The sequence below is a fragment of the Chenopodium album genome, chromosome 10 (assembly GCF_948465745.1).
Source record: "Chenopodium album chromosome 10, dcCheAlbu1.1, whole genome shotgun sequence".
Lineage (NCBI taxonomy): Eukaryota > Viridiplantae > Streptophyta > Magnoliopsida > Caryophyllales > Amaranthaceae > Chenopodium > Chenopodium album.
In genome coordinates this window covers 29,961,938-30,034,026 of record NC_137843.1, presented here as the reverse complement: position 1 = coordinate 30,034,026, position 72,089 = coordinate 29,961,938, and the positions used below count along the sequence as shown (strand labels likewise).

Sequence of the window (72,089 nt, the reverse complement as noted above, 5' to 3'; positions counted from 1 at the left end):
TAACTTGATGTGAGTTTCATTGTTCAAGCCTCTAACCATTTTTGTAAGAGAGGCAAAGGATCCTTACCAAGGCATGCTTATCTCTAGAACTTGGCGTCTAGCTTCCCGAGATCGCGACCGAACTAATGGGATGACAAAGAGCATTCTTCATTCAGTGACTATTTTATTTTCTAGGATTAGCTTTTATTTTGTTGTCTCTTGTATTTTTGGTTGCATTTGCCCCTTTTTCTTACCATGTTGAGCCTTCCCTTCCTTGATTATAGCACATTACAAGCCCACGGCCTTTTGTTTTACTTTTACCCTTAGGATCGTGAAGCTCAAGCCACAAAAGCTTATTGAAGTTTTTATTTGAAATGTGGAAGGTAATGGTTCTAAATGGAAAGTGAAACAGTAATGTTGCGAATGTTTGCTCAATAAAAGCAAGTGAAAATCCTAGAAAAAGCCGTCCATAGTTATAAAAGGCAAGGACATTGAAAAAAAAAAGAGAGAGAGAGAAATTTGCAAAATGAAAAAAAGAAGAAAAAAAAAGAAGAATAAAGAGTTGTTGTATGATGATAAAAGAGGAAAAACGGAAGCTTGAAAATGTTTGGCAATGTAATTCAAGTTTGTGGCAATGTAGTTTGAAAATTGGTAGTTGTTTGATTTTGGAAAGGAGACTTGATCACCCTTCGCTTCACGATTAAGCTAATCACCAATTTCTTAATTTTTCCACACCTTCACCCCTAGCCAACGTTACAACCCTCTTAATGCTCTTTTGACTTAGGGTAGTTGAGTCACTAGTCGGTGGACGGAGCTAGATTTCTAGCATATGGAGAGATCAGGACTTGGAAGATGTCGGGTTTCCCTATTTTGTATTGTTTAATCTTTGTTCCGGCTCCTTCGTGCAGTCATGAGACGCTACCTCCAAGGGTGGATATGAATCTAGATGAGGGAACGCGGTAAGATTGTATGGAATTCGGGAGGAGTGGTGCATGTTAGAGTTCTCTATCCTTAGCATGATTTATCCTTCAATCAACCATTGGCATCCCCTTGCGTGCTTACTTTTACCACTTAGAAAGCTTGTCATCCACTTATGCTTGTTGTCTTTAAAAGCTTGATTTTATTATGCTTTGCGTGTACTTATTGATTCATCTTCTTGTTTCCACCTTTTGGTTTGTCTTAAACGCAATTTTGTGGGAGTTTTGGGGTAAACTCTTTGGAAACCCTCAAGAGATCACAACTCGTCCTCATTGGCGACCTTGAGGTTTAAATGGCTTGTTGCTTGCGCTAAAAGCAAATCCGATTTTTCTTTGTTAGCTTTAGCCTCTTTTAGCTTTCTTTGCTTGAGGACAAGCAAGAGGCAAGTGTAGGGGAAATTGATGAGTGGCATTTATGCCACAATTAAGGGCTTGTTTTAATGGTTTTTCCCCGTACTTGTAGCTTGTTTGTACCCTCTTTCTTATCTTTAGTCCTCTTTTCTTTTGTTCATCTTCTTTTCTATTTTTTACCTCCTTTGCCTATTTTCTACCTTGGTTCCTTTGTTTGTATTTTTTTAGGAGTCGTAGTCTTAAAAAGAAGAAGGTTTAAGCTAAAGGATGTGGCGTGCACGACCCCCCTAGAGAGAGCGCGCATGAGGCCTGCACGGGCGCGTAGCACTCTGAGAAGGCGCGCAAGTCATGAACTCAAAGAGGCAAGGCAGACTGTTTTGCGCGACCATTGAGAAGGCGCGCACTCATGCTGCGTAGGCGCGCAACACTGTGAGAAGGCGCGCAGATGAAGGGAGAAAATCATAAACAAGTTAGGAAGTTTGCGCGCCTGCTGCGCGACCCTTGTGCGGGTGCGCAATCCCCTGTGCGGGCGCGTCTGTCTGGGTCTCCATTCTCCGTACCCACAAAGTTACAGGCCCGCGTAAGCTGGAGAGGGTGCGCATAAGCTCTGCGTGGGCACGTATAAGCGTGTGCGGCCGCGCATCGCTAGGTTTAAGTCATTGATTTCTTCTTTTTTCGAACACATATATATATAGTCCGTACTCTCCCTTGTATGTAATTAGATTATATTAGTTTAATTTTCTGATTTTCAGCTCAATCTAGAGAGAAACACCCTTAGTTTTGGCATTTTAGAGAGAGAAAGTGAGGATTCCTCCATTGTTGAGCTTGGATTTTGAAGAAGAAGCTTAATCAACCTCTTTGTAGAACTTCAATTTCAATGAATGAGCATTTTCTTACTCTTTTCTGTTTACTTTGCTATATGATTTTGCTTTAGATTGCTTTTTCTTTGTTAATTAATCATTAATCATGATTTTGCTTGTTAATTTCATGATTGACTTGTTGGTTGTTATGGACAGTGAGTAGTTATCTAGCCAAGGATGTGGGGATGATGTAGTTGGAATTTGTTCATGTTTTTAGTGTTGGGATTCAAGTTGATTGTGATTAAAGTCTTTACATGCTTGATTGTTCTTCGATCTTCTTGCAAAGTGCACGTTGTTTGTTGATTGAGGGTGAATCTTTGCTAAATGAAACGATAGTTGACTTAGCTAAGTTCATTTGTATCGATTATTACTTGATTGCACCTCTCAATATATGGTTCTAATGTGAGAGCATAGAGGCTATGTTAGGAGAAACCAATTGACCCCGAAAGGTGGCTAGATTGGACCCCTTATATCGATAGTCATGCATGTTTACTTCATTATCGATTTGTTCCCATGTTATTGCATGTTCAAGTGAAACCTACATCTAACCATTCCCCTTGGTGTTCTCTTTATATTGTCTCTAGTTCATTTTACTCTTAGCTTTAATCTCTTAGATAATTTCGTTCTTCGTCCCGAGATAGCTTAATTGGTTAGTAGTGATCGCAGTGTTTAGCTTCTCCCTGTAGTTCGACCCTTTGCTTGCCTTATACTTGTATTTGGTTCGTTTAGGTTATATAAGTTTTATTTGATTTAGGGTTAGGCACTTGACGACGTGTTTATTCCCTTGTCACTTAACCATTTATAAATTCACCTGCCTATTGAAACTAAGTATAAACATCAATTCTCATCTCTCGAATCTTGAACCAATATTGCATAACTCATACAATTAAATCTGGGCAAATCTAATTGCATAGCATTAAATCAATCTATAGGAAATTAATCAAGCATTGACAATTAACAATAATAAATTACCCCTTCATATTATTTATGGATCCTTACAAACCCTAGAAATAAAACTAATCACACATATTTAAATCTAAACTAAGCAAAGAAAATAAACAAGACATGATTAATCAAAGCAATTAAATCACTGAAAATACAAAGGGAAAGAAATAAGGAATTGCATAAACCAAAATTGTTGAGAGAACAAGAGTATTAACCAAAAGCTTAAAACTAAAAAAATTGGAATTTTACTAATGAAAGATATAATAAAAATCTCGCTTAACAAAGCGTATTTATACAAAAGCTGAAAAATCCTAAGACTAATCGCAGTGAAAGAATTGCTAATCACCCCTCTGAAACATGCTCCTGGTCGGGCCCGCCTTTCGCTAGGAGTGTACTTCGCTCGCACCCGGTCGGGTGCGCCTTCGGGAGGAGGATTTGATCCGTTCTTCTTATATGCCTTTCCCGGCTGGGTGCGCCTCAGGGCGAGGGTTACCCTGTCGGGCAAACTTCCGGGCAAATTGGATATCTCAATTGGGCTCTTAAAAAGCCAAATCCGAATTTTCTCTTAAGTCTTTATGAATTGGTCTAATGCCCTGAACTATTCTTCGCTAAGCCCTTAATCACCGGTTTGATGACTCTAACCGATCTTAGGCTACTGAATACAGTCATATGAACGCGCTCCTAATCCAATGATAGTAGTGGCTCAAATAAGTCCGAAAAATGCTCCAAATCCGCAATTTCCTATAAAACAATACCAAATTTACGAAAACACTAGAAAACGCATATTAGTAATAAAAGTAGTTCCGTAGAGCCAAATATACTCCAAAATATGACCAAGGGACGGGGGTAAATCACTATATAAAATGGACATATCAGGGCACAAGGAAGCATGATTCATCTTTTCATTGGAACGTATTTTTAGATTTTTTTTTAAAGCAATAAATCTAACCTAAGAAATCAATAAAATAGAGAAGAGAGAAAGAATACCATATATACAAAACCATCTCCCCCAAGCTAAATCAAGCAATGCCTCTGGGATGTTGGAGGTTCTCAAAAACCTCTCCCGTGAGGGCCATATAAACCTCTTCATTAGAATCTCTAGGTGGAGTGGGTGGTCTATTGGCTTTCAATTCAAATAATTTACCAAAATCTATAGATAATCTCACATCATTGTTTAGCAAGCGGAATTCAACATGAAAAGCATTTTATTTCGGTTTTTATTCAACTAAAAGTAGAAATAAATTCCACCGTTAGATAATCATAAGTATCACGATGCATATTGAAGAAACTAGACATGAAAAATCCCTTAAACAATTTTTCCACTTGTTTATCTATTCCCAAACAAATCAATGTAGGATGATCCAGAAAACGGGTAGCTGTAGGGAATATTTCAAGCATCCCAAACATGAGCCCTACTATGATAATGCATTCAAGCACGGTGGCGTCCAAAGGGAAGGAAGCTAGAGCAAAAGAGTCGCCAACAAGTTTTAGGAACTTGTAAACCATTCAAGAGGTGAAGGTTACACCCTTTCACGATCACAAAGATCGCTAACTCCATAGTGGTCCTGAACCATGACTGGATATTCGGGAATGAAGGTACAAATTCAACCTAAAAGAGGTTGAACCTGCCCTAAATAGGCCTCTACTTTGTTCTTCTCATATTCATGTGCGCTTTCCAATCAACATACAATCAAGAAATTAACCCTAAACCAGTTTAATCTATGTTGGTTGATTATTAATGCTTAAACAAATCTATTATTGGCGATCACTTGAATTAAAATCATATTAGCCTAATTCAAATTATTAATTATCTTATTAAGCGTGATTTCAAGTACAAATTCTCTTTAAACCTGCAAGAGAGAGTGTGATCAAACAATAACAATAATACCAAGCAACATAATAACATTAATACAACAATCATCATCATTATAACAATATTCTCAATCTCAAAGCACGATAATATTAGCGAGATCCGAGGCATGATACTAACAAGATTAATAACAAATCCTAACATATCACTAAACAATAAAAATCAAAGCTTTAATCCCTAACATGATATTAGAAATTAATAAAATAATCTAACATGATACTAGGAATCAAAATAATATTCTAAGCATGATTTCTATAGAAATAGAGTAATGAAATACTCACTTTGATGCTCGTACCTCTTTCTATAAAAACAAAACACATGTTAGTAACTTCAATGACAAAATTAAATTAAACAATAAGAATAAGAATTGAAATTAGATTTGGGACCAAACCCTCAAAACTATCAACCTTTCACGTCGAGGTCTAACGCAACTTCGAGTTTCGTTAAGTGTATTCAAATCTCGTGAATGAGGAATGATGTATTTCGAAAAGGCTAGGCTTAGATAGAGAGAGAGAAAGAGAATAGATGATTGTTGATGATTGTAGATGATTGTTGATGATTTTTGATGATATTTAGTGATTTGAAAACGGAGGAAAAAGACCTTATTTATAGAGAAAAATCGACCGTAAATGACAGAAAAAAAAAAGTTTGAATCAGACTCGGAGTAAAACTGGCTCCATCGCGATGCGATAGCTCCACCGCATGGTGATAAGCCCATCGTAGCGCAATGAACCTATTGCGGCGCGACAGTTGTTGTACGATAAAATTTCTGTACGCAGTCCTTCTCCTAATAAAATTAGGTTACTTAGAGTCCGTACTTGTCTTTAATCAAACCGGATTTAATCTTTTAAAAACACTTGTTTTATTCTAAATAGAATTCTTTATCTTTCCAAAATTAAATACAATTATAATTAATTATCCTAATCCCATTAGAACTTAAAATAACCTTCTAGAGGATTCTGGAAGATTAAGATAAATCCTAATGACTTTAGGAATACAATTATAGTTAACGGAACCTCCACATGATTATTGGGTTGCCCATGAAACTCATTTAGGACCCAGTTTGGTATTTTGGTCATAACTTCCTCGTTATAGCTCGGAATTGTGCTTATAATATATCGTTGGAAATCTCTTTTCAAACCCTATCCAACTACACAATTATTAGACCCATATAACGGACCAAAATAAACTAGTTTTGACATTTTTTTCATAAATAGGATACGAAATGAATGATTTTCGAAAACAGAAATGAATTATTTTTATTAAATCATTTTAGAAAACAAAAGAATTCACGAGAGTCTTCAACATTTCAACTTGTTTGATATTCAATGACGTGAAAGGTACTCATCAATTGGTTTAGTTTTGGGGAGACACAATCAGGTGTGTACAGAAGCCCCCACTTTGACTGAGTTTGGAGAAGCGTAAGTTTCAAAAACAAAAGTCAAAGTAGCGATGGGGACGGAAAATGATTCAAAACGTTCTGCAATTCTAAATCCATTCTTGTAATGCCAATACCTGCAAACTAGCGTTAGTTAAACAAATAAAGGAGTTAAAAACGTGTATCTTGCACCGTCGAGCACACGTCTCTGGAGTAATCAATTTGTTGCTGCATTTTGTTGTGACGACCTTCCACGTCACGGGAATTCTATCGCGACCCACCACGCCTTGAGCGATCCATTGAATGACGATCTTCCACGCCTTGGGAATTCTTATTGTGAACCACTACGTCTTGAGCGATCCATTGGATGATAGTCTTCCATGTCTTGGGAATTCTTATGGTGAGCTACTACGTCTTCAGCAACCCACAAGTGAATGATGACAAATTTCCTCGCCTCGGGCAACATGTCGTAGAGTCCTACGTCTTGAGCAATCTTTGTAAAACCCTAGAAATTTCTTTCCTTTAAAATACTTGTTTGCTCCTTTTAAAACTCCAAATAGGAAAATCTAAGACATTACCCCCACCGTGAAAATGGCTAAGGCAACTATCAAAGACACACAGCGGAAGACTATCTTTAAAAACATTAAAAACAGTTCAACTTTAAAAGTCAACCAAACGAAAGTAAAGTCAAACCAAAGTAAAACGAGGTCAACCTACAACTTGGAACCATTGTAGGGCCTTATCAAAATCAAACCAACTTAAAACCTTTGCATTAGTCTCACAAGCATAATATAATAAAATAATCAAAGCAATAAACCACATCATAAACTTATGGAAACTAAGCATGATTCGCACTTCACTCATGCCCATCATGAATATGTTTCATCACCTGAAAAGCTTCTCTCTACTTGTCCCCACTACTCTCCATTAGAAATGGGTCATCGTAGGGCCAAAGTAAAGACAAGGCCAAACAAACATACAAACACACAATCAGCAATGATGAGTACATAAGCGTAAATAAAACACACTAACATGCTTTCACCTATCATGTAGACACCTGATTGTGTCTCCCAAAAATCAAACCCAGTGATGAATATCTTTCACGTCATTGATTACCGAACGAGTTGAAATGTGAAAGAGTCTCGTGATGCACTTGTTTTTAATAAAAATACTTCTTTCTGTTTTCGAAAATCTTTCTTTTCGTACCCTATTTATGAAAAACATCTAATCTGGTTAGTTTGGTCCATGATATGGGTCCAATAATTTTGTAGTTGGATAGGGCTTGAAAAGACCTTTTCAACAATATATTATAAACCCAATTCCGATGAATAATGAGGAAGTTATGGCCAAAATATTAAACTGGGCTCAAACCGGATTTTACCTACGGCCCAATAATCATGTGGAGGGTCCAAAGGTTTAATCCCATTCCTAAACTAATTAGGATTTATTAGAAGCTTATATGAGTTTCTAAAAGATCTTAATTATCCTTTTTGAAAAAATAAGATCAAAGAGTTTGAAATTGAATAAACTTTCCTTTTTTAAGTCCTAATTCTATTCGAAATGAAAGACGTTCAAAGATGATCATATATTATTTTCGTGCCTAATAAATTTTATCCAAATATTATATGGTTGGATAGCCCTTGAAATTATCTTTCCAATGATATACTATAATATTAATTCAGATCTATAACGAAAAAGATATGAAAGAAATACGAAACTCTATCCAAAACTGACATCCTTCCACTATTTCGGCTATATCTTTTTATCTACAAAAGATTTTAATCTGACTCCAATTGGGTTGGAAATTAGACTTCAAGATCTTTTCAACGACATATTATATGATTTATTTCAACTTCTGGATCAAAAGATATGATAAAAACAAAATCCACAAAAAACTGTCTCATCGCGCCGCAATGGACTCTGTCGCGCCGCGATGGCTCCAATTTTATTCCGATTCGAATTCTAACTCTTTTTTATCATTTTCGGTTGATTTTCTCTATAAATAGGGTCCTTATTCTCCGTTTTCATTCATCAACAATCATCTTTCAATTCTCTTCTCTCTCTTAAGCAATAGCTTGTTCTTTCTCTCTCTTTCTGAGCCTAGCCTTTTTACAAATACAATACCGCATTCACGAGTTCTAGACACACCTAGCCAAGCTCGAATTTGCCTTCGCCCTAGATGTGAAAGGTTGATAACTTCTAAGTTTTGGTCCCAAATACCTATTTCAATTATTTAATCTAATTGTTTGATTTAATATTTTCCTTGAAGTTACTAACGTGTATATTGTTTTGATAGAAAGAGATACGAGGAAACAAAGTAAGTAGTTTTATTGCTCTATTTCTTTAGGAATCATGCTTAGATTATTTTAATTCCTATTATCATGTTAGGATGTCTTTATGATTCCTAGAATCATGTTTAGGGTATTAACTAATATTTCTAATATCATGTATGTTTCTAGTATCATGTTTAGGTTGCTTCCTATTTCTTCTATCATGTTAGTATCATGTTGGGGTTAAAGTTTTGATCTTTATTATTTAGTGACATACTAGGATTTTTTATTAATCATGTTAGTATCATGTCTAGGATCTTGCTAATATTATTATGCTTTGAGATTGAATATTATTATGATAATGATTTGTTATATCAATATTATTAGGAAAAATTGCTCCCATTAATCTGAACTTTGTCTCGTCCGCCCAAATTAATCCGTACTTTCGATTATTATCTATCACTCCCAACTTTAGGGGGTATTAATTTCTATTGCACCCAAATGACTTGCAACCGGATAATCAGGTAAACATTTGTGAATTAATTTTTTTTGCACACGTGTCAATATGTAATTGGATGAAAAATAAATATAAAAAAAAACCCAACAGCCATCCCCTTCCACCAGACCACCACCGCCACCGCCACCGCCACCTCCCCTTAGATTCTCTCAGCCACAACCACTAGTGAACCCAGCCACCTTACCAACACCACAAGAAGCGCAGCGCATCCCTGACCCACCTCGACGCCGGACGCACCCCCTCCCTGGCCCACCTCGACGCTGGACGCCACCTTCTCGGCAACAACACACCACCAAATGAGAACATCAACCACCACCGTCACCTCTCATCTCCGATCTTCATCAACCTCAATTAATCACTGTACCTTCGCACCCACAACCCACCTGCTGCACTCGCCCAACACCACCACCGAACCGCAAACAATCACACAACACCTCTGCCAATTCGCCCAGCACCCCAAACCGCACACACTCACACACCACCTCTTCCAACTCGCCCAGCACCGCCTCTACCAACTCGCCCAACACACACTCATACCCCCGAATCACCAATTTGGCACACAAGCAGCAACAATTAGCAATTTATGCTCCAATTTAAATTAAAGGGTTTGAAATTCGGTGGAGAAGGGGCGAAAATGGCGGGGGATGGGGAAGATAAGGTCGGTTTTCAGGGCGGGGGAGTGGTGGGCACCGTTTTCCGGCAGCGGGGGAGGGGATTTTGGGGGGAGGGGCGAATTCCGGCGGGGTGGGGGTGGTGATTGAGTGTTTTACAATATAGGGGTGGGGAGCTGGGTTGGGTTTGGTTTTTTTTTAAAATTTTGTTTTTATTTTTTTTCTTTTTTTTTTTAATTTTTTTTGGACCTATCACATGTTGACACGTGTCTAGATAACCTGCTACATCAAGTTGGATGACCTGTTGGGTGCAATAGAAATTAATACCTCCTAAAGTTGGGAGTGGTAGATAATAATGGAAAGTACGGATTAATTTGGGTGGACGAGGCAAAGTTCAAATTAATAGGAGCAATTTTTCCATATTATTATGTTGCTTGATATATTATTGTTATTGTTTGATCACGCCCTCTCTTGCAGGATTAAAGGGAATTTGTACTTGAAATCAAGCTTAATAAGATAATTAATAATTTGATTTAGGCTAATATTATTTTAATTCAAGTGATCATCAATAATAGATTTGTTTGTGCATTAATATTCAACCAACATAGATTAAACAGGTTTAGGATTAATATATTGATTGTATGTTAGTCAGAAAGCGCACATGAATATGAGAAGAATAAAGTAGAGGCCTATTTAGGGCGGGTTCAATCTCTTTTAGGTGGATTTGTACCTTCATCCCCGAATATCCAATCATGGTTCTTGACGACTATGGAGTTAGCGATCTCATGGATCCTGAACGGGTGTAACCTTCACCCTGTGAACGGTTTACAAGTTCCTAAAACTTGTTGGCAACTCTTTTTCTCTAGCTTCCTTCCCTTTGGATGCCACCATGCTTCAGTGTATGATCACAGTGTGGCTCAAGTGTGGGATGCTTGAAATATTCCCTACAATATACAACATGCCAATTTAATTATTTCCAATCACTAATCCCTCACAAATAATCCATGCTTCATAATTCAATCACCAACATCAACTAAATAATAAAATACAATCAAAATCTATCATGATACTACTTGGAATCAATTATTCAAAGCCTACCATGTTCCTACATCACCAAATAAATACCAAGTACGCGAACGTACCTTGAATACGATCTTAACATCGCCACGACTATATGAAATCACTCACTTGGAAGTCTCCTACAATCCAAAATTATAAAGAGCCTTTAAAATCTATTCCACGCAAATTTCCAGCTATATATAACCCTCCTTAAATCACTCATAATTTATTTAAAACAAGAAAAAAAAAATTAATTTAAAACCCCTTATTTTAATCCCAATTAATGGGTAATCGAAAATTCCTTCAAGAAACTTAATCATGACTTACTATCAAAATTTCCAGCTTTATTAAATTATCAAAACTTGCTGTAAATATGTTTTAAAACCCCCTCAAATCAAATATTTAAACCACCCAAAATCAAATTCCTTTAATATGCAATAATTTAGAAACCTAAGGTTTTCAATTTGGAGCTTTTTAATTAAAAATCAAATCTGAAAATTTATTTACATACTTACCTATAATCAAACATCATGAAAATCATCACAAAACCCATAATTAATAATTAGATTAAGGAATTAAACCAAAATAATTAAAAAAAATAATTTTTTTTCTATGTGGGTGCGTCGGGCAGCAGCTCTAACACCACAGCCGGTGGTGCCGCTGCTGCCGTCGGCGCCTGCTGGTGGTACGGCGGCCCGCCGGTGGTGTGGTGGTGGCGGCGATGGTGCTAAAAAAATAAAGGGAAGGGGAAATAAGGAAGAAAGAAAAAGAAAAATAAGAGAGAAGGGAGAGAAAATTACCTTGGGTATTCTCCTGGGCAAAGTTTAATTTGCCCATGTATTAAATATTTATACCCCTTTTTCTCTAGAAACCCTCTTACTCTTTAATTCCCTTTCTATCCTTACTAATCCCTTTCCTATTCAAACTTGTTCTTGACTTTGACTTTTATAAAAATTTCCTTTTATAAAACTTTCCTTTTATAAAATATTTCCAAACTTATTAAAATAAATAATTAAAATGCCACAAATAATTCGTTTCGAATTATTTAAATACTTCACAAAATACTTACTTAAATTAAAATACGTATAAAAATACGGGGTATTATAGTCTTCTAAATGATGATTTTCCACACCTTGGGAAGTCTAATACTTTAATAGTTTCCACGCCTTGAGAGTCCTGTCGTGAGCTCCTACGCCTTAAGTAGCTCACAAGTGAAATTCTACTAAGTACCCATGCATTGGGATGCAATTGCCAACTTCTACGCCTTGGGAAGTGTGCATCGATTGAAAATTTTCTTCGTCTTCGGAAAATTTGTTGGTAATTATTGGTCCCTACGCCTCGAGAAACCTGTTGTGGGAATTGTTCACGCCTCAAGACACTATCAATTTTTCGTTGAATCAATGTTGTTTTGTTTGAAAACCTTCACATCTTAGGGAACGCCATCCAAGATTGCTACGTCTTGAGCTATCTTCTCAGATCGGGTGACAACCTTCACATCCTAGAGAACGTCGTCAAAGACCATTTCTTCTCGAGCCGTCTTGTCAAATCTTCTCATCTTCACGCCTTGGAAGTGATAGCTTCTCATGTCTTTGGAAGACTCCTGTCTTTCCTCTCATCAATTTGCCTCAAAGGTTACTCGTTTGTCAGGGACTTAGTGTACCTGCATCTATATTTTGGACTATAGGACTTTGCTTATGTTTATAGTTATCTTAGGGTTAACCCAAGGTTGGGTGTTTTTTGACTCATTAACTTGACTTGAGGTTGACTCAAGGTTTAGTGTACTTAACTCTTGTGTAACTCTATGTGTTTTGACACGTGTGTGTAGACTCAACTTGATGTGATATGACACGACATGACTCAATGTACATGACTCGTGTGTGCATTGTATTGTGATTGTGCTCGTGCAACTCGAAAATGCAAAAAAAAAAAAATTTCTGTCATTTTTCTGGAGGGTATCGACTTTCTCCCGAAAAAGAAAGACGTGAAAAGAAAGAAGCAAAGTGTTGGATCTTTCTTAAAAGGAAAGAAGATGCGAAGATTGCATCAAGCGATGATGCATGTTGAATGAGCTTAATCGAATGTATGTTTTGATGTTGTATCTTATGGTGCAAGGATTGTAACATCCTAGACTATCTCAGTTGATGACTCGATGATTTGGGTAACTTAGGCATGGAGGTTAAGTACTTCATACTTTGTGATGCAATGATGATTTGAGTACTGAACGATTCTAAGATGACGAGGCATGCTTCAAAGTTGTATCAAAAGTTCATGACAAAAGGTTCCTAAAGGAAGGATTATTTAGCCATGTATGTGTGACGTGTGTGAGAGTGACACTACGATTAGGCAGCAAAGTCTAAGGGTGTGGAAATATATTTTGAGAAGAGCCAAATAATGGTGACTCTTAGGCTAATGAAGTAGGGATCAAGCCCTCAAGTCTAGCTCTAAATGGATAGGGATGAGCATTGGAGATCCCTTGATATGATAATGTATGAATGTGAATGTGAATGAAAATGTATAATTATTACGGCCACACCCCATTGTGAGGTTGCCTGCATATCCGTTAGGAATCAGGCCGAACGTAGCTCTAGCCGAACCTCTCACAAGTACGTGTATACCTCAAAGAAGTCTCTTGAAGGATTGTAACCGGGGGAGGGGGGGTTAGACTAAAGGTTGAAGAAGGAAGGATAAAAGTTCAAGACCCAATATAAGCCCACGGGATATGCAACCTTGCTTTTGAATCTTGGTATTTTTATGTTTAAGGTTTCTCACTTTTGAACTCTCTTTTGTTTATTATTTTTCTTTCAAACCTTTTTGGGTACAAATTAAGCTCGAAATTAGCAAAAAAAAATAACATAAATGCTCTGTTTTGTGTGTCAAAAAATATTTCGATTAGAGTGTCGTTATTTTTTAATCATGAAAAATTGATTGGGCAAGGTTTAGGGGTCATTTAGATCCTCTATGGATTCAAATTAAGCTTTAAATTGACTAAATAGCATATATGTCCCGTTTTGTATGTCGAGATCGTAATTTTTTTGCCAGAATAATTGCGAAACGGAGCATATACATTAATTTTTTTGTCAATTCCAAGCTTAATGTGAAATCATAAAGGGTCAAAATGACCCCCAAACTTTACCCTATAAATTTTCATGGTTAAAAAATGACAACACGCTAATCGAGAAATTTCTCGACACCCGTAACGGAGCATTTACGATGCTTTTTGCCAAAGCTTAATTTGTTTCCATAAAGAGAAAAAATGACCCCAAAACTTTACCCGAGTAATATTCATCACGAAAATCGAGAAAAAAGTATTATTTTTATTCATTAAAATAAATTATTATTGTGTATGAATTTTAAAAAATAATGACATTTGGTGAAATAATTTTCCAAAGTAGTGGCATTTGGTGAAATAAAAATTGCATTAATAGAGAACTAACATCCATATGTAATTAATAGCACCGAGGTGTTATTGTATTGTTTGTCAGTGGCATTTGGTAAATTTTAAAAACCTTGATGGTATTTAGTGAATTTTTAAAGTACCCAATGTCATTTGTTAAAATAGCCGTTAAATCATTTTAAGATTAAGACTTTATTGTTGATGGAAAAGGGGGAGTAAGGAGGTAAAAGGCACTTCAACTAAAGTCAAATCAACTAGAGAGCTTCTAACATACTCCCTCCGTTTCATTTCATCATGTGCGAACTTTTAGAAGAAAATAGAAAAAGTAATAAAATATGGAGATATTAGGGTTGGTAAAAAAATAAAAAATTGTAAAAAGCAAAAATAGTTAAGAGAATTAGAGGAGAGATGAAATTGATAAAATATGTTGGGTACACTAGTTGAGAGAAATGAATTAAATAATGTAAAAACTTTCCAAATGAGGAAATGGAGCAAGCATTTAAAAACGGCCGGAAATAGAAAGTAAAACAAATATTTAAAAACGTTAGGAGTATTATAATAGCACAAAATTTGCATATTCAAAATTGCTAACGCAGATTAGCTTTTACATACATCTTGTTGCCACTACAAAGCAGATTTCTATCAGTCATATCTTACAAATACAATAAGAGTTTCCGAGACAATGAGATTGCTATGAAATAGCCACCCTTCTATGGACATATTATGGCAGTTGACTTCCACCTAAACACAAGCCTTAAACCACAGAAGAACTAAATACTCTAATTCGGTTAGCCTCAAAATTGTAGACTGAAAAATAACCTGATTCTCAAAACTGTGAATTGCTAAGGAATGCAACCATACATCGAGCATTCTGAAACAATTTATCTACTCGCTGCCACACTGCACACTGAGTTTCTAATAGCTTTTGTGCTTTCTCCTGTAGTTGTGATTGACATCTCACTGTTTCCCCATGAATCTGCAAAGAAAATTTCATGAAAACTTTCAAAACAAATCTACATCAACAAAGCCTTTTTATCTCCAACCACTATAGATGAAAAGAAAACTGAAACAAACATATTCAAGTGTTGCTACTATTTTAAGGTTTTCTAATGGATTTCCCTGTAAACCAAAAAATTTAGCTTCTTCATTCAAAACAAACTAGAATATCAAACAATGTTGCCATAAATATATACTTTTCTCTTTTTTATTTTGTAAGAAAATTTAAAATAAAAAATTGTGGGTATGGGGGTGTGGGGGATGGTTTGGCTATATCCATCAGCAAAAATAGGTTTACTGTCATAAGAAATAAGTTAAATTCAACATTAATTATCTGAGGACAACAAAATGATCATGGCTATGTGCTCCAAACTACGTCAATATATTGCTTAAACGTGTGTGTGGGAGGAGAAGGGTGATACTTTGGCTCTGTTCTCAGCCTCTTTAAACAACTTTCAGCAAAATTAAGCTAAATCAACATAATCAGCTGGAGGACAAAAACTGAAGTGATCATGGCCGTTACTACACACTACGTCGCCAATAAATTGCTGGGACATTAGAAGTGCTAGTTCCTAAGGAACCACACATACTGTCCTCATAAATAACAGTATAAAACACAAGATGCAAGGATAAATAAAATCAGCCAAGACAGGAACCAACCTTTAGAAACAATCTCACAACAGCCTGCACAAACTCAAAGTTGTTTCTGCAAGATATTTCGTGAATGAAGTAATCCAAAAGCATGTCAAGTGAGAGCAATTCTGGTCTTTTACTGAGCCCTGAGAACTCATCATCATCATCTATAATTTGAATCATCCGAAGCTCCATATCCAAAGAAGATGGAGAAAGACCTTTAATATAATCGGTGAATGCTGAAACTGCAAGAATATCCTGATTAGACGTCAAAGTCCTCCAAGGATATTAATAATTTGATTCTACCCAAGCACACTCACATAGTTATGTAACTACATATCTAGATATACTCTGCATGTCATGAAAGACATTTAGCAAAATAGCTAGATGGCTCGAATGAATTTTTAGTTTCCTTGTTAGACCAGGAATAAAATTGCACAAGATCCCCTTTTATACTTCGTATATTTTTATTTTCTGAGTAACTATCTTTTTTACTTCCCATCTCAGCTTTTTAGCCTGAGAGAGGGGTGGTTGTATACAGGCACAACAATCAACTTAGACCAAAAAAAGAAACAAAATGCCTGGAAGTGGCCATCAATGCATTAAAAACTTCACTTTTATCGACAACTTGAAGCTGGATTCATGCATCATATGAAGGCGTTAATTGCTAAATCTTGGGTGAAAACAGTACTGTACAATTTCTTTGTATTTGGAAAGAGCAGTTATAGAAGATAAAATATTTTAAGGGTGTACTTCAATGATAGTTTCCTCTTCCTCAGAGGTATAAAAGCAACCTTTGTACTGCCATAGGCCAATTAAAAGTATAAACTTACAATTTTTGGATTCTACTGCAGACTGAAGCACTTGCAAAAATGGCGATGCTAGTAAATTAGTCATATAATCAGAATTTTGCTCAGCATCTCCATCCTTCAACTCTTCGTTTGTCTCCTCACTAGGCTTAAACATTATGTCTCCTGAAAGAGATGGAACTGAAGGTAAAAAGAATGGTGCTTTTTCAGGCTTCTTAGGAGGTTCAATCGGCTTATTTCGAACCTGGAAATCGCAAATGATTTACATTAGCATAAGATACTAAGTAATCATATAATAAGCATCATGACAAATCAACATCTCTTTAAGTATTTCCAGAAATATTTATTAGTAGTGTTAATCAGAAGGGAGAAAACAAACCTTTATAATGTCCAGATTGATCAGGCTTTGCCACTGGGTCTTAGGCAAGAGCGAAAGTGTAATCAAATCAGGAATTTTCTGGTCGAATTGCATTATGCCAGTCTCTTTAACATGTAAATAGTCGGTATTTCTTTTCTCAAAATCAGTCACTTTATTTCCCTCAGCTGCACTAACAGATGGCAAATTGACATGTCGAATGTCATTCCCACTAGCATAAGAATCAATACTAGATGAACCTGTGAACATTGCATGATTCACCCTGTAACACACATAGAAAAATGTCACCAAAACAAATGATTGGCCATGACCTGCAATTATTAATGCAAACTGTACAATAACATCCCCTGCTTTCCACAATGTTCTTAGTAGACCTTGCATTCCCATAGACCTTTTTTCGCAAATGTTTTTAAGAAGCTTCTAGACTGAATTTGGCTTTTAGCTTTTAACTTTATCAAATAACCAAACTAAATGATTGGTAAATGGATTTTCAATTGGTTGAGAAAAAAATGGAGAAACAAGTGGGGCAGCACATTGGTCATACTACCTCCGTTTCTTTTTATTTGCAACATATACTAGAAGCTTTTAACTTTGTCAGATAACCTAAATAAATGATAGGTAATTGGCTTTTCAATTGGTAGAGGAAATTAAAGCTAATTGAAGCAGCTTATTGGTCATACTACCTCCATTTCTTTTTACTTGCAACATATACTATATATGGAAACTACACATTACATGCAATAATAAAACTTTCCTTTCTTTAGTAAATTTTTAAATGAAATTATCAACATACCCTTATGTTGATTCAATTAACAAATTTAATCAAATGTTATAACCTAACTTAATTCATCCTTCATTAAAATTTTAAAACCTTGATACACGTTCTTTCTTTCCTCCTTCCCAGCCACCACCACCACTTTTCTCTCTCTTCACTTTTTTCTCACAACCACCACACCACCACCAACATATTTTCTTAACCCTCACAACCACCACCACCACCACCTCCACATCCCCCCCCCCCCCCCCCCTAACCTGCAAATCTCATATGGACAGCAGCCATGGCAAATTTCAATTGCACCGTACCCTAACCTGCAACTCTTTGTGGTGTTTGATTTACCTCCCACTTGAAACCATCCTTCTCACTGTGCTAGAACCCAGTTGTCCTGCACTGTCAACTCACATTGACGCAGTCACCAGCTGTGGTCGTTTGTCCCCAGAAATTCACGCTCCAGCTATTTTCGACAATTCTCATAAGAGTTTTTTTGGTGTTTAATTTCAATCAAATTAAACTTTGAGTTTTACATCTAAAATATCAAAGTGGGGAAAAAATTAGGGCTAATTTTTGACAGAAAATGTTCGAATTCAAGATGCAAGACAATGATCTCATTATTTCTGGTTGGTGTGTGGTGGGTGGGATGGTGGGTTTTGGGATATCTACTGGGGTTTCGGTTGAGTAAGAAGTGGGTTTTGGGATCTCATTGGAGGTGTGGTGGGTGCAATTGGGGTTTCAAGTTGTTTCGGTGGTAAGGGTGGGGTACAAGTGGGGCAACTGGTGGGTGGTGTGGTGTATGGTGGTGATGATATGGTGGATTAGTAATCATCCCCACTCTCTTGTCGACCTAGTAAATCACATACTCTATAATTTACTAATCAAGCCTTAATAATTTAGTTATTTCTAAGTCAATATCAGAAGCTGATCAAACAAGCCTAGTAAATCAATGAATAGTGTAGCAAGGTCATAATTCTTCACAGTTAGTTTCATATGTGGACATCTAAAAGGAAGCCATCTCCTCTTACCATAGGTAGACTCCATTTTGATCAACATGAGTAGTTGCTAGAACATCCATATTGGGTGACAAAGACAGTGCAGTGATAGCCACATCAACCTGAACTGCGTCTATTTGTCTAGCTAGAATAACATCCCAAATTCTAAGTGTTCCATCCATGCTAGACGATAAAAGCCATTTCCCATCCTCACTAAAGCACAAATCAGTGACACGGTCATTATGGCCTTCAAATTTCCGGACCATACTTAGAGTCACAACATCATATATACGGATCACTAGATCATCAGCAACAGTAGCTAACAACCCTGAAAGAATTGGAATGCTGCAATCAAATTCAATGGAACATACGTAGAGGAATGAAAGACAAAAAATAACAGTTGGTATAATTAACTAAAAGAAACAAATGTACACTTACCATTGGGTCTATGATAAACTATCTTCACCACGGGACATCCCACTTCCCATCTGGAGTTCAGCTCACGTCCCCTGAAATTCCATACCTGCAACACAATCCTTTAGGAAAATTTATGCAGAACCCAAATCATCACAGTAGAAAGCAAGAAAATGACATACGTATCATTGATGAAGAAAATCTTTCCGCATATCAATTGCCAACACAAATATGAAAAGTGATGTGAAGTATGACAAATATGTTCGCAGGGAACCATTGAATGATTATATTGTTAGCACAAATTATACCATTGAATGATCATATTGTTGACACCCTTACATCTTTAAGCCGTTTAATTATTAGGATTCCTTGTATGTTCCTCTGTTTTCTCCATTATAGAGATAAAAAGCTCTCGAATTCCCTGCTAAAGGAGTAGACCGAACCACATAAATCTTGGTGTTCTTTGTTTATTCTTATTAGTTCATTCACTATTGCTCCACATCAAAACATACACCACCTATCTCTCGACATTAATCATCATTCTTTTTCCCAATTGCCACATTAATTACCTTGTCTTTTTTCTTTCTTAATTTTTTTGTTTTGAAAAGTGAGATTATTTAATGTAAAATTTAGTCACTATTATATATTTGTCTCTCTCGTAAAGATTTTATTTCCTTATTTACTTCCTGATTCTAAATAAGAAGAAGAAATAGGATTGAAGAGAGCATAACTTTGGCCATATCCGGGATTAAATTATAATTAATAAATTTTGGCCATATATCGCTTTAAATTAGATCCATACATCATGTAACCAGTACAGCCAGGAAAAAGAATACCTTAAGCCAAACATAATTTTATATTCTTATTCTCCATAGATTTAGCCCCATGCATCACATGGGGTTTAAAGGCTAGCCATTCATAAACATGATGATCATCCCTGGCCCCTCTATAACAATTGTATCCAGATTCTAAATTCAAAACGAACTTTTTTTTTTTTTTGTTTTGAGTGGAAACTGTCTCACAAACCCACTCCCAACACCCCTGCCCCTCCCCCTCTCAGCTCACAAAAAGAGGAGAAAGTTCAGCAAAATTTAACTTAGAGAGATAAGAAGATGATGTTAACTTTATTACAAGGCCAGAACATGGGTGAACGCCTAGTATTGGAAGCTTAGAAACAGCTAAGATAACAAAACCAGTGCACAATATAAGGAATAAATCAGGCATAGATGTATGCGTTCATAGAAAAACTCTACCAAAGAAATATGATTGTTAATATCATGCAAAGCCATCCAGCCATCCACTGTAAAAAGTTCTTCAGTTTTTTAGAAAGGAAAATTTTGCAAACAAGGAATGACCAAAACTTATCAAATAGGACCAGCCATATCAGTTTCAGGTAAAGGTACTTTTTCGGCATAATCTGGTGCCTATTGGAAGTTATTAAAAAAACTAAAATTGAAGAAGTATATATACCTTTATATCACCATGATATCCTGCACTTATCATCAATGTATTTGTTGAATCACAGGCTACTCCAACAACTTCTCCATAATGGCCACAGCTCCTTCTTTCAGACTTATCCAAGTAACTACCTCGGCTCAGCCCAGACTGGAGATTAAATCGCTCAATCCAACCACCTGCTGTCCCAAGAACAGCAAAGTTTCCACATGCACTGATAGTGCAAGCCTGAAGATTATTGTTAAAATGTCACAGGATACTTCCAAAGAACAAGCGAGATAGCAAAGGATGGAAGACAAAGAGCTAGTTGAAAATTAGAAATATTTTAAGAAAACTGAAGAAAGCGTCATAGTTTATCCAGGTAATTCAGCACAGCTCATAAAATACCATAACAACAGTATTTTCATAGCAGAATCCATTCACAAAGCCATTCTATACAGGTGTATGATATGATAAAACTAACTCTTCTCAGTTTTCTGTAATACCCTTGTCTCCATCAGGAACAACAGAAGACTTTCAAGCATCACATGGAAATACAACAAATGAAAGAAACATCCACAAATTTTTCAAGTATGACTGAAACAATCCCCCCCCCCCCCCCCCCAAAAAAAAAAAAAAAAAAAAAGCAAAAAAAAAAATTAAATAAATAAAATAAAAATAATTCAACAATTACTCGCTCATCAACTTTTGTCAAACTTTCCATATTAATTGAAGAAGGTCAATGACACCCAAAAGTGTGTTGCAAGATTTAAAACAAAATAAAGTAATAAATAAAAGGAAAAATACACTTTAACAATCTCAACTTTGCCCAATTTACTTAAATAATCCCAACTTTCACCTGCGTTTTCTTTCTTCAATCCTGATTACCGGTAACCTGGAGAAGGGTTAAAAGTTTTTTAAAAAAGAAAAAAAAAAAAAAAATCAAACCCCAAGCCTGCCATGACCACCGCCGATGGCCACGCCCTCCCTAACCCAGCCCAATTTCCGACCCAAATTTTCGTTTTCCGACGCCCACCACCAATTTCTGACATCTCCACCCCGATTAACTTAGCCCCGAAACTGTAAGCAACGTTGGGAGCTTGGGACAGATTTCGAAGCTAAGGTGGGGAAGGGAGAAGGTCAATTTCAGAGTTGAGGGAAGGGAAAAGGCTTTTGGGTTGAGGGAAGGGAGGAACGACCGATTTCGGTGGTGTGGGAAGGGAGGGGGCGTCGATGTTGGAGGTGTGGGAAGGAAGGAGGTCCATTTAGGGGGTTGCGTTGGGGAGGGAATTAGTACAGTAGCGGTGTTGTGAAGGGTGATGGCGGTTTCTGAGGTGGGGTTAGGGTGGGGGGGCGATTTCCGGTGTTTGAGGTGGTTCGGCGGCGAAAATCGATGGCTGGCGACTGGTAGTTGGTTGGGTGGGGAGAAGGCCACCGTTGGTGGCTGGTGGTTAGGGAGTTTTGATTTATTTTTTCTGTTTTTTAATGTATTTTTTTTCTTTTTTTTTTTTTTTGTTTTTTATTTATTTTTGAACCACTCATGTATCAACACGTGTCAAGTAACCTACAATAATAGGTTGTTGACTTTTGTTGACCGGTTTGAGATTGTTGGAGGAAAACGGAGTTGAAAGTTAGGATTATTGCAGAATAATCAAAAGTTGGGATTATTTAAAGTAAATCGGGCTAATTTGGGATTATTAACGTGTATTTTTCCTAAATTAAAAAAAATGCATCACTTGCATTTACACAAATTTTTTGGAGTTGACTTGTTCTAATATTATATTATGCAAGTGGGAAAATGAATAGGGACCATAAAAGAGATAGTATGTGAGAGAGCAATTATTTTTTTAAGGACAATGAAAGAAAGAAAAATAATAAAATATTTTGAGTGGGGCTTTAGGGAAGACAGAGAAATGGTATGAAGTTACCAAATATGTAAGTGAATAAAAAAAATAATAAAAGTTCAAAAAAAAAAAAAAAATATTCAAATCCCAAAAAACAAAAACGAAAAAAGTAGCAAGTGACGCATCTATAAAAAAAAAAAAAAAACACAGAGAGTAAACTCATAGTGATATGGTCCAAGATTCAACATCACTGGATTTATTTACCCTCTTGTTTTTTAAACCACTTTTCATTGTGATGTGATTGTGATTGTGCGTGCGCGTGCGCGCGCGTGTGTGTGTGTGTGCGTGAGAGAGAGAGAGAGAGATGAGGGGAGCACAATCTCAATACCTTAACTGGAGTACGATTTTCTTCTGAAGGATTCAATATGTGCTCTCCAAGCACAAAATTCTGCAGTCTCCACACATATGCCTCAGCTGTATCCACATGACAAGTAACCACATTGCACCAATCACGCTCCCTAATTTCAGCTGAACAGTGGTTTTAGCAATATGAATAACAATATGAACATAGCAGTAATACAAACAAGCTAGTGTGGGCACCACGATTATAAAAGCATGGGGAGTTCAGAATCTTCAGATACACCAGTAGATAAACAAAAGATATAAAACACTATGACAATTAACAAATATCAAAACTCATATACTCAAACATACTCTGTGGTCCAAATACAAATAAAGTAACTAGTTGCGTAAAGTAATGATTTTAAAACTACCTGGAGTAATTTTTTGACAATCACACAGTAGTTGCACCAAAAAGTTTGTCTAAAATTGAACAAATTAATCATATTTTGCCAAATTATTATATACTGTATTAGTCATTTGTCAAAAAAGGATTCATCCACAAGCAATTCCTTGAACCCAGCATTTATAGACTTAAACCAGTTCCTTGTACCCAGTAATTATAAAGACTCAAACCAAGCAAAATTAGCAAACAAGATTCTTCATCAATTAAAAGACAAGGGGCATGGAACAATGTATCTTACTAACACATTTGAGATTTGAAGAGCAGCAAGCTTCTACATAAACAACTTTAATTAATAAATAACAGAAAGCAAGATCTATTTAGTTCCTCGGATTTTATTAGTTGCAACCTTTTACATTTCTCGTATACTAGCTTTAAGCCTTTAATCATATTTTACTACCATCAGAAACCTGTAGCCTGATGAGGGCAGAAAGTAATAAGGGGGCAATTAGTGAAAAAACATTAGAAAATAGAATTTATCCCATCTTCACTGATCTCTATAGTAAGTTGGACATGAAAAGAGATACATGTATTGATTTTTGTACAAGATAGAGAATGAGTAAGAGAGAGAGAGAGAGAGAGAGAGCAACTTACCACAATCAAATGCAATAACAGGCTTCAGCTTTATATCTTCCTCCTACCAAGACAGTACAAAGAACAATGAAGTGACAAGGTGAACGCAATATACATTATATATCAGATGCAAGCAGATAATCAAGATCAATAATTAAACCAAAAATAAAAGAGAAAATACAAGTTTATCGCCGTGATAAACAAAACTTGTTTATCACGGGGACAAAAGTGTAATTTTGCGGTCAAGTAACTGCTACAAGGGTTGCTGTTTTACTCCATGACAAACGAAATTTGTTTATCATGGAGAATAACTGGGGCAGCCTCAAAACAAAATCTTTAAATTTGAAGGAAATGAACTTTGGATGTTGAACTTGGGTATGGATCCGAGGGTCAGACATTCTAGAATTGAGGATTCGGGATACGATTAGTAGACTTCCAAATTACTTGAGTAAATAAAACTTGCATTACACAAAAGCTACTATAGAACATAAAAAATAGGATAATTTGAAAAATACCACCATCTATTGTTGTCATTTTGTACAATACCACCTCAAGTTTTTTTTTTTATTGTATTTTACCACCTACTTTTATCAAAAACACTAAAAACTACTCCCACTTTTGCCCGACTCCCCTATAAGACATCATGGTGGGTCCCACTAACCAATTTCTACAAGATGTACAACTGCAGAGAGGGGCAGGAGATTACATGTTATGTTAAATAAGTGTTAAAAGCCACCTATTTTGCATTGTATTTAGAGTCATGCACTCACGCATGTTAAGCACTCTTTCTTGTTGATCCTAGAACAAGACAAAATTCATATCTTCTTGAAGTATGATAGGTATGCAACAAGATACCAAAGCAAACACCTATCAGTCTCTTTGCAAGGGTATGAAGTATTGACAATGAAAAGCCTTCCCAGCTAGCTTGAAAATTCATTAACACTAGAGTCAGCAAGGAATTAATCTTTTGATCTGTCCCTAGTGTTAATTTAACACAAATTCGTGCTCATTTACTCACATTTGTGCCAACCAGGCACCCTCAAAATCACCATCCAAGGGTTGTTCTCTAGCTACAAAGAAACAATTATCGCCCACACATTCTAACCATCAAAAAAATGGAATGTGATAACAGGCTCATAGTGTTTAGCAAATGTACATATCCATAGCATCAAATCATATAATAACAACTGGCAATGCCCCGAATTACTATAAATTTGTAAAATTTAATCAAAATTAAATTTATAAGGTTAATGTTCAACAATATTTATCGGTGAATAAAAGATATAATAATAAATTTAAGATTAATGGGTGCTAGTTTTTATTCACTTCACTTCACATGATAAAATAACAACTTATTTAAATATTACTTTGTATAATTGCTTCACTGGTATTAAATCTAGAAAATTAGCATCCAAGGAATCAACAACCACTATTGTGTGATTAATGTCTTACAAATTAAATTGTAAATTATTGTGCAATTACTTAAAGGAAATTTTGATTTTTGCTACCACTAAAATGCACCATTTTGATTTTTGCTACCCATCTAAATTTTTATTTTATTTTACTACCACCCAAAACCAAAAAATATAGGTTTTGCTACCATTTAACAGTTTCCGTTACTATTTCCGTTAGTGGGTCCACTTTAATTACTTCCATCCAATTTCTCCTTCTCTCTCCACAAAGCTTAGTCATAAACCCTCACAACCTCACCCATTTACAGCAGCCCCATTAGAAACCCCACCTCTCCCCGGCAGCCCCACCCCCACCACCACCCCTTCCCCAAAACCCCTCCCCTTTCCCGAAACCTCAGTTAAGTACTTCTACCGATTTGCGATTTAATTTCATGTGCAAAGAAAGGGAAATTAATTGTTGTCACCTTTACAAAATCGACTTTCGAGATCTTATTCCAAGTGGGTTATCCCTAAACTCCACTCCCTTTAAAACCCATTTCTCTCTCTCCTCTTTTACTTAATTGACATCATTCACACCACTACTACTTGCCGTCAAATTATAGATCTTGTTCAATTTTCAAATATGGGTGGATTTGAGCAGCAGGTCAAGACAAGAGCCCAAGAATTGAAGAGCTTCTTCAAGAAAAGCATCAACGTTGAATGACAGTAAGGAGGGATGGAATAAGGTCAACAACAAATTGAGGAATATTTTAGTTATGGATTTTAGGATTTACATTTGGATTATTTTTTTTATTAAAATTGATTCATGACGTTGTGAAGCTTTATTATGAAATATATCTTGTTGATTGAATTTGTTCTTGATTTATATATATATATATATATATATATATATATATATATATATATATATATATATATATATATATATATATATATATATATATATATATATATAGTTTTTTTCTTTTTTTTGTGTGTGTGTGTGTAATCTACAAGTGTTCAATTGATGAGTTGATGTGCTTTATTTTCAAAGTAATTTGTTAGTTTAATTGAAATATGATTATTGAATTTTGGAGGTGGATGCTGTTAAGGGATGGGGGGCTGCCGGAGAATGGGAGGGGCTGCCGGAAGAGCTGGGTTTTGGATGGGGAGGCTGCTGTAATTGGGGGTTTATGACTGGACTCGTGGGGATTGAGGACAAAATAGAAGGAATGAACTAAGTGGGCCCCACAGACGGAAATATTAACAGAAAGTGGTTCAGTGGTAGCAAAATCCATATTTTTGGGTTTTGTGTGGTAGTAAAATAAAATAAATTTTTAGATGGATAGTAAAAATCAAAATGGTGTATTTTAGTGGTAGCAAAAGTCAAAATTTCCTTACTTAAAAGTTACATTCTATTGGAAAATTAAATTCAAAGGTTACACATATGAAGAGTTTTAGGGTAATAAGTGATGACATATAAGGTGACACATAATATTCATGTGGCGCCAAATCACATTGAAGGAACGTGACACGTGGCGGTAGCATGTTGTCTCTTAGAGTTTTAATAATATTATAGATCATCATGAAATGCCCAATTGCTACCAATCATCTTTCAAAAATCTACTTTTATATCTATTGTATTTGAGGGTCTCTCCCAGAAACCCATTTTTTATGATGAAAGGCTATATACATATTAAACTCCCTAAACATTGCCCTTGGCAAGATCTTCAATGGCTTGCTACAGTCACTGTTATTGTTAATTATTTTACTATTCAAATGTTCATCTTAGAAAACATTCTCCTGTATTTCTTTCCCAGCCAACATAAAAAACAAGAAATTAAAAAGAAAAAACAAGCATATAGGAGTCAAGATTATGTAGACAATTCAGAAGAATTGAAACAAGCCAATATAGGTGAATAGAATTTATACCTTTATCCTGAGTTTCTTGGCTCTTTTAGCCACATGACGCTGTGAAAGCTCCCTACTTTGTTGATCCTGATCATAGCCAAAACGTTCAGCCATAATATAGATGGTGACAACCACTAACTCTTTTAAAAAGACTATTTCAAAACAAAAATATGCAGCCAATTACATAATACCCAATTACTCCTTCATGATATCAAATCAACATTTCAAAAATGTAGCTATTGTTGTATAAATTAAAAAAAAAAAAAAGATGTCACCAAGATGGTGATTATGAAGAAGGATATACAGAGAGAACAACAAAACAGAGAGTTCAAAACTAGGCCTCAACATACATATTTCCAGAAAAGCTCCTACAAATTATTATAATCTATACTTATATATTAAAAAGCGTTCCTAAAAACGTTTATGTGCCACATGTGCCACGTCACTACTCAATATCCATATCATCGTGCCACATCACCACTCAATAATTCATGGCAATGTTAATTGAAAACACATATAAAGAGGTTTGAACTCCTAACCTCATGGAATTACACTACATGTCTTACCATCTTAACTACCAATAAGTTATGCTCAACTCTTCCACGTAATACAAAATTGCATCTAAACTCAAAAACAAAGAGACATATTATTCTTTATATTCTCTTCAATATTCAACTTTACATTCCAAATTATTAATACTTTAAACACTTTATTATTAAAAAAAAATTACTCAAAGTAACATCCCGGGGCAACGCCCGGGTTACACACTAGTTATACTTTACAACAGAGAAGCAATACCCAACTTAATATGCTAGAAAACAGTCTTGATCAGATTTTACTAAACAGACATTGGAAATTTTATGATTGCTCGTATCAATCATATGTACAATACCAGAATCAAACTGGGAATAATTTATCAATCAATGATAGATGGGCTCACTAGCAACTATTATATTTCACAATCTATGAATGGATAAAATCCACTCAATTGGCCAAGATGAACACATCTGCTGCATGTTTACCCTCAAAGCTACTGTCATTAGACCTAAGACAACAAAAGAAAAACCTAGTGTCAACTTTACCCACCAAATGCCAACCAGAGCATCCACTCTGAGTTGCAAGAAAAACATTTTTAAAAATTAGTAACTCCACCTATGAGTGCTCCTCTGTCACTTATTGTCTGTCCAAAGCATAATAAAGGTGAGGAACTACATTGGAAAAAAATCAGCGTAAAGCTTTGTCATGTCCTTTTGAACCTACCAAGAACTCAGTACCCACGACTAATTGCTGCTTGTACACAGCGACAACTGATGAACTAACAGCTGTAAAGAATATTGCTAATCTAGTTTACTGAAGATAACAGGCAAATAGCACCATACTTAGGATGGCATTATAATATAATACGGAACTGCAGTCAAGTACAACCCTAGAGAATACATGACAGGCTGATAAAAATTAAGAAGCTATCAACCTGGACTACAGAAAAAAGCCTGAAAGCTCGGTCCTGGCCAGCAGATAAAATGTGCCTCCCATTTGCATAAAACCTGCAATAAGATATATGTTTGAATTTGTAAAGCACAATAATACAATAGACTGGGTATACCAATAAATAAAAGTCATAAAAGTTTAGATTAGTCATAATGCCATATTTTACTTTTTTAAAATTGAAAAATCAAATGAATATGGCCATTGTGCTGACTCCAAAATCCACATCAATTGATCAACCCATAGGGATTCACTAGATCTGGATCTCCAACACTTTAATATCAGGGATATAGGCAACCCGGTCATCAATTTTCCATACACTCCCCACCCAACTTCTCACCGAAGTAGAACAGCTAAGCAGCAGTATATCTAGTAGCCACGGTCCTGTAGTACTTGACTGATAGAGAATGGGTTTTAAGATACTGTAATGTACAACATAGCAGAGATCAATTAAAGAAATAAAGATGAACCACAATAAGGATTGGGCTGTAGGAGCAATAGGGCGTTTTAAGTTAGGATATGGACAGAGATCAATTTATGGAATAATGATGAACCACAATAAGGGTTGAGCTATATGAGCAATAAGGGGTTTACAGTTCGGATATGCGCAGGGAAGAGATTATGGGTTGTGGGATTAAAATTAAAATCATAGACCATACATAAAAATTTAAAGGGAAATTCTCAATGGTAGCCTTCTACTATTGCGTAATTCCAATGGTATAGCCAATTTTTATTTCGATTCTCAATGGTAGCCCTATACTTTCAAATTCTCAACCGCAACCTAAATTATGTTTTTCCATTAAATTTCTGTTATATCTAACCTTATTATAAACTAAGGTAAACTTTAAAAAAAAAAAATAATGCATAAAATATATATAAAAATTAAAACTACTGCTCCCCCACCATTATCCCAGCCACCCTTTCCCCTACGTCTGCAGTCACCCCTCTCTGTCACCCCTTCACTCCATCGCAACAACCCCTCCCGAAATCGGCCACCACCCACCCCAAAACCCACCACGAAATCTGCCACCACCCACCTCAATATAAACCACGAAAAGTCCTCTCCTACCACCCACAAAACCCCCCAATCTACGAAAACCACCAGTCCACCACCAACCAAAACCCATCCGCAAAACTGGCAACCCATGAAAAACCAACCCATCTTCTCATTGACACACTTCCCAATAAATCAACCCACATCCAGCAAGCAAGACTTGACCCATGAATCGCCCCTTTCAAGAATGATGGTGGGAAGGGAGCCGGTAAGGTGTTGGTCGGTGGTGGGGGTAGGAGACGGGTTGGGGTCAGGTTTTGTGGAGAGAGAAAGAGTCGGGTTGGGGTCAGGTCGTGCTGTTTGATTTGAATTGCCAACATGAGGGTTGGTCGAAGGTGAGCGAAGGGAAGGGGGTGTCGGTTGACGGTGGCCAATGGTGGTGTTGATTGAAGGTGGCCACCTGGGGTTGTCAATGGAGGTAAGGGGTTAGGGTGATTGTCAATGGGTTGTCAATGAAGGTTAGGGGTTGGGGTATTTTATTTTATTTTTTAAATAATTTTTCTTTTAATTATTCAATTAAAATAGTTGACCTAGTTAGATTTCACGGAAATGCAATGGAAAAATCATCAATAAGGATACGATTGTACAACAATTAAAGTAGAGGGCTACCATTCAGAATCGAATGAAAAAATTGCTACCATTGGAATTACGCAATTTGAAGAGGGCTACCATTGAGAATTTCCCAAACTTAAATCCATATTTCCTCTATAATAAATAAAAGGGCTTTTCCCCTTCCTGGTGACATTTTTTCCCTAACCCGTAAACCAAGTAGTTCCTAAACCCAATTTGACCTTTAAAAGAAAACGAAACAGAACTTGAAATAAATACCAGCAACACAACCACATCAAAGTGGTCTAGTTTTTTTTTTTTTTTCAATATACAACAATGCAACGATAAAGTACGGTGAAAGGGGGAAACTTTCCCTAATCTATGGTACATTCGGTACCCTTGCAAATGAAGATATGTTTATATTTGATGTTAAAGGAGAAATAATTAGGATTATAACCATATCATAAGTTCAAATGTGTGAAAATCAAGTGAATAGAATACACTCTCTATTAAGATAATATCTAAAAAACAATTAACTTTGCATATTTCTTTCATACTCCAATCTCGATCCCTTTCATATATGTAGGGGAGGGATCCAGTAAGAATGGATCCATATGTGAGATATCATACTTATATGAGGACTGATCTAAAATTTAGAACATATGAGTAAAAATTTAGAACATGTGATTAAATATTTAGAACACGTGATTTAAAATTTAGAACATATCAATAAAACTTTAGAACATCTATGTAAGTAATAATTTAGAACATCTGATTTTAAATTTAGTTATTGTGATAAAATTTTAAAAAATCTTATTTAAGATTAAGAACATGTGAGTAAAAATATAGAACATTTGATTTAAGATTTAGAACATGTGAGTAAAATTTTAGAATAACTAATTTAAAATTAAGAACATACGAGTAAAAACTTAGAACACCTTATTTAAAATTTAGAACATATGAGTAAAATTTAAAACATACTCCCTCCGTTTTTAAATACTTGCTTTATTTCTCCATGCGCGGAGTTTTAGGAGAAATTGGAGAAAATAATAAAATATAGAGATAGTGAGGTTAGTGGAAGGTAAATTGGAGGAGAGTGAATATAAAAGTAATAAAATTGGGTCCCACTAGTTGAAAGAAATGAATTGAATATTATAAAAGTTTTCCAAATAAGGAAATGGAGCAAGTATTTCAAAAAACGGCTGCAAAAGGAAAGTGAAGCAAGTATTTAAAAATGAAGGGACTATGATTTAAAATCTAAAACATTTGAATAAAAATCTTAGAACACAATTTTTGAATCATATAAGTTAAATTTAAAACATGTGAGTAATAACTTAAAACATACGAGTAAAAATTTAGAACATGAGAGTGTTCTCACATATGAAAGAGTTCTCATATATTAGACGGGTTCTCACGAGAGTCTTCCCCTAACAGTTATATCAAGCGACCATAACCTAAAAAATTTTATTTGACTATCATCTACGGAAATATGATCGGCTCTTATCAAATGAATAAAGATCAGGTCAACCTAGTTTTAACTTCTACCAAGAGATTTGAGTAGAAGCCCTTTGATTCTTTGCTCGCTATTTGGCCTCGAAATCTATATTAACCCACTTGGAGGTCCCCAAAAGAATTTTTTTGAAATCCTTAATCTCTACTATGGTCTTTCAGATTTATTCTTAAAACAAAAGAGGGTCAAAACTAAGACCAAGCTGTAAATGGAATTTAACAGCAAATTCTACAACATGGAACATGCAATCTGCACATGAAAACTCATCATATAGATCCAATTTCAAACACTATTTCACGCAAATTGGGGGGGGGGGGGGGGGGGGGGGGGAACAAAAGCAGGTGACCTGATGAAAAAATAAAGATACTAAAAACAACTGTTTAGATTTTAAATTCTCAATCCTAACAATATCCATCATTAAAGTCATGACACAGGTAAAAATCAGTTCGTATCGAAGCTTTAGTTCTACTTCTCTTTATGTGTGACACCCTACCTGCTAGTCATCCCAACCCAGAAGAACATGGGTGGGGAAGCTAGTTTTACAGGCACAATTAACAGCGTCTGAACATTTTCTTCATTGCCATAGAACAAATAGAAATAGGTTCCTCTCCTAAATAAGGCCTTTTCTAAGGAAGTTTTGAGTTACTTTCTTAACCAGAGGGTATACTTGGGAATTTTTAAATCATAAGAGTTTGGCGGCATAATTTACACAAACCTCATACTTGGTAATTATTAAATAATTCTCTGATATGAAAGAGGTAGTTTTTTACAATTACTCTCTTACAGTTTTACATAAATGTTACATTGAAATTTACTACACCCTTTAATTCTCTAAGTGAAGAGCAATATGAATTTTTTAAGTAACAAATACATTACAACGTGCAAAAAATAAATAGCATATGATAAAGTGCAAAATCAATGATTCTAGAAAAGTTCTGCAAACATCTAAAATTTTTATTCTATATAACACTCTACCTTATACAAAGTGGAGGTGCACTATGTCCATTTCGGAATCGTAAAAGACGAGGATCCGCATCGCTGGTATCGAATATCCACATCTGGCAAATGAGAGAAAGGGAGAATTTAAAGGAGAATAAACAGTCTGTAAATCTAGAAACAGCTTTTATATGTTCAAAATGAAGCATGAAAATCAAAAGCAGGTCTTAATTGCACCCTGCCCAACATCAGCATAGAATTTTATCAGGTTCATGCCACAACACCCACAATATTATTCCACAATCACACTTTATTGTCCATTTTCAGTAATATTTCAAGCAAGACTTTTTAATGACTCAATCTTTGCATACATTAGCCAAAGAACATAGTGACGCCAACAGGCATCTTGGATTAATTAAAATGGAGAATTATAAGAGGTATAACAGTAAATAGAAGAAATACTAACTCCTCTTTCTTTTGTTATACCCACTTTTCGTGAAAAATTTATATACACCCAGTTGCAAGGTGCATCCAAGGGTAGTTCTGCTCATTTAATTTTTTTTTTTTTTCTCATTTCTAAATTTAAAAAGAGCAAGAAAAACACCTTTGGGTGCACCTACCTCTATGTGCACCTTCCTAAAAAATTTTAAAAAAAAAATTTATGTGCACCTGGTGTATATAAAAAAGGTTGTACACTTTTCATATTAGGGTGATTTCTTTTTTTTTTTTTTCGGTTCTACCCGATGTTACTTTTCTCCTCTTAGATTAAAAATTTTTTAAAAAAAAATAATAATTAAAAAAAAAAAAAAAAAAACCCTTCACCACCTTACCCCTCTTACCCCACAATTTATCAACCTTTAAACTCTCTTTCTTACTCTAACTATCTTTTTTCTCACACCCATTCACCTTTTTAATCCATCTCTCTTATTTTAACCACAATTATCTTGCACCACCCACCTCTTTCAAAAATTCTTCGGTTTACAAATCTACGGTGAGTAGAAAAAAAAAATGGAGGTAGTGGTTAAAATGGGTCATTTGTCAAATACAAACTGCTTGTAGGTCCTCAAACTTAGATCAATGTGTGGAGCGTTAAGGAAAAAAAAAATCAATGATTACAACAATATTCATGAGACAGAGGTTATAAGAGAATACGTTAAACAGAAAGATCAATATCCACTACATTCCACACTACAAAATTAATTTATCTCATTGACAACACGTTCATCTAGCACTAACCTAATACGAGCCTATAACAATTGTAATCAATAACCACCCTGTTGATATGACAGCCAAATACCTTTGAATGCAGAGGAAGATGAGGCAAAAATATATCCAACAGATATTCCCTCTTTCACATTCTGATAGGCCACATTTCTACTTTGAGACAAAAAAAAAAAAAAAAAAAAAAAAAAAAAAAAAAAAAAATGGCCACTCTTTTAAATTTAGAAAGTCAAATTATGATATTTCCCATAAAACTATAATGTTTTTAGGGATTTGACTCATATTATCAAAATAAGATGATTGTTCTCAACTAAATAAATCATCAAGGTAATTACAGCATTTCTAACCAATTCTAGCTAACTTCAAACCAAATGTGGAGTGATGATTAAAGAGAGGTAGCATGGGTAGAGCTTAAGCCAAGCTTAAATAGAGGTGATTGAATCAAACCAAAGAAAAAAAATCCACATATTGTTAAAAATGATGATTATACGAAATTTTAGTGCCGGCATCCAAAACACATAGGCAGGATCAGATATTAAAAGGTTCTTCTAACAGCAACCTCAAGATTTTACATATAATCTTAATCATTGTTATATTTTAAATAGAAATCTAACATTCCATCAGGTTGACAGCCAATACCTTGCAAAGTTAAAACAGAACAAAAAATGTTCGAGTGAGGAAATTAATGAAAGGAAACTGGAGCAGTATCTATAAATATTGGGAAAAAATAGGATTGACACATTGAATTGCACAATTCAGGTGCCAACATGAAAGACTCAAGAAGGGCCAGTCAGTTTCACATAACCTCAGCATACACACACAAAAATAAAGCACATCAAGTTCAAGGGGCTTGAAAATTGTTCCTTTGACTGACCATGACCTGGATCTCTACAAACATCCAAGAGTCATTTAATTTAAGACCCTAGTTCTTTACACATAACTATTTCCATGCAATGTATTTTGAACATTTGACAATCCAATCATAGATGTAGAAGGAAGTCAAAGAAGCCATGCAAAGCCAGGTATAGAGAAGTCAAAATTTTAGAAAAATTGTCTTACTTTTATAGAGTTGTCAGCTGAAGCACTCATCAGCACAGGCTCATTCGCAAAGAAGTGGAGTGAAATAATTGCACCGTCATGAGCATCTTTTATAACTGACTGAAGCCTTCGTTTCTCAAGATTCCATATGCTAATGACACCAGAAGAGCCTCCAGAAGCTAAAAGAGGCAGTCCATCTGTAACACACATTTTTTTTAGCTAATGATGCAACAAGATAACAGAAAATGAATTTGTACAATCCCTGATAAAACAGATAGCTTCTAATAATAAAGCTTTTTATTCCCAGCAGATAACTAAAACTTTGAGAGCCTACAGAAGATTATACCAATTAGTTTGATGATACGTTCTCCCAAATTTTAAGATCAAGAAACTCAGTCAGAACTTCCCAACTACATAAATGGACAATCTACAGGATGCAGTATATTAACATCAAAAAAAAAAAAAAAAAAAAAGGATAATATATGAGTACCCTTTTCAAATATACAGCTATATTTCCTTGACTACCCAGTCAGATGACACTATAAAAATATTGCATAATTATCAATCATTTCAAAATCTGTAAAGGCCCTTAAACAAACAGATATAAGTCTGTAAAGTTTTTGCATAAAAGAGGCTAGTGACAGTGCAATTTTTTTTCATGATGCAATGTTTACGTGAAAACATTACAAAATAGGTTACTATGAGGTAATATTGAATTAAAAACGAAATGCACGAAATAAAAGGTGTTGCTTGCAAACATGTTATTAAGGAAGACTTCTGCAAGAAGTATGCAGTCGCTTAGTTGATTGCTTATTAAAAGGGATTAAATTACAATTCTAGAGCAGTTGTCTATTCATTTCTGCAAGCCCTGAAGAAATTTCAACAGGGCAAAAACGATATAGAATTCAACACAATATATAAGAGGTTGGTTACAATCACTGCATTTTCTTTGGCACCATAATCATTTCAGTTCTCCATAAAAGAACAAATACAAAATATTCAGAAATAATCAAGCAAGTAAAAGACATTAGTTACTTTGAGGATTTTCTTCCATGCATGACATGAGCTGAAAGCAAGGGCTTATAAATTACACACAAGCACAAATAAAGCACCTTAGTTGTAAAAGCCTACAGGGGGAAAAGGTCCTCGAAGCATAGGTGTGAGGCAAAGACGTATGCCTTCCATAAAACAAGCCTTAATATAAGAGAATAACTTTTTTTTTTGAATCAAAATAAGTCAGAGAAAAGGTGGGGACTAGGGAGACCAAGGCCGTGTTTGGGGAAAAGCTGAAAGCTGATTGTGTTACCTGATTTTAACTAACTGATTGTAGTAACTGATTTGACTAACTTATTTTATTAGCTTATTTTAGAAAAGTGTTTGGTAAATAATTGATTGTTTAAAGCCGATTGATTATGTGAAATAACCAATAAGCTAATAGTGGGGTAGGTAATTCATATAGGATTTTTCATTAATGGGGTTATAAGAATCATTTCACCATAAAAATTGAATAAGCTAATTGAAAAAGCTCCTAAAAGGAGCTTTTCGAAAAAGCTTTTCGAAAAAACTTATTCAGCGGAATAAACTCGTTAAATAAGCTTCCCACCAAACACCTTGAATTAGCTTATTTAATTGTGAATAAGCTAATGTTGGTCAAATAAGATAGTTACCAAACACAGCCCAAGTGATTAGTTCAATCATCCTTCTATAAGTGTGGATGTGGGCACTTTACCAACACGGAAAATAAATAAAAACCCCACAAAGAGGAACACCAGAATTTTGAGATTTAAAAAAAATGCAAAAGCAGAAAAGGTTAAACACATCCATGTGAAGATATTGAAGATTTTTAAACATGTTAATCTTAATATTATAAAACCACAACATTCTTCTTCAATGACTTTCGATCAATCAAAGCCTTAATCCCATAAGTGGGTCAACTACATAAACCAAAAGTGGTTATTCCGTGTAGTCATCGACAAAAATCTTCCTTCTCCATCCCTTACGATCCAATGCCTCATCCTCATGCAAATCCATATACTTCATGTCTTTCCTAACTCCTTCCAACCAAGTCATTTTCAGTCTCTCCCTCGTTCAACCCCTCCATGGTCCCACTCCTCCACTCTTTGTACCGATGCACCCCGGGTCTCCGTCTCACATGCCCAAACCAATATTGGCGATTTTCCCTTAGTTTGTCTGTAATGCCAGCCACACCTACTTTATTGCAAACAACCTCCTTTCTGATTCCATCATTTAGAGTGTTCCCACACATCCAACATTCTTCTTCAATGACTAACGTGATCAATAATCAGCTTGCTTGATGATGTCGCCCCATTTGGACAATCATATTCTCAAACAAATAACTTGAACTCTATCATTTCTTTTGCAGCCACTCACATGATTGTGAACTTCCAATCATACTCCCAGAGTTGAAAACACATGCTTCAACCATGCCATGCATCCACTTCACATCTTGGCATCCCCCACTAGTGTATAATTAAAAGATATACATTCTAACTACCCATGAGCCAGATTTATGCATCCAATTCTTCTTACATTCCTAGTATATGCTATCCGGTGCCTATTTCTATATTTAGGAGAGGCACATTCTAGTGCATATTCAATAAAGTAAACACAACTTCTAACCCCCACCAAGCAGCACATTATAAAGATCCTCCATGGGCTCCATCCATCTCATACATATATCCCTTTCACTAGCAATCTAGATCACTTGGCCAATTGCCCTTTTCTTAGATAAGGGGAATGTTAACAGACAAAAACAAAAAAAAGTATTTAGTACATCCATGGAAGACAAGTTATCCTCAAAAAATATTCAATACAAGAAAATGGCAATGCCAACTACGAGTTACATCATCAAGGGAAGACCAAGAACAACCCCCCCCCCCCCCACACACACACAACAAAGTGTTACCATAATGAAAGGAGGAAAGACACTCTAAAGCTCACATGAGGTTCATCTATAGCAGAAAATCTATCAATCCACTCGAGCCATAAAACACAAAGAATAGTAAGGCCTACTTATTTGTGGTTTTGAAGAATAAAAATGCTCATGTTCAGGTGTCCTAAAGAGACTAATCATAGAATCTCATGCATGCTAGCAAGTTTAACTCATAAGTCATCTCATAGAGGATTTAACCCATAGTAGGTACAATAGGAGCGATACAATGCAAGACTTAGCATTGAGATCATCTAATTTTGGACAGTAAAAATGGATTAATAAAATGGAAGGATAGTCATTCACACAGGAACACAGTATCATTTCAAGGTCAACAGGTTATGTAAATATCTTTTCTTAATAAGCCACCATGTTCTAAATTCACAAGACAACATCCATAATAAAATCACAACAGTCACCAACCCATTAAGAGTTGTACAAATAAATACTCCGTAATGAAGAAATATACACATAAGACAAATATAGATTCATATTTTGCCATTCCAAAATGTTATAAATTGATATTGTTAAGAAATTAAAGTCAGTAAAAATATGTTTCAAGGTGTAAATTAAAAAAGGTTCCAATACTCTAGATTACAATAATATAAAGTAAATATTTTCGATTAGTAAAATGATGCCTCTCAATAGCCGGCAGCAACAATGCACAACAGGACACCTACAATATAACACTTCCACAACACTGAATGACAATGCAACCACAATCATGACTTCTTACGAGTGAAAAACAAATTAGTATCCACAATTATGAATACAAGTTTGGTAAAGGAAAGTTCATTCATGACAATAAGATGACATAACTTCAGCAGCAAATACCTACCAAAAGTTGTAAAAGCTTCACACGTTAACCAAACTAAACATAAGTGAGACATCAACATTGATGCATCTTGTCATGCCCAAGGCCAACAACTTAAATTAAACTGGAAATTTTATATAGCATTGGCCACCTTTACCAAAGAGAGAGAGAGCATGTCAAAGAAGTTCAAGACAACTTCCCAAAAAAAAATGATGACTAAAGAATTCACACAATCACATAACTATGAATAAGCTAGCTAAAAAGGTTTCCCTAAAAGATATAGATGATCATAAAAATTCAAGATGACCTTATAATTTTTTTAACCTGCATTCACATAAAAAAGTAACCAAATATTCCAGAACTCTTACCAGTGCTAAAAGATAGTGCAGTCACAGCACCTCGCATAGAATGTGTGAATGTGACAAGCTCTTCGTCATAACGTATATTATGGACATGGATCTTCCCATCAGCACAACCCACAGCAACAACATCTAGAGCTGGAGATGAGACACAACAAGATATGGGAGAATCCCATCCCTTAAAATCATATAGCTTTTGCTTAGTGTTAACATTCCAAATCTGCAAATTTCCTTCTTGGCTACCCAAAATAACCTGGAAAAAAAATAAAATACAGAACTTCAAAAGCTCTCCAACAGAACTAAGACATGAGTAATAAAAGATATTGTCTAAGTACCATTTGGTTCGTAAAAGGGAAAGAGTTTAAGAAAGGGAATCAAGGAGAATGGAAAACAATTGCCTTTGATATCATGTGTTGTTTTGGATACTTATTTTTCCTTACACATCATTTTTTCCTCTCACCGGTCGCCACCAACCTCCCTCACTAACCAGCATCTCACTCCTTTCTCCTTAACCAAACATTATCTCTCTCCCTCCTTCCCTCACTGCCTTCCCTCCTTCACATTCACTCCCCACCATCGTCACCGACCCTCCCTTGGACATTGGGGGTGCGGGGAATTAAAATAGAGGAGTTGGGAATTATAAGAAGGTAAAGGGGTGAATAAAAATAGCATTACAAACAACAACAGTTATTTCCTGATTACTCCATACTAAAAGCCCCTTCCTATAGTAAATAAATCAAGAAGGATAAAGGAGAAGCAATCTACACAGAATTTAAGAAAGAGGATATGTACGTACCTTATTCAAGTAAGTATCTGGATGAACAATACAAGTAGAAGAAAATTTTCCTTCCAAAACGACATGGCTAACTGGCTCTAAGTTTTGCTCAGTTCCTTTAAAGGCCCATATAAACAAATGATGATCAACATCAACACTCAAGATGTGATCACCAAACAGATACAATAACTTGACCTTTGCCGTATGAGAGCTCCAAGTTGCAACCTGCCAATCAATAAATAATAAAATCAATTGAACCTTAATTAACTCTTGGTATATCACATCATATAACTAATCACTAATATATAAAGATGTTAGGTCATGAGACAGAGACACTTAGCGCTCCAACTTTTCACCGTCATTGTAAAATAATTATTATTATGACACTTATGATAGATTTTTATTAAATAAAAAAGTTATAGAGTTTAATAATCTATATACTTCCAATAAAAAAAAATGTGGAGTATTTTGATAACTTAACCCACACTTGTTTCCCAAACTTAACACGACCTAATGGCGGTATAACTCGATCCAAACTTGACTCCCCTAAATATAATCAGATTCAAAGTTGACCCAAGCCTATAAATGAACTGACTTGAAATTAATCTAACCCAATAATTAACCAACCCTAACAAAACCTAAATTTATCTATCATAATCCACCTTAAACCAAAATTGAAACAAACCAACCTGAATTTGAATTGAATCGTACCCGACCTACAACCGAAAAGATAAATAACTTGTCATAACCCAAACCAGAACTTGATTTGGAGACATTGAGCCAACTTGAACCTAGCCTGATCACACGAATTGACAGTTCTATGCACATAACATAGTGTATGCTTATGCTATAAGGGCATATTTAATGCTTACAGCAACATTAAACTAAGAGAACTACCAGACAGTAATTTCTAATTAGAAATGGAATCATAATAAAGGACACACTTAATACAGAGCCTCAAAATAAAAACCTGATGAGCACGCTTAAACACTGCAATTTTGTTCCCATAAGCTGCAAAAGTATAATCACGGTAGGAAGCAAGAGCCCGGATTTTCTTTGGAAGTTGAGGACCTTCAGTAATTTTGAAAAAAAAAAAAAAAAAAAGATAAGAAAAGCATTAGAAAACCAGTGCTCGGCAAAGTGACAGCAACCAACAAGAGCATCAAAGATTCAAAGGTACTAAGAGACTATAGCATACTAAGGATTGTGAACAGCTTCAGCACATTCAATCTAGGGCCTAATCTCTTTTAAAAAGCTAATTAGTTCCATTATTACACATTTGAGTTTTTCACAACATTTATCTGGCCACAATAAGAGTCGGTTGACGTGCCTCACTGTATCTCACATGGTACCAAATAACTACCAAAATTGGTACAAATTGTACTAAAATATGTGACTTTGGTACAAAAATATCCTTACTTGGTACTTTTACTTCCCCGCTACAATACCACCAACATTACCACATTTGGGTGTCATGTCGTATCGAATTGTCAAAGGATCCAAGACACGACACCCGACATACAGCGGGGTGTTGGGAAACATAGGTGCTCAACTACTCATCCACACGAGAGTAATAGACTAACAATAATCAGCTCATATAACCATGCAAAACACGAGAGTTCTCTCACACAGTCAAATCAACTGAACCCTACAGTTCTTACAGTAATAGTTTTTATTTCTTTTTGGATAATTTCATACAGTAATAGTAGTCAGCTCATGTAAAATCCAATAATACATATAGATCTTAGCAAGATGCCAAGAAACACATGTAGAGTTCAAACTAAGGCATGCCAGCTTGGTGAGCCTTAGTCACACACTGTTAAAACATAGCTAGAACACAATTTGACTGAATCCTAAACCAATTGAGTCTCAATTTAAATTAAATCAGACCAACACCAAGTACATTACTCGTTATTTTAATTATTTTTTTTCCAATCATCAATATATATACAAAGGTAGTAAGGTGTAAGATTTAGGGAATCAAGGTTGTTAGGACATAGAGCACCGACATGTGTATATTGTAGTAACAAATTAAAACAAGGTGAGCACGAAGTAGAGGTGGAGGGCCGGAGGCCAATGCCATAGAGTTAACACAAATTTACATAGTTCTTGGATGTGTATGCCAATTATTATAACCCCAAACAACAATAACTGGAACCACTACAAACAGATCTTGTAGTTGTTCGAGTCATATTATTGGCAATACTGGTGCTTATATAGGAGATGTAATGAGGCACACCCAAAGAAGAGAAACAAAAAAAAAGTGCATATCTTGGTCTATGATTTAAAGGTCATATTCATATAAAAACCTAGTCGTCATTTGCACTCTTCAACATGGCTTCAATTTATTTTCTACTGATTTTGTTCCAACTAATTAAAAAAACACTTAACTTTCTTAGAATGAAAAGCAATTGGAAAGTGAACAAATAAAAAGAAGGTGCATTATCACCAAGCTTTTATTATTAGTTACAGTTAACTGCAGTAATTAAACTTTTTATTCAGCATTTAAAGTATGCAAGTTTCAATTATTTTAAACAAGAGAAAATTTCGCTTCTTACCTCCCCACTACTCTACTTAAACTCTAAGCAACTAAACAATACAATTTTCCTCACCAAAACATTTCAGCAATCCTAGAGAGTAAAGACCAACAAAATGTCACTTTAATTGCCAAAAAAAAAAAAAAAAAAAAAAAAAAAAAAAAAAAAAAAAAAAAGCTACAATAAATAAAGTTGGTCGTTTCACATTGTAAATTCATCATTTGTTCTATGAATCACCAAAAAAAAAGTATTAGCATCAACAATTAGGTATAAGTCAGCTAACAATTTATTTCTTCTAAGAGCAAATAAAACACAACACTTCAATTTCAGGTGTTACATGAGACAGATTAGTTTTATGCCTTCTTGCAAGAAACCAAAGATGCGACACATAATATGATATTCATGCATTCAGGAATTGGCTAAAAAATAAATAAAATTATTTTTGAGAAAAAAAAAAAAAAAAAAAAACCAACAAATTAAGACCTTTGCAAGAATTACATGAGCACCTTATTCTGAACCATTCGAGAAAAAAAAAAAAAAAACTCTTCATTCATTTCATTTATCCTTCACCCCTTACAATCATATACACCAAAAACCCAAAAAATTCAAATACACCAAATTTCATAAAACAAAGAGAAAAAACTATATTTATATAATCAATAATTCCAATAGCTATATAAAAATAACCCAAAAGAAAAAGAGGAGTAATAATAGAAAAGATGTCCACTTACCAACTAGGACCAAATTAAGCTTCGCACACTGCTCACCAAAAAAAATATTGGAAAATTAGCTCTTCATTGAATAACATTAACAAAAAAAGAGAAGGAAAAAAAAAAGTGAGTACGTTGTAAATTTGCCAAGCTTTTCCAACGCTAACAGTGACGAAAGTTTCAGTGCCAAGCCTTTGAACAGAGAAAGGAACAGAGCTAGTGATGTAACCAATTGCTCTAAAGGGTTGAAAGATTCCTTGAGAAAGGGCAGCAGGCCCGTCTCTGAGGTCTGATTTCATCAAGTGCGATGTTGGGTGCGCTTCAATGGCTTCAATGGAGAACGTTGAGTGCGCTTCAATGAACTCAGAGACACAGGTAGGGTTGAAGCTTGGAGGCCTTGGATTCAATGGGGGACATTTCATTCAATTATCAACTATTAAAACCCATGACCCGCCCGGTTATAAATGGGTTAGATCCATCATATATAAATTAATAGGGCGAGTTTTATCATCAATCAATCAACTTTGTATACTAAAAGACACATTAGCAAGCGTGTCATTGTGTCATTTTTTAATGTGTCCCCTAGTTTTTTTATTTTTTTAATCTACTTAGAAAACAAATCTTAAAGTTGACAACTACAGAGTATATAAATTTATGTAAAAAATGGGTTTGACAATGTTGAATTGGAAAGCGATGCATACAATGTTGTGTATAACATTGAACAAGAGGTTGCAGGATACTTCCCTTTGATGCTTTATTATGAAGATATTAAGCGATTGAAGCATGGTTTTTCTTCTTTTAAGTGTAGTCATGTTCGTAAGGCGGGTAATACTTTAGCATATCTTGTTGCTAGATATAATTATAGTGAGTGATGCTTGTATGGTTGACAATTTTCCCCAAAGCTTCCTAACTTTGGCGAAATTTGATTTGATTTAATGATATTATTACTCGCCTAACATTCCTTAAAAAAAAGTAAAAGAAAAAAAATCAAACTTCGACATAATTTTGCCAAACATTGTGTCATGTACTTCAATAAAATATTTTTTATAAAATAATACCGTATATTAGAAGCTCTATAAGAAAGTAATTAGAATATTAATTATTTAATATAAAAGATTTGATAAAACTTTTCACAAAAAATATTAACAATTACGGAGCGTAAATCTAAGAAAAAAAAATCGGATTCTTATTAACATGTGACATATTAGTGTAATGTACTACGTTAATTACAACACCAATGTACTTTCTAAATACGTAGTACACAGTTTTAAAAAATTCATTTGGTCTATAAGACACAAATATATATATATATATATATATATATATATATATATATATATATATACCAATTTGTTAGTGAAATATACAAAAATATGTATAGATATTGTCAAATGTGTACATTAAAATACCTATCTGGCTAACAGGTTCTTTCATAATAAATACGTTATAGTATTTTAGACAAATTTATGTTTTTTTATTTTAATTAAGGGAATTGTTTCGTGTACCCTTGAGGTTTTAAAAAATGCACCGTATACCCTTAAAAACTTTCAAATGCATCGTGTGCCCTGAGGTTTGCAAAAAAAGGCACCAAATACCCCTAGACTCAAGAAATGGTAATTTTGTAAGATTAAGACCCTCTAAGCATCAAATTCTATTAAATTATTACAGTGTAATGCTAATGTTGTAACACCCCCGATTTACTAATTAATAAAAAAATCATAAATAAAGGAAAAATAGATAACTTTTAAATAAAATTGCGGAAGCATACACCTAAATCGGAGGTTTCCTCGCCACACTTGACAACATATCAAGTGTTAAGGCTTAATAAATCCCAACTGTACAACCCAATAATCTAAGTGAACTATTTATACAACTTTACAACTCGTTATAACAAACTAATTAAAACACTTGAGCTTATTTAGCTACGATCATCACTTGATCAACCTGTTACAATCTTGACTGCTCACCATTAAGGACAAATTCCAAAATAGATCGTTGCAAGGCCATCATAAGAAAAAGACATGGTCGCAAGCACAAGTAGCACAACAAATAAACAAACACACACACGTCAGCAAAAAACTGAGTAATCATCGCATATCAGAATGATGAGAATAATAGAATAATTAACACTATTAGCTCAATTAAACAATGTAGTTCAAAACTACATTACACATTGTACTCTGGAAACAATCTTTGTCAAACCCAACCTCGAATTATAATATGATCTTTTACTCAATTAACCCATCTATCCCATAAGTGTGTCGTGCTCTTTGTTCTATACCTAGCCTTAGACATGGGTAATTCGAATAAATAAACCAACAAGTATAAAAACTTGAATACTCTCAATAACCAAAAAACACCTTAAACCAGACCACGTACGGGCCAAATCCCAATGTAGGGGACCATAGAAAAATATAAATAAAGATTGTACCTCATTTCTTAACTCGTGATTATTGTCTCCTTACCAACATGCCAAGGACTAAGGTCTATACGCCGAGCCTCAAACAAAGAACAAAATAATAATCTCAACCTTTTGATCTCATACATCAATCAAATAATCTTTCACATGGTAATAAATAATATCTCAATATTGGCACAGGTTCCCAATTCATATATGACGACATACTCGATTCACAAAATATCTCAACTCTTATAGGGCTAATACTAGTACCCAAAATTTATTAAATCTCAACCCAAAAATAATTTGAAACTTGTAGAATAAATTCCGGAAAATACAAATAAATATTATAAATAAAATAAAATTTCATTTATAAATTATATAAAAATACGGGGGATTACAATCTACCCCTCTTAAAAGAAGTTTCGTCCCGAAACTTACACAAAATCCCATAAATTGCAAAACATTTGCATAAAATCATTTCAAAATTTTCAATATTATGTTGCTGGAATTCCAATTGTGTCATTATATCAATACTAATACCTTATCACCATCCCAATTTACGTACTTCACTAGATACGTAAACAATAAAATAGCTATGAAAAACAGAAAAATACCACAAAATAGCACAAAATAGGGCAAAAGGCGCGAAATTATACGCATTCTACCCTCCTTAAAGAACAAGAGTTACGCCCTCGTAACTCATCTTATTAAATAACTCAGGGTATCTCTTTCTCATATCATCCTCAGCCTCCCAAGTAGCCTCCTCATACTCTTGGTTTGTCCAAAGAAATTTCACAATTTTCACATCCTTATTGCGTGTACTACGCACCTTATGATCCAAAATTTACACAGGCTTTTCCTCATAAGTTAATATCTCATCCTATTGAATCGATTTAGGTTGTAGCACGTGCTTTGGATCAAGAACATACTTTTTCAATTGAGAGATGAAACACATCATGCATTTTCTCAAATTCCATAGGTAATGCCAATTTGTAAGCAACATTGTCTACACATTCCAAAATTTCATAAGGACATACATACTTGGCACTCAATTTGCCCTTCTTTCCAAATCTTATCATTCCTTTTATAGGTGAGACCTTCAAAAAGACCTTATCACCCACATTAAACTCATCATCTCACCTTTTCAAATCGGCATAGCTTTTCTGCCTATCTTGTGCAGCTTGGATTTTTCGAGCGAATCAATTTCACTTTATTCACCATTTCCTCAATATACTCTATTCCTGAAACAAGATTCTCACTGTAATCATTCCAACATACATAACTCCTATACTTTCGACCATATAATGCTTCGAAAGGTGTCATGCCAATGCTAGCATGATAACTATTAATGTAAGAAAACTCAATCAAATCCAAATGATGTTCCCAAGTACCTTGAAATCCAAGGCACGTGCAAGGCACGTACCCTTAGCATATCTTCCATGGTTTGATTGGTCCTTTCAGTCTGTCCATCTGTTGATGGGTGAAACTAAGTACTCATTTTCAATGTTGTTCCCAAGTTGGCTTGGACCTTTTGCCAAAATTTGGACAAGAACCTTGAATCTTGACCGGAGATGATGTCCTTAGGCACTCCATGTAATCGAACTACTCCATGTAAGTTGTGCCGTTGTAAGTAGTATCATGTTTAGGTACCAAAAAGGAAAGAACTTAGTTTCATGTTTAGGGAACTCTTGGATGGAAATTGTTTGGTTATACATGTAAATTAATTTATGTGCTTATGTTTATGAGATATGTTTTGGTGAATTGCTTGATTATATTTGTATGGAATTATGGATGCAAGCATGTTGAATTATATTGGATTAATTGTTTGTATGGAATGTTGATACAAGAATATTTTTATTGGATTGGTTTGTTAACCACATTTGGATTATTGAAGGATTGGAATTGAATGAATAAAGTGGAATGAATTTATTAATTATTCCATGAGGTTATTATTATTTTATTTATTACTCAAGCATGACTTGTTAGTATGTTAAGTAAAGGTGGATTACGCCGAATTGACTAGGTGAGTTAACTATGTTCAAAAATTTTGGATATTTTGGAATTTAATGGAATTAATAAAGGTCAATTTTGTGATGTGATCATCATTGTCCTAAATAAGATTAAAAGTGAATTTCTATGTATGGTTGTGTATGAATTACTTGAATGAGTCGGCTATTATTTAAATTTGTAATTACGTAAAGTGTAAAATGGATTAGCTATAAAACTCCGAAAAGCGTGCACTTCTAGAGTATTGACAATTATGGGTTGGGGTACACGGTGGTAGCCCGTGGCTTTTCGATGCTTGTTTGATCAACATGTCCTCTTTTCTTTTGGTATTTACATTTCTATTTTATAATGAAAGTTAGATGGGATCCTAGACTAACTTTGTGAGACTGGAGTCGCGCCTATTCTTGCATCGCGCTATACTTTTTATTTTAAATGGTCATTTGGAACCAAAATAATTTGGTGGGTTAGACAACCTCGTCTATTGCTTACTCCAAATTCAATTAATAAAATTAAATATAAAGAGTCAAGTGTTTGGAATTGGTTAGTAAGTATGTTGAGTTGATTGAACTATTTTAGTATGGAGTCTTGGTTAATGAATTCATGTTGAATTGTTATTTATTTTAATTAGTTGAGAATTTTATGTTGTTGCGTTGTAGCTTATATGTACTCAACTTTGTTGATTGCGTGCTTTTGTGTGTGTTTCTTTTAGTCATGGCCTCCGCCTTTCAATTAGGGGTGAGCGTAGCAGGGTACCTTGTACAAATCCCATTACCCGGAATCGGAACCTGTTGCAACAGGTTCCTAAATTACCCGGAACCGGAACCTGTTGCAACAGGTTCCTAATTTTATTACCCGGAACCAGAACCTGCAGGTTCTGGTTTCGGAACCGGGTACCTTGTCTTTTATTCCAAAATTATTAAATTGTTCCAAAGTTATTAAAATAATGGATGTTTACCAAAAATTAAAAGCTTACAACTTTAATTAATACAAATATAAGTATAACAATCCAACACTAATTGTCTAGTATATTTAATACAAATACTTATCTTATAGGATAAAAATATAAATTTTATTACACAATCTCATATTCGCATTTTGAATCGTGATAGCCCATGAAGTAAGACTTTTGATACTTACATAGCATAAAAGTTAATATAAGGGAAGGAGATCATACATAAATGACAGATTATTAGATTACATACCAATAAGAGGGTTTTGTAGTAGGTGACGGCCGGTGAAAACGAAAAATGAGAAATGAGCTTAGGGTTTTTGTTTGCTTTTAGGGTTACTTATATATGTAATTTTGATATTGGGCTTGCATATTTGGCTTAAATTACAGGTTTCGGTTCTAGTTCTGGGTACCCTACAGGGTAACAGGGTACCCGGAACCTAAACCTATTCTAATAGGGTACCCTACAGGTTCTGGGTCCAAAATTTTATTACCCGAAACTGGAACCTGTTGCAACAGGTTCCAGAACCGGAACCTGCGGTTCCAAACAGGTTCCGGATCCGGTTCAGGGTACCCTGAATTTTTTCTCACCCCTACTTTCAATGACCCTGTGATGATCCAATTACTACACTTGTATTATTGGGGAGCAGTATTGCACATGTTAGCTTGATGATGTGAAATTCGGGGATATGTCATACACATTGTCAAGGGATTAGTATGATTGAGAGTATTCGTTCTTTGTATTGAACTTATTTATATTTATTATTTCATTTATGTTTTGGGATTTTGAATATTGGTTTGGTTTTAAATAAGGGCGTTCATGGTTCCAGTATGTAAGTTTTGACTTATTGGTTTTCTTTACTATATTATTTTAAGATTTCATTTGGATTTTCAGTTGCGATACTTTGATAAAGCCTTAACGTTTTAACACGTGGGGGTAACATGCCAATAGATCTCCTCTATTTTATTTAGATTAAGTGGTTTGAAAAAGGGAGAATTATTGAGGTGTTACAAATGTAATGCTAAACCATTTAATTATCAAATAAACTTAGTTAATAAATCAAATTTTAACACCCAAATGTTTAGGATTTCAAATGATCGATAGAGTTCAAATATGGATGTAATTTTTGCTTTTAGGCAGTTTCATTGCATAAATATAAAGTACTATAAGAGAGTAAGTATGTGGGCATGATTTTAGTTTGATAAGTCAATGATATGTGCATTTGTTAGATGATCAAGTTATTTGGTGCATTTTTTTACAACCATCAAGGGTACACGGTGCGTTTGAAAGTTTTCAGGGGTACGCAGTTCATTATTTAAAACCTTGGGGGTATATAGAACAATTTCCCTTTAATTAAATGTAGTTTTAACTAAGAATAAGTATCTAATATTATCGTGCATAGCATGTGACCTAACCTAAAAATTCTATATAACATCGTTCAATTATGGGACAGGATGGGCCTTATAACGGTTTAAAGTAAACTAGTTATTGGCCATGGCGATGTCCCGATACATCATAAATTTATAAGTTTCATTAAAATTAATTAAAGAAGGCTAATGTTGAAAAAATAAGTGAAAGAAAAATATTAAATACAAAATATTTATTACTATCTTTCGGATACCAAAAACATGAAGTCTCTAGTGAGAGAAATTTTAGAGAGAGAGATAGTGCTCTCATCCCTGTCAACCCTTCGACCTTATGCAATACTACTCTTCCGCCGCTTTCTTTTCTTTGAACCTTTTCATGGCTGCTTTCTCCTTATATGTTTACCTCCTATGTTCTTACCCCCTCAGTTTCTTGGATTGTAATCCTATGCCTAAATTTTTTCAATTTAAAGTGTTAGACCCTTACCCAAGTCAATTGGGTTCTTGAAATTAAAATTGCTGCAGATATATTCCCAATTTAAAGGGATTCTTCTTAAATATGTGGTTTACTTCTCTTCTCGGGGGGTGGATCTCAAATACGTCGATCTACGACTGTTTCCAAAGATTCCGATTAACATCAAGCTTCGGGTCTTGGTTCGGGCCTTAAGTCGGGCATCAATCTCAAAAACCCTAAGCGTATTCTCTCAAGAGCTATTAACTTTCTTCAATCGGGCTTTGATTCGGGCTTCAATTTCAATATCAATTATCTTTCAAGATCTTCAGGGGTGTATCTTTCTATCTTCCTGCTACTGGGATTTTAATTTCTTACTGTCCTTCTTCCTGTTATTTTATCCTCTTATTCTTGTACATGGCTCAATTTTAATTTTCTATTAACCCAATACCCAAACACAACCGCTTCAACCTATTTAATGGGGTTAATTATTTCCTCCCACTGTATTCTTTTTACACTATGTCTCCTTATCTTGGTCATGTTACTTATTTACAGTATTATGCTCTTGACTACTTGTATGTATCTCATTGAATCTGTCCTATGCAGATCTATTGGCTTTGTGTTCATTGTTATATGTGCCATGCCCCTGTTGCTACTTGGTATTTTTTCCCTATTCATTATTTCACTTGTCTGCACATGTCTTATTATGTTACCTTTATATCCAATATGCCCTTTATTCCCTTTTGGAATTTTGATCTCTATAACTTGTTTATAGTTTATTAGTATTGTGGGACTCTAATCATATCATCCCATTGTGTATTACTTGTTATAGATATCAATTCTTTGTTACTTAAACCTTTCTGGTTTTATTTATGCTCAGTTTCTTTGTCTTCCATGCTATGTTTTGTTATGCCCCTCCTCCATTTTGCTGCTCTTTTCTGTGCTCCCCTACTACTTCTCTGGATTAAAAATTTCTAATATGAGTTCTATGACTATGCCTTTCTTCTAAATTTCCACCTTATGGCTTGTGTAGGGAATATTTCTAACACTCAACTTTGATCCCCAATGTGATCATGCATTCAAGCATGGTGGCGTCCAAAGGGAAGGAAGATAGAGCAAAAGAGTCGCCAACAAGTTTTAGGAACTTGTAAACCGTCCATAGGTGTGAATGTTACAACCCATTCACGATCACAGACATCGCTAACTCCATAGTAGTCCAGAACCATGATTGGATATTCGGGGATGATGGTACAAATCAACCCTAAAAGAGATTGAACCCGCGCTAAATAGGCCTTTACTTTATTCTTCTCATATTCATGTGCGCTTTTCGATTAACATACAACCAATAAATTAATCCTAAGCATATTTAATCTATGTCGGTTGATTATTAATGAAAAAATAAATCTATTACTGGTAGTCACTTGAATTAAAACCATATTAGCCTAAATAATATAATTAATTATCTTATTAAGCATAATTTCAAGTACAAATTCCCTTTAAACCTGCAAAAGAGGGCGTGATCAAGCAATAACAATAATATATCAAGCAACATAATAATATTATAATATTGACACTACAAGTCATCATAATAATAATAATAATAATATCCTCATTAAAGCATAATAATATTAGCAAGGTCCTAGGCATGATACTAACATGATTAATAACAAATCCTAACATGTCACTAAGCAATAAAAATCAAATCTTTATCCTAAACATGATGCTAAAAGTAATAAAGGCATCCTAACATTATACTATGAATTAAAATAAACTAAGCATGATTCCTAAAGAAATAGATCAATTAAATTACTCACTTTGAAGCCTCGTACCTCTTTTTATTAAAAGAATACACACGTTAGTAGCTTCAATGAAAATATTAAATTAAAAAATCAAAATAATATTAATTGAAATATGGATTTGGGACCAAACCCTCAGAACTATCAACCTTTCACGTCGAGGTCTAAGGCAACTTCGAGCTTAACTAGGTGTATTAGTTTCTCGTTAAGGACGTATGGTGTGTGTTTATGAAAAGGTTTAGAAAAATCGAGAAAGAGAGAGAAAATAAGCTTTATCTCAGAGATGATCTGAATCTTATCTGGAGTAAAACAGGTTTCATCGCGTCGCGATGGCTTCATCACCTCGCGATATTTCTATCGTTGTGCGATGGATCCATCGCTGCGCGATATTTTCTAGAAGATAAGATTCATATGGAATCTGAGTTTCAATCAAATTAGGTTAGTCTAATATCTGTACTTATCCTTATTAAATCAGAATTAAATCTATTAAAAATACTTGTTTTATCCGACATAAAATTCTTAATCGTTATCTTTTCAAAATAGGATAAATTAGAACCTTATAGAAGATAATAATCAATCCTAATGCCTTTAGAACTTAAAACAACCTTCTAGATAATTCTTAAAAATTAAGATAATACTAATGGTTTTAGAAATATAATTAAAATTAACGGACCCTCCACATGATCATTGGGTCCAAATTATGGACCAGTTTAGTATTGTGACCATAACTTCTTCGTTATAACTCGAAATTAAGTTTATAATATATCGTTGGAAAGCTCTTTTCGAGCCCCATCCAACTACACAATTATTGGATCCAGATTATGGACCAAAATAAACTAGTTTGGATGTTTTTCATAAATGGGACACGAAATGAATGATTTTTGAAATACAAAATGAATGATTTATTTTTAAAAAGGAAATTCACAAGACTCTTCAACATTTCACCTTACTCATTAATAAATGACGTGAAAGGTACTCATCAGTGGATTTGGTTTTTTGGGGAGGCACAATCAGGTGTCTACAAAAGCCCCCACTTTGACTGAGTTTGGAGAGATGTAAGTTTCGAAAACAAAAGTCAAAGTAGTTGATAAGGACGGAGAATGATTCAGAACATTCTGCGATCCTAAATCATTCTTTTTAACGCCGATACCTGCAAACTAGCGTTAGTTATACAAATAAAGGAATTAATAACGCGTATCTTGCACCGTTGAGTACATGCCTTTGGGTAACATCTTTTGCTGCATTTGTTTAACAACCTCCACAATGCTTCGTGAACGCCGCCGAAGGTAAGAGTGCTTTGATATCTTCATTTGCTATGACAATCTTCCACATCCTATGGAATATCGTCGAAGGAGACTATGCTTCGCCATCTTCACTTACTGTGACAATCTTCCACATCCTATAGGGAACATCGTCAAAGGTGACCGTGCTTCGCCATCTTCAGTTTTGCAGTGACAATCTTCCACATCCAAGGGAACATAGTCGAAGGTGACCATACTTTGCCATCTTCAGTTTTGTGGTAGTACCTCGCCATGGTAGTGCTTCGCCGCTCCATTGTTGTTGTTGTGGCCTTGCTTCGCCACGGCAATGCTTCGCCGCTGTTGACAATCTCCTCCATGCTTCGAGACATGGTTGAAGACCATAGTATGTCGCCATCTTCGTAATCTCGCCATTGCTTCGACTCGACCAATTAATGCTGACAACCACCACACCCTAGTGAAAGTGGTCGAAGACTGCTACATCATGAAACGTCTTCTCAAATCAAGGTGACAACCTTCACAATCATAACGAACGTCGTCAAAGAATGCTTCATCATGAATTGCTTGAGAGTTTTGGTTCCCTTGGTTCATATAACCACCACGTTGGTTATAGTTGTCAAAATTGCCTTGGTTGTGATAATTCCTATTCCATCGACTCCTTTCATTATCAAACCTTGAATCATTATTATTTGACACATAGTTCACACGTTTATTCACATTACCATCTTAATCATTACACACATCCATACATTCATGAGGGCAATTAGAAGCATCATGATCATATGAACCACATCCATCACAAAACAAGCAACCACTAGGCATGTTATTAGAAAAGCGAAGGGGTTAAGCGTTAGAAGATATGCCGTAGGGAATATTTCAAGCATCCCACACTTGAGCCCCAATGTGATCATACACTTAAGTATGGTGGCGTCCAAATGGAAGGAACCTAGAGCAAAAGAGTCGCCAACAAGTTTTAGGAACTTGTAAACCGTTCACAGGGTGAAGATTACACCCCTTCACGATACATGAGATCGCTAACTCCATAGTGGTCTGGAACCATGACTGGATATTCGGGGATAAAGGTACAAATCCAACCTAAAAGAGATTGAACCTGCCCTAAAAATAGGCCTCTACTTTATTCTTCTCATATTCATGTACGATTTCTAACTAACATACAATCAATATATTAATCCTAAACCTGTTTAATCTATGTTGGTTGAATATTAATGCACAAACAAAACTATTATTGGCGATCAATTGAATTAAAATCACATTAGCCTAAATAAAATTATTAATTATCTTATTAAGCGTGATTTCAAGTACAAATTCCCTTTAAACCTGCAAGAGAGGGCGTGATCAAGCAATAACAATAATATCAAGCAACATAATAATATTGACACAACAAATCATCATAATAATAATATTTTCATCAAAGCATAATAATAATATTAGCAAGATCCTAGGCATAATACTAACAACATTAATAACAAATCCTATCATGTCACTAAATAATAAAGATAAAAACTTTAGCCTAACATGATACTAACATGATAGAAGAAAATAGGCAGCAGCCTAAACGTGATACTAGAAAATAATAAATAACTTCCTAACATGATACTAGGAATTAAAATAATAATCTAAGCATGCTTTCTACAAAATAGAGCAATAAAATAACTTACTTTGTTGCCTCGTATCTCTTTCTATCAATACAATACACACGTTATTAACTTCAATGAAAAATATTAAATCAAACAATTAAATTAAATAATTGAAATAGGGATTTGGGACCAAACCCCTCAGAAATTATCAACCTTTCACGTCTAGGGCGAAGGCAACTTCGAGCTTGGCTAGGTGTGTCTATGTCTCGTGAATGAATAATATTGTATTTGGAAAAGGATAGGCTTAGAAATCAAGAAAGAGAAGGAAAGAATAAGCTTTAGCTTTTAAAAAGAGAAGAGAATAGAATTAGATGATTGTTGGTGATTTGAAAACGGGGAATATCGACCCTATTTATAGAGAAAAACATCCAAACACGATTAGAAAAGAGTTAGAATTTGAATCGGAATAAAATTGGTTCTGTCGCAGAGCCATCATGATGCGATAGGGTCCATCACGACGCGATAGCTCCATAGCGATGTGATGGGACCCTCGTTTCGCGATGGAACAATTTTTTTGCGAATTTTGTTTTTATCATATATTTTGATCCAGAAGTCCAAATAAGGCATATAATATGTCTTTGGACATATCTTGAAGTATAATTTCCAAACCAATTAGAATCAGATTAAAATCTTTTGTAGAATAAAAGATATGGCCTAAATATTGGAAGGGTGTCAGATTTGGATAGAGTTTCGTATTTCTTTCATATCTTTGTCGTTATGGCTTGGAGTTAATATTATAATATATAATTGGAAAGATAATTTCAAAATCTATCCAACCATATAAAATTTGGATAAAAATTATGAGGCACGAAAATAATATTTGAACATCTTTGAACGTCTTTCATTTCAAATAGAATTAGGACTTAAAAAGGCAAAGTTTTATTCAATTTCAAACTCTTTGATCTTATCTTTTCAAAAAGGACAATTAAGATCTTTTAGAAACTTATAGAATATTCTAATTAATCCTAATTAGTTTAGGAATGAGATTAAAGCCTTTGGACCCTCCACATGATCATTGGGTCGTAGGTAAAATCCGGTTTGGGCTCAGTTTAGTATTTTGGTGATAACGCCCTCATAATTCATCGGAATTTGGGCTTATAATATATCGTTGGAAAGGTATTTTCACGCCCCATACAATTACATAATTATTGGACCCTGATTATGGACTGTACTAAACTGAATTGGACGTTTTTCATAAATAGGATACAAAAAGAAATATTTTCGAAAATAGAAATGAATTATTTTTATTAAAACATTTTAGAAAATAGAAGAATTCACGAAAGGTACTCATCACTGGGTTTGGTTTTTTGGGGAGACACAATTAGGTGTATACAGAAGCCCTCACTTTGACTGAGTTTGGAGAAACGTAAGTTTCAAAAACAAAAGTCAAAGTAGCGATAGGGACGGAGAATAATTCAGAACGTTCTGCGATCTTAAAACATTCTTGTAACGCCGATACCTGCAAACTAGCGTTAGTTAAACAGATAAAAGAGTTAAGAAACGCGTATCTTGCACCGTCGAGCACACGTCTTTGGGGTAACCGAATTTTGTTGTTGCATGCTGTTGTGACGACCTCCACATTACCTTGTGAATGCCATCTGAAGATAGCAGTGCCTCTCTATCTTCATCCGTTTGTGACAATCCTCCATAATACCTCAGGATTATCGTCGAAGGTGACTGTACCTCGTCATCTTTAGAGTTGTGGCAGTACCTCGCCGCTATATATAATCTCCTCGATACTTCAGGACATCGTCGAAGACCGCTGCTTGTAGCCATCATCAGTTTTGCTATGGAAGTACCTCGCTGCTGTTGATGTTGGGGCCGCGCTTCGCCGCTGTTGATTTTCACTCGTCTCTGAACAAAAGATCCTTTTGATGAGGGATGTTCACTCGTCTCTTAACAAAAGAGCTTTTTGATGAGGGATGTTCACTCGTCTCTGAACAATAGAGCCTTTTGATGAGGGATGTTCACTCGTCTCTGAACAATGGAGCTTAAGGGAGATGTCCACGCGTCTCTGAACAAAGAGCTTTGATAGGATGCCTATGCGTCTCTGAGCAAAAGAGCTTGATTGATAGGAATGTCCACGCATCTTTGAACAAAAGAGCTTGATTGAAATGTCCAGCGTCTCTGAACAAAAGAGCTTGATTGAAATGTCCACGTGTCTCTGAACAAAAGAGCTTGATATTTTGTTGAGATCGTTCGATTGACTGCGAATAGGAGCTTCAATGATTGGTTGTATCCTATAAAATCAAAGATTGCCAAAAGACTTTGCTGGTGTTTTCCTTAGGGTTGACCTAAGGCTTTGTGTGCTTGACATTATGATTACTTTGACTTGAGGTTGACTCAATGTGATTAACTGACTTGAGGTTGACTCAATGTGTTTTGACACGTGTGTATAGACTCAACTCGATGTGATATGACACGTGTGTGCATTGCTTTGTAATGTGCTTGACTCAAAATGCAAAAAAGCAAAATTTTTCCGTCATTTTTGTAGAGGCTACCGACTTTCTCCCGAAAAAGGACACTAAAAGGAAGAAGTGAAGTGTTTGAGGGTGCATGTTGAATGAGCTTAGTCAAGTGTATGCATTGACGTTGTATCTCATGGTGCAAGGATTGATAATGCTAGACTATCTTGATTGATGTCTCGATAATGAAAGTATTTTAGGTGACTTAGGCACAGAGGCTAAGTACTTCATACTTTGTGATGCAATGATGAGTGATTTTGATACGACAAGGCATGCTTCTTGTGTTAAGATTTCATGACAAAGGTTCCTAAGGGAAGGTTTATTTGGTCATGTATCTGTGATGTGTGAAAGTGACACTACGGTTAGGCCGCAAGAGCTAAGTGTGTGGAAAAGATATTTTGAGCAGAGTCAAATAATGGTGACTCTTAGGCTAGGTAAGCTAATGATGTAGGGATCAAGCCCCCAAGTCTAGCTCTAAATGAATAGGGATGAGCATTGGAGATCCCTTGATATGATCATGTATGAATGTAAATATGTATGTAAATGCATTTTTATTACGGCCGCACCCCAATGTGAGGTTGCCTACGTATTCGTTAGGAATCAGGCCGAACGTAGCTCTAGCTGAACCTCGCACAAGTGTGTGTATACCTCAAAGAGGTCTTTTGAAGGGTTATAACGGGGTTAGGCTAAAGGTTGAAGAAGAAGGGGATAAAGGCTCAAGACCCTAGATAAGCCCCCAAGGTGTGCAACCTTGCTTTTGAATCTTTATATTTGTATGCTTGAGGTTTCTCACTTTTGAACTCTCTTTTGTTTATATTTTTGCTCTTTCGTTTTTGGTTTTGCATTTTTTTTTATTTTTGTTATTTGATAAATGTGGGCAATCCCGATCATGCGGTCTATCACTCACTTGGCATTCATGTTTCTCAGGCACGGTGCCGAGCACTCGATAAGAGACGCAATCTGAGACGTGTTCTTATCAAAGACATGTTCATATTAAATACATTGGAATACTTTCCCTTTTTGCACACTTTTATTATTTTTGCTATTTTGAATTTTTGAAATTTTTGTAAAATCTCTCAAGCTTTTGTATTTTTGAAGATTGCATAATTTGCCCACCATCACATCCCAAGGTTAGGTAGATGTGGGTTAAAAAAATGAAGGTCTATCGTTAGATGAGGCTCAAACTGTTTTATCAAGAAAGGATTGTATTTTTTAAAAGTAAAAGTGATATGATATGGCTACAAGGGGTGCCTCAAATCATTGGTATACCTTGTGCTTAGTCCGGCATGGAATATTTTTTATTTTATTTTATTTTATTTATTTATTTTTTTATTTATGCAATGCAATGCGATGATCATATGCAAGAAAAGAAATGCTCATTTTATTAAAGGAAAAATAAAAACCTATGGAATAAATCTAAAGAAAACAAAAGGTGCCTATGCTAGATTTATTGGGGAAAGGAAAATCAAAAAGAAGAAAAGAAGTCACAAAATCTTTTTGTTGAAGCTCGTCTTACGCTTATCATCATTCGATCTTCTTGCCGGTTGGAGGGAATGGAATCTTGTTTGTATCGATGAGGTCTTGAATGAGATTTTGAAACTTGCAACATTGATTTGTAGTATGACCGTTGCTTTGATGGTACTTGCAATAGGAGTCTGGATTCCATTAGGGTGTTCTCCTTTCAGGAGGAGGATCTTGTATGGGCCCAATTGGAGTGATGAGTCCCTTAGTAAGGAGTCAATCAAAGGCAATATTGTAGCTCATCCCAATTGGGGTGAACTTCCTTTCTGGTTCTTTGGCCTTTAAAACATTTTTATTGATGCGACTTCCATTTTGATAGGAAGAAACAGAAGAAGGATTGTCGTTCTTCCTGCTCTTGCTACCATTGTTATAAATTTTGACCTTCTTGTTGCTCGGAGGAACACGAAGGTAATTTGAATCAACAAGATCCTGATGCGATCTTTGAGGGCAAAGCACTTTTCAGTGGTGTGACTATGGCCTTTATGATATTCGCAATAGGATTTTGGATCCCAATTGGGAGATCGTTTCTCAGATGGTGGGTCTTGACTTAGACCAATGGGATGAATGAGACCTTGATCGTGAAGATAGTTAAAAGCTTCATTGTAAGTCATTCCTATTGGTGTGTATTCTTCAATGGTCCGTTTTTCCCGTGGCTCATTAAATTTTTCCTTAAGTTCTTTATGGAAAGAAGAAGAAGGAGGATGCTTGTCTTTTTCATTCTTATGGTCATGGTGATGATAGCGTTGTTCAATGACTGACATCCGAGTTGCTAGGCTTTCCACCATACTCAAGAGCATGGCAATGATATCTTGCAGTTTTCGAACATCTTCTTTTAGACTTGACGAGTTTTTCTTGGTATCATCTAAGGAAATTCCTTTATCCTCCTCAATCATGGTCACTTCTTCGATAGAGGTTATATAGACTGCCTCGATCATGGGCTGACCTACAGGTGTGATAAGGAGCAAAGGATCGAAAGATATTTGATCTTCTGCGATGGGTAGAACTTCGAAAATTTTATCGTCATCGATCAGGGCTTGAATAGCTTCTTTGAGTTTCCAACACTCCTCAGTATCGTTACCCTTTCCTTGGTGATATTTGCAGTGTTTATTAGGATCCCACTTAGGTGGCCTGGCTTCTGAAACTAGGTCTTTGATAGGTCCTATAGGCATGACTAGTCCTTTGTGGTGTAGCTTTTCGAAAGTTGTCTCGTAACTTATACCAAGTGGAGTGAAAAGTGGAGTGAACACTCTTTTCGACCTTTGGATTTGTTGTTTAGACGTGTTTGTAGTATGTACTTCATTAATGGAAGTGGAAGAAAAAGGATGGTCGTTCTTCTTTCCTTTCGCATTATCAACTTTTAAAAGGTCGTCTTCAATATCAATACCTACATTGTAAACAGCTTTGAAGGTATTTAAATTGCATTAATATTTCAAGTGCTTTTAGTATTCGTCTTGGATATTCTTAATGAACATCCTTACAGACTCTTTTTCGGTAGGAACATCTACCATCTTAGCAGAAGTTTCCCTCCACCTGTTGAAGAAGGAAGGAAATCCTTCATTTTCCTTTTGCTTCAACATCACAAGTTCCCTATGGTCAGCTTCAACTTGAATGTTGCATTTATATCTATCAATGAAAGCGTTTGTTATAAAATCCCAAGAAGAGATCTTCTCTTTGTCTAGGGAAAAGAACCATTGTTGACAAACGATTTTCTAGAGATAGTGAAAACAACAAGTGGAAAGCTTTCCTATCGATTCCCTTAATATTCATTATGGTTTCGAAAGCTCTCAAATGGAAGTAAGGGTTATCTGTTGGCTTGAACTTAGGGATGTCATTGGCATTGAACTTCTGCGGAAGAAGTTCCTTGTCCACCAAGACCCTTTGTGAGCTAATCCCTTAAAATTTGTAGTCATTGGAGATTTTGCTCAAGCTCTCTTCCATTCGCTCAAACTGTTGTTGTTTCGCAGGGTCATTAACTTAAAGAGCGAGAGTTTTGATCATCTCGGTCAAGCTAGCCATGTTTTTCCTTAGTTCATTAACTTCTTCTTGGGATGCCATTTTCTTAGCTTTCCTTTTTTGTCTAATTTGTTTGTTAAATAGTAATACTTGAATGAAGGTGTTGTCCTTGATTAACCGCCCTTCTCTCCTTGACCAAGTGCTGTTGAAAAGGAAGTCATGGATTAATTATTTGGCTCAAACTCAATTCAACATGAAATGGATGGGAGGAGATCATAGAAGAATGTGAAGAATGATATGTATGGAGAAAGCATGTAGGAAGAAGGTGATGTAGATGGAGAGATATGGAAGAATTAGGGATAGAGTGGATCCCCAACTCAAAGGACGAAAAGAGCGACTCATGCATGAACCTAAGACATGTTTATGGTGTGAAAAGAGTATGTACAAAGTGTGTGAATACTTATGAGTGTAAGTGATATGTTCAAGACTCGTGTCATGACCATGAGACTAGACTATGTGACTAGACTCAAACAAAGACTAAGCTCAGACCTTATGTATGTGCACTAAAGTGGACAGGCTGTAGTATTTTAGTCATAACTTTTGATTTGTGACTCCGAATAGGACGAAACCAACATCAAATTAAATATAAAACTCGAGGCTATAGATCCATTGGTTGTACGACTTGTAACTCTTCCTAAAACTTCGGCTATGACCAAAACAAGTTGACGCTTGTGCAGTCTACGGGAATAAAAATGCGGGTTAACACAAAGGAACTATGACTCAATTTTAGTCATATTTATTAGCTCAAATTAATTAATCAATTAATTAAATAAAGTCTTTTAGTCATTGGTTAGTTTATGTAGACTTATACACAAGTCAAACAAATGGTTAATGTAACACACATAGATTATGCATCCCACGGAAGCCTTACCTTTGGAAGGGTTGATGCGTATGGAAGGGACCCTGCAAGTTGGACTTGCTTCCATGGTTTGGTGAATTCACAAACTCGGATGTACCCTTCCTTGCAATGAGCGTTCGATTAGGTAGATGGAGCAAATAGTACTAGAACACATATGGGTCAAAGTGAGAAAAACTTAATCAGGAAGTAAAATGGAGCAAATAGTACTAGAACGGGTCAAAGTAAGAATGCAGATTTCTGGCTCGGTATTGGAAGAACATAGCGCGAGACAACAAGGACCATCGCGATATGATAGCCCTGTCGCACCGCGATTATGCTATCGCGTCGCGACAGAGCCATCGCACTGCGATGGGCACTGTTTTCTCAACGCCAGTTCCTACATGCCTCAGCAGTTCTCTTTGTTCTTAGAATTTTCCAGTTTTCACAACGTTTTTTTCGATTCAAGTTTTGAAATATATTTCCCAACTTTCCTACGTGTAAAAATCTCATGTTTTTGAAGCATTACGGATGGTCTATCCAATGCGGACCTTTTTTATGCTTATGCTATAATGTCAATCAAAATTACGCACATGAATACTTAGAACTTTTCGAGTCTCATCCACTCATTCTAAATTATTGCCAAAATAAATTTTAGGAATTAAAATAGAAATCCTCCCCAGTGGAGTTGCCAAAAAACTGTAGGGAATATTTCAAGCATCCCACACTTGAGCCCCACTGTGATCATACACTTAAGTATGGTGGCGTCCAAAGGGAAGAAAGCTAGAGCAAAAGAGTCGCCAACAAGTTTTAGGAACTTGTAAACCGTTCACAGGGTGAAGGTTACAACCCTTCACGATCCATGAGATCTCTAACTCCATAGTGGTCTGGAACCATGATTGGATATTCGGGGATTAAGGTACAGATCCAACCTAAAAGAGATTGAACCTGCCCTAAAAATAGGCCTCTACTTTATTCTTCTCATATTCATGTGCGCTTTCTGATTAACATACAATCAATATATTAATCCTAAACCTGTTTTATCTATGTTGGTTGAATATTAATGCACAAACAAAACTATTATTGGCGATCAATTGAATTAAAATCACATTAGCCTAAATAAAATTATTAATTATCTTATTAAGCGTGATTTCAAGTACAAATTCCCTTTAAACCTGCAAGAGAGGGCGTGATCAAGCAATAAAAATAATATCAAGCAACATAATAATACTGACACAACAAATCATCATAATAATAATGTTTTCATCAAAGCATAATAATAATATTAGCAAGATCCTAGGCATAATACTGACAACATTAATAACAAATCCTATCATGTCACTAAATAATAAAGATCAAAACTTTAGCCTAACATGATACTAACATGATAGAAGAAAATAGAAAGCAATCTAAACATGATACTAGAAAGCAATAAATAACATCCTAACATGATACCAGGAATTAAAATAATATTCTAAGCATACTTTCTACAAAATAGAGCAATAAAATAACTTACTTTGTTGCATCGTATCTCTTTCTATCAAAACAATACACACGTTATTAACTTCAATGAAAAATATTAAATCAAACAATTAATTTAAGTAATTGAAATAGGGATTTGGGACCAAACCCTCAGAAATTATCAACCTTTCACGTCTAGGGCAAAGGCAACTTCGAGCTTGGCTAGGTGTGTCTATGTCTCGTGAATGAATAATATTGTATTTTGAAAAGGATAGGCTTAGAAATTAAGAGAGAGAAGGAAAGAATAAGCTTTAGCTTTTAAAGAGAGAAGAGAATAGAATTAGATGATTGTTAGTGATTTGAAAACGGGGAATATCGACCCTATTTATAGAGAAAAACATCCGAAAATGATTAGAAAAGAGTTAGAATTTGAATCGGAATAAAATTGGTTCTGTCGCAGAGCCATCACAACGCGATGGCTCCATCGCGATGTGATGGGACCCTCGTTTCGCGATGGAACAGTTTTTTTGCGAATTTTGTTTTTATCATATATTTTGATCCAGAAGTCCAAATAAGGCATATAATATGTCTTTGGACATATCTTGAAGTATAATTTCCAAACCAATTAGAATCAGATTAAAATCTTTTGTAGAATAAAAGATATGGCCCAAATATTGGAAGGGTGTCAGTTTTGGATAGAGTTTCGTATTTCTTTCATATCTTTGTCGTTATGGCTCGGAATTAATATTATAATATATAATTGGAAAGATAATTTCAAAATCTATCCAACCATATAAAATTTGGATAAAAATTATGAGGCACGAAAATAATATTTGAACATCTTTGAACGTCTTTCATTTCAAATAGAATTAGGACTTAAAAAGGCAAAGTTTTATTCAATTTCAAACTCTTTGATCTTATCTTTTCAAAAAGGACAATTAAGATCTTTTAGAAACTTATAGAATATTCTAATTAATCCTAATTAGTTTAGGAATGAGATTAAAGCCTTTGGACCCTCCACATGATCATTGGGTCGTAGGTAAAATCCGGTTTGGGCTCAGTTTAGTATTTTGGCGATAACGCCCTCATAATTCATCGGAATTTGGGCTTATAATATATCGTTGGAAAGGTATTTTCACGCCCCATACAATTACATAATTATTGGACCCTGATTATGGACTGTACTAAACTGAATTGGACGTTTTTCATAAATAGGATACAAAAAGAAATATTTTCGAAAATAGAAATGAATTATTTTTATTAAAACATTTTAGAAAATAGAAGAATTCACGAGAATTTTTAACATTTCACCTTGTTCAATATTAATGACGCAAAAGGTACTCATCACTGGGTTTGGTTCTTTGGGGAGACACAATTAGGTGTCTACACATACCTCTCCCCTTAAATTGGGTGGGAAGATTTGAAACTTGGGAGGTAGAACTTTCCAACTTCGCCTTGATAGCAGACATTTCCTTCCCTAAGTTTGTCATTTGTGAGGACAAGTTGTTTATGGCATTAAGATGATCAACCGACTACACCGAAGAGCTACTCTTGCTAGTTGGTTCCCTTTCACCATCTTGCCAATCTCTACAATACCTCACTACGTCTTCAATGATGTCTACCACTTCCTCCTCCGTTCTATCCATAATGGGACCTCCGGCTCCTCCATCAAGACACGATTTCCCTTGAGGACTTAGGCCACCATAGAAGATTTGAATGATTTGGTAGGTAGGAATTCCGTGGTGAGGTTTGATACTCTTTGTACCTCTCCCATTCTTCATAGAGGCTTTCACTAGGTTTTTGCTTGAAACCTTGAAACAAAGCTTTAGCCTTCGCCGTTTTCTTTTGTGGATAGAAACAGGATAGAAATTCCTTGGTCACTTCGTCCCATGTCCTTAGAGTTTTGGTTTGACTTCCTTGTCTAACTATTCCAAAACACACCCTATGAGAGTAAAGGGGAAAAGCTTGAGGCAGATGAACTCTTGGGAAATTCCATTCACTTTGACAGTGTTGCAATATTTTTCGAACTCTTTGAGAGGGCTTAGCGGACTCTCATGCTTGGCCCCACTAAATTGTCGTCTTTCTATCAAAGTGATCAACGTCGGTCTTATTTTAAAGTCATTCGTCGGTGTTGTAGGTGGAGCATTCCCACTTTCAAACCTATATGTGCCTAGAATCCCCAATTCCTTCAATGCCACTCTTGGATTTTCTCCCATGCTTGCTTGTTCTTCTTGTTGTGGTTCTTGTTCACTTGGAGGGCTAGAACTCAAAGAACGTCTATCAAATCTTATCCTTGTAATTGTCCTATTCATTTTGGGATCAAATGGCACTAGAGAACGACCACGTGCTCTATGCATACAATCTCAAAAGAAATAATTAGTAGCACGACTACAAATGTAGCCAAAAAGAGAAAAATCTTTTTGTATTTTTCAAATAAAATGAATTAGACTCAATAACTATAACAAAGCACCAACGCCATTCCCCGGCAACGGCGCCATTTTGATGTGGGGTAATCTAGGTCGTTGAAATCTAAAGCACCACCAATCAAACAAATAAGAAAATCAAACTTACTCCTATTATAGGGCAAGTCCGAGTTGAACCACGAGGAATGAGGGGGAGAATGCTATAGCCTATAGTCAAGCTACTTCGAAGAATGAGAGGTAAATTGAGGTGTAACTAAAGTTTCAATTAACTAAACAATGAAGAAAATCAATATGATAAACACTAGGGAATAAGGTTCCACATGCAAGCTCAATGATCATGCTAAACGACGAAGAGCTCAATAGATTCAAACGTTGCAAGGGAAAACAATAGTTGCAATCAATAGAATTCAAGATCTATCTCCTATAAGTCAAGCTAGGGTTCACTATGAATGACTAACAAGGAAAATCACAATCAAATTCAATCAATTAAAGTAATTCTCAAATCAAGGGTTCATGTCAATGAAAATTACTATGCAATCTAGATTAATCATCAAGGTTAATCACTCCTAATCAAATTAATCACATGCACAAATATGTCAACCAATTTAATTGCAACAATTCAATCAATTAAGAAACATCTATTAGTAAAGATCATTAATCAAGCATGCTTCCCCATCTCCCTAGCTACTAATCTACTCACTAGACATAATGAAATTGAAAAACAAAGCGAATTGAATCACAAATATCATCATTTCAAGCTTAATCAAAAAGAAAATCAAATCAAACAAATTTTCAAACCAAAGATCAACTATCAAATCAATCATTCAAGAATTAAAGGTAGAATCAAGCAAAAAATTAAATTCAAGGGAAGAAATTCTCACTAATTATCATTGATTAAGGAAGAAATCCAAGCTTAATGAAGTAATTTGAAGTACAAATCAAGTATTCAAGTGTTTCTCTCTCTACTTTCTCTCTCTACTAAATCTGGAAAAAATATATCAAGTACTAGAAAAACGTCATCCCCTCAAAGGTATATATAACAAAAGAAAAACAAAGGGATTGAGAGCAATGGTGCGCACGCACAACAGGCCTGTGCACGCGCACAGAGGGGCCTGCGCGCACGCACAAGGGGGTCTGCGTGCGCGCACCCCTGCTACAATCTTGTGGCGCGGTTCCTCTCGTTCCTAACTCGTGGCCCCTTCGTGTGAAGCTTCGATCCTAGCGCTCTCATGCATCCCTATTGTCGACGCTCTCATGTGATGCCTGCGAGGAGGGAAGCCTTGAAAAATTCATTTTAGCGTGTTCATGACCAAGACATGAGATGATGGTGATGCACGAGAGCGCCAAAGCCAAACGTGGGAGCTTGCCTCTTAACTTGCACATATGCCAACCGAATAATGCGAAAGCTTGCCCTAAGCATTCAAAAGACTTGGAAAGCCTTCCAAAATGAATCCCGAGGCTGAGCAAGTCCTGTAAAGAAATAAAGTAGAGCAAGTAAAAAGGAAAAGATGAAAATACCCTTAAAATGCAAGAAATTGTAAAGTAATGGGAATGAAGAAACTAAATCATAAAAGATCAAAACTAAAGCATTATTTGAAGATAAAAGCTATAAAATATAAGAAAAACGTCCTAAAATGCTACCATATGAGTGCTATAAATGACATTCATCAGTAAGAAAAAAAAGCAAAAGCTTGAAAAATAAAATCGAAAAAAAATAAAAGAAGAACGAAAAGCACGAAAAGATTTTGTTATAGTTGTTTTTCCCTATTTTTTTTTTATTTTGTGTTAAATAATCTAGGGGGAAATTTATTTTATGAGCATAGTTGGTACTTTTGTTTTGGATTGGTTTGGATCTTGTGGATAAAGTTCCACCCGGGCTTCACATATAGGTTTACCACCAATTTCAAAAGCCTTCCACACCTTTACTTTCCTAGCCTATATGCTACAACCTTAAAAGTCCTTCTAACCCTAAAGGGTTGAGTCATTTATTGGTGGCGGGAGATAGGTATTAAGCCTATAGAGCGGGTTTGCATAGCCAAGATGTCGGATAACCTTCTCACGTTTTGAATTGAATTTCTTACTTATTTTTGGTTCCTTCGTGGAATCATGAGAGCTAACTTGAAAGTGGATTTGAAACTTGTAAAGAGGACGTGGTAAGATTGATTGGAACAAAAGGTAAAATGTGTTTCCGTTAGTTCTCTATGCTTAGCATATGTTATGTTTCAATCAACCTTGGACATCTTAGAATGTGCATAACTTTATTATTTAAGAAAGATTGACATTCATTATTGCTTGTTCCATCATAAAAGTCCACTCTAGAACGCTTATAACCTCTATTTAAATTCTATTGATTTTATTTTATTCATTTATTGTTTTGCCTTGATTTTTGTCAAGAGTTATGGGTTAAACTCTTAGGATACCCTTACGAGAGCATACCCATCCTCTAGAGCGAACTAAGGGGTTTAAAGTGCTTGATGCATACGTGAGAAACATCGGGGAACAAACCCACCACTCGCGCTCCACCATGCTACATCACGTCGGCTACTGTCACGTCACCAGCCACCTAACCGGATGCCCTGCCACCGCCGGCGACCCGTGGCTAGCCTAACCACCACGGTGGTTCTCTTTCTCTCCCTCTTGTTTTATTTGTTATTCCTATAATTTATATTTTGGGATTTTGATTTTAATTGTTAAAACATGATTAATATGTTTTGTAATTATGTTTTGGTAATTAAAGATTGTAAATTTTAGAGTATAAAGTGTTTTACTTTCTGATTTTATAAAGTATTAAAAAGTTAGGGTTTTAATTATTAAAGTGTTGATTTTTAGTGTTCTAACTTGCAATTAATTTGGGGGTTTTATATACTGATAAGTTTCATTTATGTCACTATTTTGTAGGATTTTCTAGTTAGTTTTTCATAGTTTTGATATCATTTTACTTGGTTTTAATAACGTTTTATTACATTTGTCATGTTTGCGTGTGAAATGTCGTTATTGCTCAATTTTGGCTTTTCTTGCATATTTTGGTTGCTTATTCCATTACATTAAACTTTATTGATTTGTTCTTATGTTTGGGAACACTTGGATAAGTTCATTGTTCAAGATTGAAGAAATATAAAACATAAAGAACAAGTAATGAAGAAATGTGCACTTGATTTGCAAAGGTTGAACTTCAAATGCCTATATCGTTTGATCTACAAAACATTTTGGAGTGATTCTAATTGGAGATGAAAGCTTATCTCGAGAGCTTTCCAACAACAGGTCATATGCTCATTTTCGATGTAAACCGAGGGAGTAATGTTCGTTTGAAGCTGAGCAGTTTTGTCTAGCGCATAGGAGCGGGCGCTCAGTCTAAGAGGAGCGCCCGCTCCAAAATTTCGGGAACGATTCGACCTCTTTTTGCTGCAGCTAAGAGCGCCCTTGCACAACCTTTGGAGCCCCCGCTCCTATACGTGCTGCTCGACTTTTTGCGGAGCTTCCTACGCAATTTAGTAAGGAATATAAATAGTGTTTTTTGCTCATTTTAGAGGGGGAATTCATTTTTTTCAGTAGTTTTTAGGTTAGATTTAGGTTTTTATAGAGAGAAACTCTCAATATTTAGAAAGAGAAAGTCAAAAACACAATGGTTTTCATGGATTTTATATAATCAAAGAAGGAATTTGATGATTTGAAGATCTCTATCTTATATCAATGAACATTCTTTCTCTCTTTTCTCTTTATGCTTTCTTTAATTTCTTTGTAATCATGTTTGAGTAGATTTCCTTCTACTAGGTGTTGAGTGAAGCTTTGTAATGGTTAGTTAATTGAGTTATTTGAGATAAATTTGATGATAATTGTGTGATTAAATCGATTGAATTGATGATGGTATGTTGTTTGCATGTTTTAGATTGCATTGATCTCCCATGATAGCAAACTTAATTGCCTATTTTTTCTAGTTTGACAAGGGATTGAGAATTAGAATTGATATATTTAATTGCATTTTGGGTAAATTTCTTCTATGCATCTAGTTAATGAGGGATCTAGGCTAGGAATTTTAGAGATTGCTCTTGTGTGTAATTAATTCCCATTTTAATTCTTTCTTTGCATGATTGACTATTAAATTGATTCTTATTAACTTGTTAATTGTTCAAAGTGGATCTTTTCCCCTAGTAGACTTTATAATATCTTGTTTTTTAATTTATATGTGTGTTAGTGTAGTTGTAGTATCCTCTATCCATAAACCGACTTCGGCGTAGGTTAAGCATTAGATCGAGAACAATCTAACATTACCGTTCCTTGTGGTTCGACTCCGAACTTACCACTAGAATTGTTTAGGGGTTAGTTTAGGATTATTATAAATTTGTTTGACTGTGAGGAGGTTAGTCAACGACCTAATTTCCCGCGCGTTCATATACCTATTGATTGTAAATGTTAATAAAGCTTAAAGATTGTATCTTTAATGAGTTTTTGTTAATATTATATTGCTGGAATTTTATTTTACGTACTACTATTATGTTTTAATAAAAAAGGATTTAATTATCCATAAGTAGAGAAGGTTTTAATTGGTTTTAATATAATTTTAAGATTTATTTGAGAAGTTTAAACCTCAAAGAGTATGCTGGAATTTTTATATACACACTGTTATTGGGTTTTTACTTTGTGGTTTTAATAACCCACTTTAAGAAAAAGTTTTAAAGGTTTTTCACCAAAATTTCAGCTTATTAGAGAGGTTTTAAAGTGTTTAAAAGTTGCTGGAAATTTGTGTAATTAAGGGAGTAATTGAGTTTATATAATTGAAATTGTAGGAGGCTATAAGTTGAGTAATTTCTAGCATTCAGGCTAGTTGAAAAGACGAGTTGAGGTACGTATGCGCGTAGGATATTTTAATTATGCGTAGTACCATGTTAGGAAGTTAAATTGGTATCAAGTATGAGATTAGTATAATATTAAGTTGTTATTGTGATACTTGGAATGTTTGATTGATTATCCATGTCTTATATGTAAACATGTGAATATGTTGAAATTATTATTATGAGCTTGATACAAGTTGAAAGAGATTGAATCATGTTATATTATTTATTATCAAGAAGGCATAATTTTAGTAAGCAAGGATTATACATGTTTAAAAGAGCTAAACTTATATTTATTGAGCATGATTCATGATTTTATTCTCACCCATTTATTATTGGAGCTGAGTCAAGAAAGTTAGTTTATTTATTTACTCACCCACATAGTTGAGGTTGAGTCAAGGAAGTTAGTTTATTGCTCACTCACATAAGTTGAGATTGAGTCAAGCAAGTTATTAGTGCATTTTATGCACCAAGGTAGTAATTGTGCAATTTTGTGCACAAAACTAGGCAAAGAACCTTAATTAAAATAAATAGCATGTGCTCACTAATTTTCAAGAATGAATTTGAAGTAAATGTGTTGATTGCTATTATGTTATTCTTGATTGATTGGTTGGAGTCATCACAAGTTAAATTGGTAAATCACGTAAAGTGTAAGAGGATACACACCAAAACTCTTGGAACGTATATACCTTGAGTATGAACATATGAGGGTAGTTATAGAGTTTTATATTTAACCATAGCTTCTATAGGGGTACATGAGGTTGTACTTTCTTTATTTATTATTATGCGCTGGAATTCCGTCACAATGTGACACTAGTTGATACTCGCTTGTTTAGTTCCCAAGTGAAGGGTCCCTTATTATTTTGAGGGATAGTTAAGGCAAGAAAACTCGTTCGATGTGTTATCCAAAAACTATATATATTAATAGATTATGTAGAGTCATGAGTCAAAGTTAAGTTGACTTGTGTTTTATGCCAAGCATGTTTTATTTATTTATTTATTCATTTATTTATGTATTGACTATTGCTAGGATATTCATGTTAGTGTGGTTTTTCCTATTGGTGCATATGTACTCAGCTTTTGCTGATTCGTACTTTGTTGTTTGTGTTTGCCTTTTCTTTGTATTGGCCCTACTATGACCCATTTTATATGGCGAGTAGTGAGGTTGAAATAAAGAGAAGTACAGGTAGAAGAAGCATATCAAGCATGATGGGATTGAGCGAAGAGGGTTATATGTTTATTTGTTATTATTTATTGTATTGGATTATCTATATAATTGTTGACACTAACTTTAATTATTGTATTGGATTGAGCGAAGAGGGTTATATATTTCATTGTTTATTATTTATTCATTGAATTATTTATGTGATTGTGACACTAACATTAATTATTAATTATATTTTAGTTTGGTTTAAAAAAGGGCCTTTGATGGTTCCAAGTTATTGGTTTAATGTAAGTTGGTTTTAAAGTCAGAGTTTGATTTTATTAAACTTTATTTTATTTGAGTTTTTAAAAGTTGGTGTGCACCACTCTTGAGTGCTGCGTGCCTACTCTTGACAC

General features: G+C 35.1%; 1 protein-coding gene across 1 annotated transcript; it reads right to left on the bottom strand.

Annotated features, from left to right (window-relative positions):
- Positions 1–14,727: 14,727 nt before the first annotated feature.
- On the bottom strand, positions 14,728–43,511 carry LOC145563879 (U3 small nucleolar RNA-associated protein 21 homolog). Its single transcript, XM_081624285.1, has 18 exons — positions 43,231–43,511; positions 43,118–43,145; positions 40,820–40,920; positions 39,871–40,074; positions 39,084–39,327; positions 34,973–35,148; positions 32,732–32,814; positions 28,630–28,702; positions 27,180–27,245; positions 23,878–23,920; positions 22,870–23,009; positions 20,674–20,886; positions 19,228–19,312; positions 18,823–19,117; positions 17,029–17,287; positions 16,674–16,893; positions 15,868–16,085; positions 14,728–15,187 (listed from the first exon to the last, which is right to left on the bottom strand). The coding sequence occupies exons 1-18, from the start codon at positions 43,393–43,395 to the stop codon at positions 15,038–15,040; spliced, it is 2,763 nt and encodes a 920-aa protein (XP_081480411.1). The 5' UTR covers positions 43,396–43,511; the 3' UTR covers positions 14,728–15,037.
- Between the last annotated feature and the right edge of the window lie 28,578 nt (positions 43,512–72,089).

What these genes read in the sequence shown, in the direction of transcription:
- LOC145563879 (XM_081624285.1), bottom strand. Translation starts at nt 43,395, where the DNA reads ATGAAATCAGACCTCAGAGACGGGCCTGCTGCCCTTTCTCAAGGAATC. An exon ending in TGCACTATCTTTTAGCACTG is followed by an intron (nt 35,149 to 39,083) that starts GTAAGAGTTCTG and finishes TGTGTGTTACAG; the next exon opens with ATGGACTGCCTCTTTTAGCT. An exon ending in TTGTGAGATTGTTTCTAAAG is followed by an intron (nt 15,188 to 15,867) that starts GTTGGTTCCTGT and finishes TTTTCTTTGCAG; the next exon opens with ATTCATGGGGAAACAGTGAG.